The sequence below is a fragment of the Stenella coeruleoalba genome, assembly GCF_951394435.1.
Source record: "Stenella coeruleoalba genome assembly, chromosome: 8".
NCBI classification, from domain to species: Eukaryota; Metazoa; Chordata; class Mammalia; order Artiodactyla; family Delphinidae; genus Stenella; species Stenella coeruleoalba.
In genome coordinates this window covers 3,251,343-3,312,290 of record NC_137154.1, presented here as the reverse complement: position 1 = coordinate 3,312,290, position 60,948 = coordinate 3,251,343, and the positions used below count along the sequence as shown (strand labels likewise).

The window sequence follows — 60,948 nt, the reverse complement described above, 5'->3', positions numbered from 1 at the left end:
TGACTCAGGACCTTCACACAGGCTCTTTCCTTACCTGGAAAATTTTTCCCTTCTTACCTTGTTTACTTCTGTTTGGCCTTCAGATCTTAGCACAAATGTTAATCGCTCACAGAAACCTCCAATCTCCTGGATGAGCTCGGGTCCCGTCTTCTCCCCAATATAATGTCATGACCTTTGACTTCTTCTATAGCATATACCTTGTTTCCTAAGTATATACTTATTCGATTAATGCTTGACCCCTCTTCTAGGCTGAAAGGTCCCTGAGGGCAAGGACCACGTTTATTCTGCTGACCTCTATTCCTGACACATATCTGGCCTTCTCTGGATGGACAGGCGGATGGATGGGTGGGTGGATGGATGATGGATGGAACATGGATGGAGAAGATGGATGGATGGATGATGTACGTATGGGTAATGGATGGCCAGACGGATGGATGAGGAGGGCGCTATTCCTCCTAGGTGACTGGCCGTCACAGTTACCTCCTGTGTCCTCAGGGCTCAGCGCACTCGGCATTGTCCCCTTTCCCGGCTCATTTTCCCTTTGCTCCCTCGGGCTGTGCTATGAATTCAGTATGAGCACCTTGGATTGTGTCCATCTGAGCACAGTCTGGCCCGCGCATGGTGGGCCTAAATATACTCTGTACAGTCATCTAACTTTTAAGCATGCTTCGCAGGCTGGCACCTGGGCGGAGCTCGCGCCTGCGCCAGCGGTGGGCGCTTCCGGCGCCACGTGGACGAGGGAGGCTGCAGGGACCGCGGGCCAGTCAGCCGGGGTTTGACCACGGTTCCCACCCCGCTGTCTCAGCAAGGCCGTAGGCCTCTGACCGGGCGGGGGCGGGGCGTGCCAGAGGGGGCGGGGCCTCGGGGACCCGGATGCGGCCCCGCCCCCGCACGCGGAACCGGAAGTGGAGAGGGGCGCCTAGGAGCGGCAGGAGAAGCGGGAGCGGCGGGAGGTGGCGGCGCGGCGGAGGCAGGGCGGAGCCGGGCTGGACCGGAGCGACCGCAGTGGTGGTGAGCGAGCGCGCCTTCCGCCAGGTGGGGAGGGCCGGTTCCTCAGTTGCGGTCCCGGGGCGCCGCCGGGTCCTGAAACGGGAAGGAAGCGGCGGCCGCGGCGGTCTCGCCGCATTTCCGCTCGCGGTTTCGGGCGCGGGGGGAGCGCGGGTGAGGCTTCCCGGGGCAGGGGGCTGTGGTCGGAGAGAAGGGGATGGGCTGGCTGGGGGCTGAGGGAGGGCCTGGGCCGGAGGGAGAGGCTGAGGTCAGAGGAAAGGGGGCGGGTTGGGGGAAGAGGAAGGGGTCGGGGCCTGAGGGGGAAGGGCACGCGGTTCTGAGCGGTCGGGGGCGATGGAGGGGGAGGGGCCCGGGGCTGCGGGCAGGAAGGGGGAGGAGAGGGACCAGAGGCGGAGGGGTCCGGGGTATGAGGAGAGGGTGCCCGGGTTCCTAGGAGGAAGGGGCCAGAGGGCCGAGGGGGTCTAGGGGAGGGGAGGGGCCCTCCAGGAGGGGACGCAGGACCCGCGAGGTCGGGGGAAGGGGCAGAGAGAGGGCTTAGGGGGAGAGGTCAGGCCCTGAGGATTTAGGGGAAGGGGGCGGAGGGCCGAGGGAAACTAGGAGGAGAGGGGGCCTACGGGGAGGGGATCCAGGACCTCCTGGAGGGTTAGGAGACGGGGGCAGAGAGCCGAGAGGGAGGGGCCGGGGCGGAGGGCTGAGAGGGGGACTAGGGTAGGAGAGGAGCCCTACAAGAAGGGGTCCGGGACCCGGGGGGGGGGGTCAGGGGCGGAGGGGCTGGGGTCTCCGGGCGGCCGGGCGGGGCAGTTCCCACCCCGCTCCCGGGCCCGCACCTAGCGGGAGGTGTTGCAATCAGGTCAGTGGAAATGCAGCGACCGGCGCAGCTGCAGAGTTGAGAGGCTGTGGGTTGGGAACAGCCCCTCCTCTGGGGGTGCTGGAAATGAGCTGGAAGGGGCTCTTGGGGAGTATTCCGACGCGAGCTGGATGGCCCTGCCGGAGGGTCTCGGGTGGAGGGGGACAGGGCTTCCTCCCCCTGGGATCTGGCCGCGTCGGGCTCCGGGGCGAGGAATCCTCTTCCCGCTGGACGCAGCTCCGGAGGCGTCCCTGGCGAGCGCTCCCCGCTGGGGCTCCGCGGTGACTTGGTCCCGCGGAGCTTGGTCGGGGCTTAAGCCGCCGGGGCCCGACCGCGTGATTCGGCCTGGCGGCCCCGCAGGCCGGCGCTGGGCCGGGCCTGACGGCGGGGTGAGTCACCACGCCGGTGCCGCAGGTGGGCCTGCTCTTCTCCTGGATGGAAGGTACTCCTGGAGCCCAAGGAGCAAGGAAGGGTCCTAAAGGCCCCTCCGGACACAAGAATGAAGAGCGGAGGATGCAGGGTTGTCTTTGATGCTCTGCCCCTCCCCCCCTCCAACTGGCAGTTTGCCCGCACTACCTGTGACTTTTAGTTGAAACATTTTGCGGGACGTATCTATAAAACACTTAAATTGCATGAATGGCATTGGTGATGCAGATCTTTGGTCCGTGGCACTCAGTAGGGGCTGGGGAGGCACATGATTGAGGGAGAGAATGGTGGTGAGCCCCGGGAACTGCCTTGTGTTGCAGTGGCCTATGTCCTGGGGTGGCGCGTTGTCCATCAGGTTTCTCCTCTTTCACTGGGCAGGCGGTGCTTTGAGTCACCTTGGAGGAGGCCAGGTGGGAGGGGAGTCCTCTGAGCAGTTGTGGTGCAGAGAGTGGGCCTTGTGATGTCTGTTTTGGCTGCTCAGATACCTTTCTGTTCCCTTTGGCTTCCTGCTGCCCTGGAGAGGGTGAGGTTAATGGAAAGCTAATTGTGCGTGGGTGGTTTCATCACCTCACAAAGAAACCCTGTCCCTGTCCCCCAGCCCCCCAGCACTAAGCGACCACCAATCTACTTTTGGTCTCTGTAGATTTGCCAGATCTGGCCATTCATATAAATGGGACTGTATAATATCTGGTCTTTTGTGTCTGGCCTCTTTCACTTAGCATAATGTTTTCAAGAGTAATGCATGTTGTAGCGTGTGTCAGTACTTCACTCTTTTTATTGCCAAATACTATTCCATTGTATGCATAGACTACCTGCTATGGATCTATTACATAACATGGACATTTAGGTTATTTTCACTCTGGGGCTGTTAGGAGTAATGCTCTATGAACATTCCTTTACAAGTTTTCTGTGGAAGTTTTCATTTCTCTGGGTATATACCTAGGAGTGGAATTGCTGGGACATACGGTACCTCTGTGTTTAACCTTTTGAGGAACTGCCAGACTTTTTCATTTTACTTTCCCACCAGCAACATAAGAGGGTTCTGATTTCTCCACACCCTTAGCAAACTTATTATTGTTTGTTTTTTGGATAGTAGCCATTCTAGAATGTGTGGAGTGGTATCTCATTGGTTTTGATTTGCATATCCTTGATGGTTAATGATACTGTCTTTTCTTGAGCTTATCATCCATTTCTGTATGTTTGGAGAAATGTCTGTGCAGGTCCTTTTCCCATTTAAAAATACGATTAATTGTCCTTTTTATTATTGAATTGTAAGAGTTCTTTATATATTCTCTATGATTTGAAAATATATGTGTCTCTCTGTGAATTATTTTCACTTTCTTGGTAGGTGTCCTTTGAAGCACTAAGTTTAAAACTTTGTCCAATTTATTTTTTTCTCTTTTCACTTGTGCTTTTGGTGTCATATCTAAGCATTATTGCCAAATTCAAGCTTATAAAAATCTATGCTTATGTTTGTTTTTTTTTCCCTAAGAGTTTAATAGTTTTAGTTCAGACATTTAGGTCTTTGATCCATTTTTCAGTTAGTTTTTGTGTATGGTGTGAGGTAGGGGTCCAGAGGCATTACCTCTGGATCCAAAAAATCCCAGGCTTTTATTTTTCAAAAACTTAAAGTGTTGAGCGGGTAATAAATTATTGTAGATTTGAGCCTATCACTAGCTGCCCTTGGGTAGACTTTTATAGATGCTGGCTGATAACTGCGATACCCAGAATGTACTAAGTAAGCAACCTGCAGAAGTTAGGGTTTCCAAAGGGGAAATTGAGTGTGAGGAGGGCCAGCAGAGCATCACCCCTCTAGTTCCTAAAGCATGGCAAGCCGTGTGCCGATACAAATGGTGTTTGCCTGTGACTGGTTTGTTCCTGGAGAACAAGGGGATTGTATTCATCTGTAATGTCTGGGAGTGCAGTGTCCAGTCAAGAGGTGCTGAGCTGGTGGCTTGGGGAATTGGAGTCTTGGTCCTGTGCAGTAACCATACCCGTTCATCAGAGATGCAGCCTGCTTCTCCTTTGCTCCCCGAGTCGCCCCCTTCACATTCCAATAGCCGTCGCCACCCTGGGTTTCATCCCAGCCACATCATGATCCCTTCCTTCAGGGAGTGCTTCTCTTATGTTATTTTTTCTTAAAAACCCAGGGTAATAGAATTTTATGATTTTTAGTAGAGTCATAAATTAGGATGGCCCAGAAATGGAAAGCAGTCAGGATTCTAGCGAACAGGAAATGTATGTTAGCAATTGAGGCAATAGTTTCTGGTTGCATTAAAAAGAAACTTCAAACAGTTATAAATCTTTTGGAACTTTTTTATTTTCTGTAGTTTCTCACTGTGGCTGAAAATCGGTTGAGTTTTTTGGTTAGTAAAATGTAACTCTTCCCACCCTCCTTTCATATTGCTCTGCAAAACCTCGTTATGTTTGCGAGGATTTCAGAGGTATTCTAAAAGGACCTCCACACGTAAAGATTTGCCCTGGGTGCCCGTCAGCACATATCCTTCTGAGCTTTTTACTCTTAATCTTTTTACAGACAGAATAATTCACAAATGCCTGGAAATTCCTCGTTGGATTCCCGTGTTTTAAACAGAGTTTTGTGAGCACCTTTCATCTTTACTTGGAAAAGAAAGGTTTGTGTACTGTGAACATTCTCCTGTGCTCTCCCGTGGGTGGGCAAGGTAAAACCCCTTTGACAGGGAACACGAGGGGTGTTCTTTTGCTGCGTTTGCAGAGATTGGGATGATAACTGTCTGGGAGGAAATTTCCTTCTTTGAAAAATAAAGTCAATTTCCAGTGTTGGCCTGTGGTCTAGGAAGTGGAGGGGATTCTGCAGAACTCTGGAGTGCAGGACCTGGAGCATCTCTGTCCTGTCTGAGCAGCCACCTGGCGCCTTCTTCCTGTCCCATGTTGGGCGGGGGAGGCAGCGGGCACGATGTTAGGGAGAGCCTGGAAGTGCTCACCTGCGCACGAGTGAAGCCGGCTTCCAGAAAGATGGGTGAAGAGTGGGCTCTGCTAGCGTTAGCCCCATGAGTCTGGAAAAGTCTCAGGCTGGGACATCGGCTTTCACCTTTGCCTTCGGGGGGAAGTGAGCCTCGCTGGAGACCCCCGACTTTTGTGTGACCGTCTCCTCAATGGTTGGAACTCTAGGCAGCTAGAGTCCTGCAGGTGGGCAGCCCCTTCTCCAGGACAGTGTGGTGTCACGGGGCACACTTGGCTTGGGGAGTCAGAGGCTGAGGGCAAACCGTTCAGCTTCAGGCAGCTGTTTCCCCATCTGTGAATGGGCGCATTGGTTGTGCTGAACCTAGTCCGTCGGCTCTCGAAAATTGTGTCAAAAGCAGTTCACGTCTGGGAAATTCTTTTTTTTTTTTTTTTTAAAGAAACTATTTCTTGGTTAAGTTCTATGTTTTACTTTAATCTCAAAAGAAACTGGTCTTTTATTTACTTACTTATTTATTTTTTAATTTATCTTTGGCTGTGTTGGGTCTTTATTCCTGCGTGCAGGCTTTCTGTAGTTGCAGCACGTGGGCTCAGTAGTTGTGGCTCGTGGGCTGTAGAGCGCAGGCTCAGTAGTTGCGGCGCACAGGCTCAGTTGCTCCGTGGCATGTGGGATATTCCTGGACCAGGGCTCGAACCCGTGTCCCCTGCATTGGCAGGCGGATTCTTAACCACTGAGCCACCAGGGAAGTCCACGTCTGGGAAATTGTTGCCATGCTTTGCCGTACCTGGTCAGAGGGGAACAAGGTTTGAAGTGGCCATGAAGGGACATTGCTGGTCCTGTCCCACCTGGTGGCACATGATTCCCTGCCCAGGTGACATGGCGGGAGTTGCATCTGGAAATCTGAGAGCCCTGCACCCTGATTCGCCCCTGCCACCGCCTTGGACTTGTGACCCAGCGGAGCTGGCGGGGGTGGTGGACCTGGACAGGGGAGTCTCAGGCTTGTGAAGGGCTCTCGTCCAGTCTGGGTTCACACAGAAGCACGGTGACCCCACAGAGCAAGACTTGCTCGTCCTCAGTTCAGACGCTGGGATGGGGCTTCTGGTTGATTAGATGAAAATAAGCTTTCAGTTGCTTCCTGGCCTATGTGAAATTTTATAAGTACTTTTGGGGAGAGTGAATCCATTCTTCTCATACATAGTTTTCTTTTGAAACCGTTAAAAGCTAGATTTTGCCTTTGCAGTTAAGAAAAGAACGATGTGGTTCAGTTGTGAAGCTGCATCATGGTTCTGTCCACTAGATAAAACATACAGAATTTCAGGACTCTGCTGAGGAAGCAGGGTGGCCAGTCTTCAGAGCTGCCTAGTAGAGGACAGGTTGGCATTTATGTGCTATTTTCCCAAGTAGATGGCAAAGCAACGCTTGAAATATTTGACTTGTCAGAGTCCGAGTTAAGAAAATCAGTATTAGGTTTCCAGTAATTTCCAAATTTCCACTTTGAAGTTAAGATGGGTGCTTTTCAAAAAAATTGTGGTAAAATACAACAAAATTTACCATTGGTGACATTCGGTGCGTTCCCAGTGTTGGACAGTATCGTTGTCATGAGACTTAGTGGGAGAGGAAGATATTCCCAATGAGTGAAGTAAGTGCACACGTGACTTTTTTATTTTCCAGAAAATTTCCTCACTTGAGTTGAAGCCAGGAGCATTTCTTATTTGTTTCTGATGCCGGTTGACAGCAGTGTTAGAGCTAAAAAATGTTGCGTTTCTTCTGTTCCTGCGGGTGTCACTCAGGAATTATGAGTGACTATTTGAGCTTATAGCCCCCCAGCCTGCCCTGTGCCCTCTAGGGTTTTGGGGTCCCAGGCAAAGGTGTCTGCGTCGGCCTCTGCGCAGGGTTCTCCCGGGCCTCTGTAACTGCGGGGCTGCTTTTCCAGATGTGGAAAGCCTCGGCCGGCCACACCGTGTCCATCACCCAGGACGACGCGGGAGCCGACGACTGGGAAACCGACCCTGATTTCGTGGTACAAGTCACCAGTCTGCCTGCCTTTCACGTCTCCCGGAGTGGATTTCCCCAGGGTTTGGGTTTGGGTGGGCGGGTGGGTGGTTGTCTTACAATCCAGGCTGTGGGGTGCACTCGTCATTTATTTTTCTTTTCAGAATGACGTAAGTGAAAAAGAGCAGCGATGGGGGGCCAAAACCGTCCAGGGGTCTGGGCACCAGGAGCACATCAAGTAAGAGACTTTCTCGGTATTTGTGTGACAGTGATGTTCTGAAAGATGAAGATAAGGCAGGGATAAGAGATAAGGTCATGGCTTCATATGGTGGAATTGCTTTTGTTTTGTTTTGTGACTCGATTTTTTATTTTATTTTGTTTTTTATTTTTTGCAGCATTGTTCTTTGTATGTATGTATGTGTGTGTGTATGTTTTGGCTGCAGTGGGTCTTTGTCGCTGCATGCTGTGACTCGATATTTATACAGTAGGTGAATGTAAGACCTGATGTGTACATCTGCGTGTTTGTGTACGTGTATGTATACGGACGTGCTCGGTAACTTAAAAATTCCCATCGCAAATGACTTCCGTGCTTCCAATTCTAGAGTCTGTTTTTCAATATTGTGGTTTTCATCGAGGAACACAGTTACCTAAGCTCTTCTCTCTGCTGATGGGAGGTTTCTAAAGTGTGGATGTCTTTGAATACCTTAGACCGTAAACACCCTTCTTTAATTTTTTTGTTATACTCTTATTATTTTATCGTGATCAGTTGGATGCTACGAGCTGAATTCTCAGCATTGTGTTCTCTTAAAAGCCTCAAATAGGAGAGCTGCTTGAAGCGTGTCATTGTCTGACTCGGCACTGTCGCAACTGGCCACCTCTGGGGCAGCTTGTTTTCCTGTCGGGAGGTGTAGATAAAGGGACCTTTTAGAATGTGCTCAGTCTGTGCCAGCTTCAGAGTGTGTGCTCCCATGCCCTGGTTGTGAAGGTGTCCTCACGGACTGCTGACCCGCTTTGGTCACTGGCAGAGAGCTGGTCTTGCTTGGCCCTGGGATCTTTGCAGTAAAATGAAGCTGTTCTTGAGAGAGACTCAGTAGATCGTCCCGAAAAGGAGGTGAAGTCTGCAGCTCAGGCGTTTTAGACACCAGTGTTCCTCCCTCCCTGAGTCGCTGAGCCCACCCTCTCCCCACAAGCCCCTGAAGAAGGGCCTGGGACCGGCCGGAGGAGGTGGTGCCAGGGGCTGACTCGGGTCGCCCGCTGTGGGGTTAGGCTGCCTTCTGACTTGATGCCATCTGGGCCTCATCTCTTCTGTTCCCTGTGGCATCAGAACATGTTGGGGAGGGCAGGTTGGAGGAGAAAGGAGCTCTCTCATCAGGCAGCCTCTGGGTGGGTAGAGCTCAGAGAGCACACAGGGACAGGACGGCTGTTGGTCCTTCCGTGTTCTTGGGAGGCTGGTCTTCCTCCTGTGCTCGTCAGGGGGTCGGGAGGTGGCCAGGCCTGGTTGGTTTTGTAGCCGAACTTCTGGGATTGTTGTCCAGATGTTGAGGTGTGGACATGTTGTCCCTTGGGCAGAGAGGAACCGGATCAGGTGGCCGTCGTGTTGCTGTGGGTCTCCCGACGGAGACAGCTGCAGACGCTTCCTGGCCTGCCCGGTTTTGGCCACATCTTGTGATCTGTCCCACTGTTCCCAGTGTTTAAAGTAAAAGTGGCGCTCACATTGTAAATTCTGCAAACCCCTCACTTCACCTTTGAATCAAAAGCTGGAGTGCTCCAAGGAAAGAGCAACCGTCTAAGTGTTTTGTGTGTCTGGGCTTCTGTCCTAGGGCTGCCTGGGGTGTGGGGCTGTTGACTCTGCTTTTCCCCTCTGCCTCTGGGGACGTTTACAGAACTAGCTCTCCCAAGTCAGGTGTCTGATAAACCCTGAGGAGCTTTTCCCCTTATGGGAGAAAGTCCACGTTTCAGCACAGCTCTGTGTGTGTGTGGGGGGGGGGCGTTCGGATGACTCACTGTGTGAATTCAGATTAGTTTCTTTTTTCTGTTAACTTGCATCTGAGAACTGCCGAAGTTGGGGGACCAGCTGGTGGAACAGTAAAGCGAGCACAAGGGAGACAGGGACTGGGGAGTAGTGAAACCTTGCAGATCTGCCGAGATGACACGTCCTGTCCTCGTCTGTCCCACTGGAAAACAAGGACGCACGTCTGTCTGACCGGTTTCTTCCTGTTTGTTCTCTTCCCCCCAAGCATACACAAGCTGAGGGAGAATGTGTTTCAAGAACACCAGACCCTCAAGGAGAAGGAGCTCGAAACGGGACCCAGAGCCTCGCACGGCTACGGAGGGAAGTTTGGTGTGGAGCAGGACAGAATGGACAGAGTAAGTGCCCGGCCACGTCGCGGTGGGTCCCGGCGTGCCTGACCTCACCATGGTCGGCAGAGTGGTCACTCAGGAGCTTCCCCTGTAGATGAAAAGTTGGGAGTCTACTTGTTGAGGACGGATTTGCCAGAAGTAATCCTCTCTCCATTGACCTTACCCGCGAAGGGCTCCCGTTTTTGGAAGGTCTTTTAAGATGCTGAGTTGCTGGGGAGTGGGTGGTGTGTCGGGAGCCCCGGAGCGGGAGATCAGGTTCTGCCAGAGGCCGCTCTGTGACCAGGATGGAGGCCTGGAAGCGGCCTGACGGCGGTTCAGCCTGCGGCCTGAATGCCACCCATCTGCAGACCGGAGCCGAGTCTGCGGGCCTTGGTTCACGTCAAGGGTGGAAATTCAGCCGCCAGGCGTGCTGTCGTCCTTCCCACATTTAGTGAACTTCAGAGAGGACCCTGGCCCCCGGCGTCACGCCACTGCCCAGCAGGCTGGGGGCGGGCAAGTCCAGGTAGGTGGAGACTGGAGCTGTTAGCAGTGCAGCGGCCTTTGCTGGCACTAGAGAAGGGACTGGATCAGCTGGCGGGCTGGTGTCCGCCCTGCAGAGAGGATGGTAGACCGTAGCGCGTTTGCAGTGAAGCAGGCCTGCAGTCTTTAGACGTCCCCAGAGAGGTAGGTTTTTCCCAGGCTGGTAATGCGAGATGTCTGCCTTTATTCTGTGCAGAGGTATCAACTGGGTTGGATTCTGGGCTGTAATTCCACCCCTGTCCCCCTTGTGCCTGGATCGGACTCGGCATCTGAGCTGGGCCTGGAATGACGCGGCTGTGTCACAGTATGCCATCTGGGCTGTGTCACCACAGAGTGGATACATGGGACCTGTGGGCACCCCAGGCCAGGTCTGAAATGAGCCTGGAGACGGAGTCTGTGAAGGGCAGGCTGCAGGAGAGAGACAGGGACGCCCCCGGTGACCCCGTCACTCCCAGAGACGTCTGGACAGCACACAGGGGCGTGGGGAGCAGAAACCATCTTTGGATCCTAGAAAGTGTGGTGGCTTTTAGGAGCACAGACGGGCAAAATCCCCATGTTTTTCGGGCAATGAAAGCATCATGTAGGTAGAAGCCTTTCCCACCTAACAGAGTCCAGGCTCTCAGGCTTACGGGGAGTGAAAGCAAAGAGACGTTCAGTATAATCTGGGTCCCCAGCTCTGGGTCGGAAAAACCTGCTGGGGAGAACGTTGCAGATGCACCAGGAAGCCCTGGATGAGGACAGTGAGACAGTTGTCGGGGCTGCTGCCGGACTGCCCTGTGCGGGCTGAGCCTCATCCCCCCGGCACCCGCGGCCCAGGCCCCTCGGCTCCTGCAGGCTTCCTGTCGGCCCGCGGCTGCCTCTCCCCGTGCTTTGTGCTGCCCTCTGTCAGCGTCACTCCTGCGTTGTGCTGTCCTTCCTGTCGAGGCCTGGACAGCTGTGCTCGCCTCGTGCTGGGCCTGGCACCGTGAAGGCGCTCAGCGGACGGTGTGTGAGCGCCTGGAGCCACGTGTTGACGGCACCCGGGCGGCTCAGGGAACCGAGCTCTCACTCCAGCCGGCGGTTCCCCTCAGGTGGACCCAGCGGGGGGCGCCGCGGTCGGTGGGTGCTTCCTCCCCTGCAGCTCACGGGAGCGCCACTGGACCAACCTGTCATCAGAAATCACTAAGGTTCCAAACCGGAACAAGTGACCCTGAAGCTGTTTGTAACTTGTCCTTTCCAGACGTTGAAAAAGAGCCCTGAGATCTGCGTGTTGAGACTGTGTGATAGAGACTTCCAGAAAAAAACACATCTTGGGCAGGCACCTGCTTGTGAGAGGATTGTGGACTGGGAAGGCGCGGCAGCCACCGGGATCCCATGTGCGCTGTGGTCTGAGCATCTCCCGCGCCTCTTTCGGGGCTCACGGGGGCCGCGGTCCACGATGCAGGTTTCGTTCCTCGCCAGGCACGTGTCGGGACCAGTGCACATTCCTGCTTTTGGCAGCGCTCTGCCCGGTGCTGACTGTTCGATAATAAATACTGTCTTGTCAACGTACGGTCAAGGGCAATTTGAGGGATAAATCTGTTTTGATCAAAAAGTTGGAAAAATTAATAAGCTGTCACTGGCCATATTTTCAGAGCAGTGTCCTTAGAACTTCTTTGTGATGAAGAATCAAGTTGGGGAATCCTCTCTGCGTGCTGCTGCCTGCGTGTTACTCTGCTGACGTTCTCTGGGTGAGACCCAGAAGCTGCGGGTGGGTGGTCTCTGCCGCAGAGGTTTTCCGAGGCTGCGGTGCCGTGGATCTGCTGTTAGCTACAGGCATCGGAACCAACCCGGAAAGGAGAGAAAGTAACAGCTCCAAACTTTAAAGTAGAACCTACTTGGCTCCCTGGGCTGTGGAAAGAATGCACGCTCCGAGTGGCCTGCAGAGTTCTCAGTTGTGGCGGTGACTCCGCAGTGGTTGGATCCCAAACCCAGCTGCTGAAGTTGTAGATGAACAGGAAGGGGGTCCACAGTGCGCTAGCGGGTCCCTCACTGCAGGAGGGCCCGAGGCGGGGTGGCTCACTGGAGTCATAGTTAACCGGGGTTTGGGTGTGCCTTCTCGCCCCGCGCTGGGTCACGTGGCAGGCACGCGTCCTGTGTCCTCGATGTCCGCCAAGGGGTCCGTGACCACTGTCCATCCTGCTGAGGGAGCCTGGGACCCTGGTGCCGAGCACTGAGGGTCAGGGGCCTGGGAGGCTGGAGTAGGACGGGGGCCACTCAGAATTCGGGGAGTGTTTTCAGCCTCGCGGCCGCCATGGGGTCTCAGGCAGCTCCCGAACTAGCTGCGTTGTCGAGACACAGAGGCAGCCGTAGCCGTTCTGCAAGTGCGTGGAGGTGGTGTGCTCCCAAGAGCCTCAGTGCCGGGCGTGGGCCCTGGGCCGTGGCTTGCTGACCGCACCGTGGGAGACGCCGCGGGAGCCCTGGGGCGGACCGCTTGTTCGGCACGTGACCTTGAGAGGGTGTCGCCAAACTCCCTTCCTGCCCGTCCGTGGGGCTGGTGATGTGCTGACGGGCCCACTCCGCTCCCGGACAGGCTGGGCGCACAGTGGCTCGTGACTCTGAACGCGAGGCGTGACTCCAGCGCACCTGTCTGTGTCTGCATTTGTTAGCAAAATGCATGTTGTGTCCTGATTCCTGGGTCCTGTGGTGTGAAAATGTCCTGTTTGAGTAGGGTGATGGTTGCCAGCGGTCTTCCCGGAACTGGGTCTCAGGAGTCATGTTGCAGGCTGCTGGCTCTGCGGTTTCCGGATGGGGCCTGGCCTCCTGGCTCTTCATGCCCAGTCATGTGAGAAGCCCCCCCTTGTGGCCGGGCTTCTTGGGCAGTCTCCGGGGAGGCCGGTAACAGAGAGAGTTCGGGGAACACCTGACCAGTGGCCATGGCTTGCGATGCCCCCCGGGAGGCACCTTCCCCCAGGCTGACTTCCACGTTGAGTGGTTTCAATTAGGGTCACCCACGCTGACCACAGGTGCGGGCTGCCCCCTTAGACCCCGCATGGGGGGTGGGCACTGTGGTGATACCGGCGGGTGTCTGACGCTTTCATTTTTGCAACCTGTTCCAGTCAGCTGTCGGCCACGAGTACCAGTCGAAGCTTTCCAAGCACTGCTCGCAGGTTGACTCCGTCCGGGGGTTTGGAGGCAAGTTTGGCGTCCAGGTGGACAGAGTTGACCAGGTGAGTGAAGCATCCTGGGCAGCTGGCGCCCGGGGAGGGCGAGGAGCCAGTCCTCCTAGGTCAGAGCCCACCGCCAGGTGTGTGTGCTCCGGGCCTCTTGACTCCGTGGGACTGCAGGGTGGGTGTCCTGACCACAGGGCTCACAGGGCCCGCCTTTCCAGTTGCTTTGAGATGATTGGCCCTTTAAGAGGCGAGAACAGGGACTTCCCCGGGCGGTGCAGTGGTTAGGACTCCGTACTCTCACTGCCAGGGGCCCGGGTTCGATCCCTGGTCGGGGAACTAGGATCCCACAGGCCGTGTGGCCAAACAGACAAACAGAAGAACAGTCAAGTGTAAGGGTTTTTCTTACTGATTGCTGTAGAAACCCCCATGTTGGTATCTACTCATCGGATGACCCCGGGACAGCCTTAGATTCGTCCAAGGATGCCAGCGGGGACTGTTTACACCCACTGTCCCTGCCTGGATGTCACTGTGACAGGGCTCCCCCAAGGGTGTTCAGAGCGGACTGGCAGAGTGCCTCCCGCCTCCCGCCTCCCGCGCTGTGCTGAGCGTCCGGATGCTGCCCCGCTGTTCTCGAGTCCCTGGCTCAGGGCTGTCAGCCCCTTTGTTTTATGTCGTAGCGTTGCGAGCCTGGGCTTGGGGGTTAGGCCTGGCTGTGTGTGGCCACGGTCCCACGTTCGCCCTTCCCCCGGGCTGCGTGCGTGGTGCCCACCTCAGCGCCGGGCCTTGTTCCTGCGTTCGTGTGGCTCTTGGGGAGCCCATCTGAGAAGCGGGCTGATGGGAGTCGGCCCAGGTCGGTGTCCTGTGGGGGGGGTCGGCCACCGGGGGGAGGCAGGGAGGGACAGGCCGCTATGCTTGCAGCTTGGCCTGGGCAGCGCCCCCCCCCCCCCCCGCCCCCGCTTCTGTGAGCATTTTATGGGTTACGAATTCAAAACAGCAGGGCTTTGGGAAATCAAAGATCAAAAGATAACACGGTTCATGTTTTTTAAAGTGTCCTATGCATCGTGGATCCAGGCATTTAAAACTGCATTTCCCTTTTTTCTGTGACTGCAGTCTGCTGTGGGCTTTGAGTACCAGGGGAAAACTGAGAAACACGCCTCGCAGAAAGGTGAGATGTGAAAGACCCCGGTGATGGGAAGGCAGCCCCGCCTGCTTTTGAAGGGCAGGAGCACGTTGTCACTCGAGGCCTCTTCCTGGGGGCAGGGGTGTCGCCACGGGCAGTTCGCTGCTGTCGCCTTCAGGTGTCTGGTCTTCCGGGTGTGGTGTGACAGTGGGGTCCCTGCCACGCAGCCCATGAAGTGCTGGCATCTCGTGTCCCTGTGCCACCTCCCGTGTGGCAGCAGAAGCTGCTTCCCCTCGTCCGTGCAGCGTTGCCCCCGAACAGTTCCCTCTCTAACTTGGTTGGCAAAACTAACTCTCCCCGGAGGATGGAAACAGAGCCGTTAAATTACTGACGTTTTCAGCGTGTACGTGCGTCTTTTGACGTGGCGTAGGCTAGTCTTTATGAGGTAGTGCTCCCTGGTAAAGCCTTTCTGTAAATGAAAGCCTATGGGATCCTCATTCCCTGACCAGGGATCAAACCTGTGCCCCCTGCAGTGGACGCGTGGAGTCTTAAACACTGGACCGCCAGGGAAGTCCTTTGAGATTTTTTTTTTTGCGGTACGCGGGCCTCTCACTATTGTGGCCTCTCCCGTTGCGGAGCACAGCCTCCGGACGCGCAGGCTCAGCGGCTGTGGCTCATGGGCCCAGCTGCTCCGCGGCACGTGGGATCTTCCTGGACTGGGGCATGAACCCGTGTCCCCTGCATCGGCAGGCGGACTCTCAACCACTGCACCACCAGGGAAGCCACCTTGAGGTGTTTTTTGCAAGCTTGTTTACTTCTGCCTCTTGTGGGTCATCCGATGACCCAGGGAAGTAGCTCGGCCTGGGAGTGCTCTAGGCCCCGCCGGTCCACCCAGCCCACCTGGCTCGATGTGTTGGAGGGGTCGTGTCTTTTCTAGAAAGACCCATGCAGCTGCCTAGCTGTCTTTATACACTGACCTTTATTTGAACGGTTACTTCCCAAAGTGGGCCTGCAGCTCACCTCTGCCCTTCAGTAGTCGAAGGGGACCAGACTGCAGAGGCGCATAGACGCATCCAGCGTCACCCGTGTGTGGCAGCGGGTAGCTTGTTGTACATTTTAAGATGCGTGCTTGACCTCCTGGTGAGTCTTGCTTCGTCTGACCAAGGTGGCACTTGGCCTGACACACTTTCCTGACCGCTGCCCTGTCTCCCCAGACTACTCGAGCGGTTTCGGTGGCAAGTACGGCGTGCAGTCTGACCGCGTGGACAAGAGCGCCGTGGGCTTCGACTATCAGAGCAAGACGGAGAAGCACGAGTCGCAGAGAGGTGGGCCGCAGCGGCGCCCTGCTGACCGTCAGGCACCCCGGGCCCCGTTGTTTCTCATGCATTCACCGACACACACCCAGGGGACTTCTCCCTGATGCAAATCGGTTTATGTTATATTTATATAATTTTTCTAACTTCAAGTGTTTGGATGTCCCTGTTACTTTCTGGACGGTGTAGGTGGTTTGTCTTATTTCTTTTTCTTTAAAGATTTATTTATTTATCCATTTTGTTTATTTTTGGCTGCGTCAGGTCTTAGTTGTGGCACGTGAGCTCTTCGTTGTGGTGCGTGGGCTTCTCTCCAGTTGTGGCGTTTGGGTTTTCTCTTCTCTAGATGTGGCGCGCAGGCTCCAGGGCACGTGGGCTCTGAAGTTTGCGGCACAAGGACTCTCTAGTTGAGGCACGTGAGCTTAGTTGACCCCCGGCATGTGGGATCTTAGCTCACTGACCAGGGATTGAACCCACGTCCCCTGTGTTGTAAGGCAGGTTCTTTACCACTGGACCACCAAGGAAGTCACGGTTTGTCGTAATTTTGATGACTGCTGAGTCCTCTGTTCCGTGGTCAGGTTAACTGTTCCTCTCTGGAATGTGGAATTTAGGTTATTTCCAAGTTTTGATGTTAAAAATTGCCTACAGGGACTTCCCTGGTGGAGTGGTTAAGAACCTGCCTGCCAGTGCAGGGGACACGGGTTCGAGCCCTGGCCCAGGAAGATCCCACATGCCACGGAGCAGCTAAACCTGCACGCTACAGCTACTGAGCCTGCGCTCTAGAGCCCACGAGGCACAACTACTGAGCCCACACGCCTCGAGCCCGTGCTCTGCAACAAGAGAAGCCACTGCAAGGAGAAGCCCGCGCACCGCAACCAAGAGTAGCCCCCGCTCGCTGCAACTAGAGAAAGCCCGCGCGCAGCAACAAAGACCCAACCCGAAGTAAACCCCAAGACCCGAAAATAAAATAAGTAAATTCATTAAAAAAAAAAAAAATTGCAGTGAATATTCTGTTATATACATAAGTGATTATTTAAAAGAATAAATTCCTAGCAATGGAGTTGCTGGGCCAAAAGACGTTGAATTTAAAATTTTGGTAGAGCCTTCTAGATTGTCCTTAGAAGCCATCCTGACTTTCCCTTCACTGTGATGTAAGTGACCAGTTACGGCCCTCTGCCCTCTGAGGTGTGTGTTTATGGAGCTTGACTTAAAGATTCAGCCCCCGCTGCAGAGCTCCTGATCTGTTGGTGGTTCTGCATCGTTTGTTTTGTTTGGCCTGCGCATTTAAATGATTTGAACATTGGCCAGCGTACAAACTGAGAGCTCACGTACTTTTTAAAACCCCAGATTTTTTTAAGAAACAAAAATGAAAGCCATCACCGGAAACCCCACTGGCTTGGCATTTCCCCAGGGGGATGGCCGTTGGGCCTGAGGGGCTCCTGTTTGATGAGGGCGGTGCTTCCCTTACACCTGGCAGGGCCTGCCTGCACTGAGGCTGCTGGGCCTGCTGCGTGGGGTTCCTTTAAACTCTGCCTTCTCTCTCTGCTAGGCACACACCTGTACTCCTTTGCACTGTATGCCTGCTGCCAGTCAGCACCTGCTGTTGGATCCTGTTCATTTTTACCAGATTTTCTCCCCGAGATGCCCTTGAAGAAGAATAAATACGCCTTTGGGCAGTCGGGGAGCAGAGGCCGAAGTGCCGGGAGCAGCCCTAGGCGTGCTGGGAAGGGATTTGATCTCTGTGCGCGTTCTACTCCGTTAATGTGTCCGTGATGGAGTCATGCCTTAGTGTAAAGATAGCGATTTAGTGTAATAATAACTTAGCTTTGAGTTGAACTGACATTTCTGGAAGGTAGTCCGTGTTTATCCTGTTCCTTTGGCGGTGTCCCCGGCACAGCTCTGCTGGCTTTGGTTCAGAGGTAGGGTGACCCTCCAAGAGCTTCCCTCGTGGCTCATCCTGAGTTCAGAAACTTGATGTCACCTGTTACCTCATGCTGTCTTTTGGGGTGAAGGAGAGGCGCTGCAGTTGTTCGTCTGCTCTATTTGCTGCACTTCATAGTTCCATCATTATATACAAATAATACTCTTAAATGTTTCCTACGTAAGTGATCTTAGAGTGAGCCTTGGAGACTTTAGGTTTGTTTTTTTAAATTGAGTGATCAAAATACTTCCTTAAAGACTGCTGAAATCCACAGCGTGCTCGCTGATCTTGTGACTGCTTTATGAACAGTACTCTTCTTGTTTTCAGATTACTCCAAAGGTTTTGGTGGCAAGTATGGTATCGACAAGGACAAGGTGGATAAGAGCGCGGTCGGCTTTGAGTATCAAGGCAAAACCGAGAAGCACGAGTCCCAGAAAGGTGGCTTCAGCTTTACCTTATTGTCCAGCTAGCAGCTATTAACGTGATAGGTGATAACCAGAACAGAAATGGAAACACAGAACGTAACCGGGAACACTTAGGGTGGATGTCTCTTTCTGTTAAACATTGAACTGTAAAACAGAAAATCCAAAAACAGAGCCGTTAACTAAGAAATCCAGTCCTTAGACCTCTTTTAGCTTGAACACTGCAGTGGCGTGGCTTGTAGCAGGGGCCACGTGTCGCACGTCTGTGTAAGTGGTGAGACCCAATGGCGCGTCAGTGCTGTGACACTGCATGCTTCGCGGGTTCCTGTAGGGGGTCCCGTCAGTGTTAACCCATGGTGCGGAGATGGTAGATGAGGTTATTTTCCTGACACACTACGAGGCGGTCCTCTTAATGTCATCTGAAATTTCACCAAAGGTCAGGAAGAGAAAGGATGGTTTAGTGAATTGTGTATGTTGAACTTCACGGAAAACCTGCTTTCTCCCTGTTACGCAGGCTGCCCATTAATACTCGATTATGGCCTTTTATTGTCTACGCAGACTACGTGAAAGGCTTTGGAGGGAAGTTCGGTGTGCAGACAGACAGACAGGACAAGTGTGCCCTTGGCTGGGATCACCAGGAGAAGCTGCATCTGCACGAATCCCAAAAAGGTACGTTCATGCTGGCTGCTCGCCCGCGAGGCCCTTCGAGAAGTTCATTTCTGTTTACAGGTCCACGTGTGCCTGGCCTCACGGTACTTGTGTCGCGGTGCTGTCCTGTCTTCAGTGGGGGTGGCGTCCTCTGTCCCCACGGCTTTGGAAGGACCCCTCCGCCCGTAGTGATTCCCCCTTCCCCCTTGGGGGGGCTGCGGTTGGGCGGGGCAGGGCACCTGTGCTCGCCTGGGCCCTGAAGCCCCAGCTGCTGCAGCAGGGTTCCTGAGGGGCTGCTGCCTGCCGCTCCGGGCGGCCACAGGGGCGGCGCGGTGGTCCCAGCCCGAGAGGCGCCCCGTCCCTGGGAGCGTGGCCGCCGGGGCCCTGGGCTTGCAGCCAGCGCGGTGGGGAGCGGGGCTGCCGCGTGGCTGTGGGGTGGGCCGTGTGTGTAACGTGTCTCTTTCTTCAAGTGAGCAGAGACGCGTGCTCTTGTCTGCAGCGTGGGCGGGGCCCTGCAGAGAGTCCCGGAGCACGGAGCGGCCTTTCCGAATCGGCTCAAATACAGTTGCTAACCTGCTTTCGGGCCTGGGCCGCGTGTTCAGACGTTGTCTGTCCTTTAACCTTTTGAGCCCTTTGTGACTATTGGTGAGACTGGGAGCTGGCTCTGTCGTCCCCGAGCTCGGCGCAGCCCTTGTTTCCTCCAGGCGACGTGTTTGAGTCTAACCAAACTTGTGTTTCCTTTCGGTTGTTTTCTCCACTGTCACCTGTGGATTTTCAGATTATAAGACTGGTTTCGGAGGCAGATTTGGTGTTCAGTCCGAGAGGCAGGACCCCTGTGCTGTGGGCTTTGATTACAAGGAGAGACTGGCCAAGCACGAGTCCCAGCAAGGCACAGTTGCTCCCCGGCTCCCCCCAGCCCCGCCCAGTGCCGCCACCTCTAGCACAGACTTCAGGGCTCGGCCTCCGAGTCACCCGCTGTCACCTGCAGGGCCCCCTGGGCACCTCCAGCCCAGTGCTGTGCCGGAGCGGAATTCACTCGCACCCTTTCTTCCCTGTTGACTTTTTTCTCTCCCGTAACCGCTGGGGTGTGTGTCTGGTCAAAGGTGGCGCGAGGTGCAGGTCACTCTAACCCCGTGACGCGCCTCGCTCCTGGGGTGGGCTGTCTCTGGTCTCCCGGCGGCCTTCCGCAGCAGTGCTTGCTGTTGCCGGGACTCCTGTGAGTGTCGCGTAGGCCGCCTCCCTGCCTCCGAGACCGGGAGAAACGTGTCTGGTTCAGCCCGATCACTGGCCTTGGACCAGGGGCGTGGGGCAGGCGTGTCCACGTGGTTTCTGTGTCTCATTTGTGGTGGTGTTTTTTTGGTTTTTGCTAGTTTTTTTGATGACACCATCTCTGTGTGACTCCTTCACGCAGAACCAGACAGTACGTACGCAAAGCTGGAACTCGACAGGAGGTTTCTGGGTGCATATATTGGGAGTCCAGATGGCAAACGTGCTTTTGCTCAGAGCAGTTATCTAATGTCTGTCAAAATTCAGGCTTGATCATTAGAACCGGGACACACAGTTGGCAAAGAGTCGTGTCCTCATTTTACGGGGCTGAGTTTAGGCGCTCAGCCCCAGCGTTCAGGGAGAGAATCACCTCGGGCTGACCCGGCAGACCGCGTGGGCGTGGCGTTGGTACTGCACGGCAGTGTGACTGTCACGTAGATCTGTGTTGCTGCAACATAAGTATTTGGCTGGTAGAAGTTCCGGGAAACTTTTTCTCTTTTAAAAAAGAAAGAGAAAAAAAATAAGTAAAACGAGAGAATCCCTGCACTTGAGCCTCTTTTTAGCACTCAGTAGAGCAGGAGCGCAGAGCAGAGACTGTGCTAGGAGGTGGCGCCCTGCCTGCCACCCGCACCCCTGTCCCCCGGGAGCACGCGGGGAGCATGCCACACCTCTTTCCTGCCTCTCACCTGCCTGCTGCCGAGCACCACGGGTAGAAGCCCAACTCGCAAGCAGAGGCTCATCGTTCCACGTTCTCGTTCTGTCGCTCTGGGTGCATTTTCTCGGGCTGTTTCTGGACCTGTTTGCATGCGCCTGCTGCCGGCAGCTGGCGGACCTCAGCCCGAGACTAAATGCCGTGTCACGTTGCAGACTACTCCAGAGGCTTCGGTGGGAAGTACGGGGTGCAGAAGGACCGGATGGATAAGGTGAGTGCTTCACGTCCAGGGCTCGGGGTTTTCTGCTGAGAGGATCGGGCGTCTGACGCTCTGGGCGGGCAGATGGCTGTTCCCTGGGTGGTCTCTGGTCTCTGGTGGGCGCCTGGCGCGTGTTTGCAGAAGTGTGAACGTTTCAGGCAGGCGTGTGTCATCACCGTGGCGGTGCCATTAGCTGGCACACGTGCCGGGCTTCGTCTCCTGTGTCACGGGTGTCCTCTCCTCGACCCCTCGAGGCCACGCTGTGAGGCAGTTGCTGTCCCTGTCACGTATGGGGGGGGGCGGGGTCCCTGGCCAGGCAGGCGCAGCGAACGCCTCCCAGACACGTGGCTGTGACCGTACTTGGCAGTGAACCCATCTGGAAACCGAGCTCTTTGGTCACGCTGGCCGCGTCGCGGGGCCTGCCGTCTTGGGGAAGGCGGATCCGGAAGGTGCGCGTCCCGCAAGGGGGTCCCCAGAGGCAGGGTGACACGGCCGCGCGGCTCCACGCTCTGCTCTCCCTGTGGTGCCCTAGTCCAGCTGGTCCCTCCTGCTTGGTTTCAGAGTCTCAGTGCGTCAGGTGGTTGGGTTTCTGGTCTAAATTCCAACCGCGTCAGAGGAGCAGACCCACGAGCCGCGTGGAGCGGTCCTCGCTGGGGACTGGGCGTGGTCTGTCTCCCGTCGGTTCAGCTGGACCGAGGTTGAGGCTGCCCTGCCCGGTCGGTAGTCTGGGCGCCAGGGCCGGTCCCTGTGGAGTTCCCTTCCATCAGGCTCCCAGCTGACCCCTCGGGGGACCCCATCACGTGACCGCGTGTGGGCCCTGGGAGCGAGCGGCAGGGCACAGGGCTCTGGCCGCGGGGCCGGGAGTGTCCTGAGGGCGTGCGAGTCTGAGCTCGGCGCTGCGGATGGTGGGAGCTCGCCAGGGAGGACGAGGCCAGTGTGTGTGTGGACGTGGGGACGGGGACACCGAGGACCTGGCGGGCCTGCGGTCGGTGTTGTGGCAGATACAGGAGGTCTGAGAGAAGCCAGATGGGGCCTGCTGCAGGGGGGCAGGTGGTGAGTGGCTGGTCACGACCCACTTCAGGGAGCCCTGCGGACCCCCGGTGAGGTTTTGTGTTTCGTCAGATGGGTTCTGAGTGGCCCTGCAAGGGTTTGACAGGCAAATGACGTGAATAGGACGTGCACCAAGCAGCCTCCCTGCCCCGGGGTGGAGAGTGGATCGCGCGGGAAGCTGCAAGGCTGTGGCCCCGGTTAGGAGGCGGCTTCAGCGCCTTGATCGGGGTGCTCTGGCTCGACCTGGGGATGGCGGTGGAGGGAGAGAGATGCTTCCTTGAGGCAGCGTGGGTGCTGAAGCCCCTGCGCTTAAGGGGTGAGGGGGAGGGCCTCCCGGGTGGATGGTGGGGCTGTCTGCTGAGCTCAGGAACTTGGGGGAGGGGCAGGGCTGGGTGGGATGAGTTCCCCGTGGGCACGTCTGGTTGGGCTGCCAGGGGGCGCAGGTAGTTCGGATGGAGGGGGTAGGGGGGGTGCCTGCAGACGGAGGTGGAGTTGGGGAGCCTGCAGAGCGGCGAGGGGGCCATGGGCCACGCCTGTGGGATGGCAGTGGGCAGGCTGGTCTGAGGAGACTGGGCAGGGCACCTGGTGAGGTGCGGGGAGCCCACAGGGTCCACTGGTGCTGGTCTGAGGGTGGAGAGTTGTGAGGGGGGGAGGGGCCGTCTCTGCCCCGAGGCGCTGCTGGGGACATCCTGTCTGGGCGAGCCAGGTGGTGGCACTTGGCATCTGGCAGGGGTCTGGGCTGTGGGAGGGAGGGAGCCGTGCCAACCACGTTTGGGCCATGATCGGGGAGAACTGGGCACTGGTCAGCCGAGGGGATGGTTCTGTTTTAAGGTGGGAGGAGCCCAGGCCATAGACAGGGAGGTGCAGGGAGACCCTGGGGCGTGGCGGGGGTGCGCGGGGTGCCCCTGCGGCCAGCTAGTGGTCTGTGCTGTGCACTTGGGAAGCCCGGTGCTTAGAAGGGTGAGGCACCTGCCCAGGTCTCAGCCTTGGCGGCAGCATGAGATCATCCCTGGGGATAGGCGGCGCAGGGACTCAGGTCTGACGTAGTCCCCGTGGGTGGTGGAAGCAGGTGTGAGGTTTCCGGCAGGTGAGCCCCAGGAGAGGCCGAGACCTTGAGTTGGTCAGGCTGGACGGTGGGGAGCGGGGAGCTGGGTCTAGGTGGAGGAGGGTGGCCAGCAGGAGAGGGGAAGGCTGTAGTTGGTGGGCGGGTCTTGGTGATGGGGGTGCAGTGTGGTGGGGACCCCGCAGCTGGAAACTAGAGGCTTGGGGTCGTGGTGTTTGCCAGAAGCCTGTGGGCGAAGGCAGAGAGGTGGCTCTGAGCATTGTGCTGGAGAGTTGGTCGGACGGGACGGGCAGCGGGTGTGCGGGAGCCACGGCCCGGAAGCTGGGGGGGCGCTGACCCCTTCCCCGCCGAGGCCGCAGGGCAGGCAGGAGCCTTGTGGGAGAGCCGGTGGGGGCGGGGCCTTAGAGGTTGTTCTGGAAAGAGATGGGGAGGTTTGGGGAGCAGAGGAGGGGGGTGGTCTGGGCAGCCGAGCAGCTACCTCGGGGTTGGAGGAGGCAGGAGAAGGGGGCTTTGGCGGGAGGGTCGGGGCCGGCCCCCAGGCGTGCCGACCAGAGCCCATGGATCACTGCCACCCTCGTGAAGCTGCCTGCACCTGAACTTGGTGCGGGCCGTGCGCACCTCCCAAAGCTGCTGCTCGCGGCCGGCCTCAGGGTCAGCCGGTCACAGGCTTCCTTCCACGCATCCTTTCTCACGGTTCCTGTGTCAAGAAGGCAGTGACCGTCCTGAGCCCCTGGCGTGTTTCCCTGGGAAGCGTTTGTGCCCAGCGGCCAGTGCTGCCCTGAGCTGTCAGTCCGCGCCGTGTCAGCCTTTACGTGGCCGGTTGTCGCTGTCCTTTTAGTCTCACAGAGTTGGGTCCCTACAGAACCAAACTAGAGTCGCGCTTACTGGGAGAGGTGGACGATCGGGGGGCCTTTGTACGTCCCAGGGTCCTCTCCCAGCGCAGCAGAGGCTTCTGGGCTCCCCTGCAAATTCTATCCGTGGCGAGAGCTTGGGAGGAACACGTGCTTGGTTTATGGTTGTGAAGTGGAGGCATGTGGTAGGGTTTTTGGTTTTTCTGCTTTTTTGAGCAATTTGCTCAAATTTGAGAGGAAGGTGCAGAGATTTCCCGTATACTCCCTACCTCCCCTCCCCCACCCAGTGGTCCATTTGTTACGATCTGTGAACCTGCATTGAGCCTACGTCGTAGGCACCCAGCGCTGAGGTCGGCTTTAGGGTTCTCTCCTGGGATGGTGCATTCTGCCGGTTTGCACAGGCGTGTAGTGACTCGTATCTACCACTGTCGATTCCTACACAGTAGTTTCACTGCCCTAAACATCCTGGCCCTGCCCATTCACCCCCCACTCCCCATAGGTGTGTTTCTTCTCTGACTGTGACCCGTATGGTCACCAGCCAACGTGTTATCAACACACTTTTCACTCCTCTGTTAATGTGCAGAACAGGTGGATATGAAATCTTTGGGCTCTCTGGTTGGTTCTTTTGGAAGACCTGGGGCAGGCCTTTGTGCAGGGAGAGGAAAGGAAGAAAGAAAAATACGTTCCTGATCTCCCCTTTCCTGTCTTGGTAGAACGCTTCCACCTTTGAGGACGTTGCCACGGTGGCCCCCACTTACCAGAAGACTGTCCCTGTCGAAGCAGGTAAGTCCTAGCAGACCCCCTGGCAGCACCGTGTTTTTTCCCGGGAGAAATTCCACGCTGTGTGGTGTCCCCAGGACAGTGCTAAAGGGGGAGAGGAGCGTCGGCAGGAGCAGATGAAGCATTGACGGAGACCGTGGTTGATCTGTGTATTTTGGGGACAGCAGTTGATTACCCGTTTGAAGCTGTTCATTCCTGCAGAGGTTCAGAGGCACCTTTCAGACACGGGCGTTGCAGCTCTCTGGCGGCGGGGATCTGTTTTGGGGGGGGGCTTCCCAAAGCAGAGCTAGGTTAACTGCACGTCCTCAAGGGCCCTGGGAGGTTCCTGCGGAACCTGCCGCTGCCCCGGCCGTGGCATGTCTGAGCAGCATGTCACCGCGTCTGCATGAGTTCAGGCAGCCCTCTCCTTCCTCACTCACGGGCGAGGACCGGGCTGCTCGCAACCCGCCCTTCCGGTGCCTGCTGCGTGCGTGGGCCTCCTGCGGTCCTGGTGTCTGCTGGGGAGCCGTTAAACGTGGGCCAGCCTGGGAGGACATCGTTTAGTTGGGGGAATTATTACACGTGATAGAAGTGGTCAGTTAAACGCAGCAAGTGGAGACGACCATTTGTTTCCTGTGGACGCCCTGTGGGCCAGCAGTCCACACACTCTGGTCTCAGGACACTGGCAGAAATTGCTGAGGCCCCAAAGAACTTTTGTTTACATGGGTTATGTTTTCTGATCTTTACTGTGTTAGAATTAAAATAGAGGCGAGAAGAATTTACCATTTTATTAATTCACTTAAACATTTAAAAGCAGTGAAACTATCACTTAGTAGCATAATACTTTTTATGAAAAAAATAACTACATTTTCAAAACCAGAAAGTGCAGAAGAATAGCATTTCTTTGCATTAAGGTATAGTTAGTTGATTTACAATATTAGTTTCAGATGTACAACCTAGTGATTCAGAAGTTTTAGAGATTATTCTCCGTTTACAGTTATTATACGATATTGGCTAGGTTCCAGGGTAGCGTTGTGTTACGTTTCTGTGGAATCTCCTCAGTGTTGGCCAGCTGAGCTCTCTTAGCTGCTTCTCACTCCTTCAGTCGCTCGTGACACGTTAGGGTGGTGAAGAAAATCTGGACTCCCAGATAAGCAGTGGGAAAAGGGAAGAGTATTCTACTGGCCGTTTCCGGTCGTATTCTCTGTACCCCAGTCCAGCAGGCAGCTGTCCAGTGGTTTTCTTAAAGGTTGGTCTCTCTGGCGCAGCAAGACTTTGTGACATCACGTCAGGGTCATTGGAGAGTATCGATCACTGAGTCACGCTGATCTTCCACACCCTGGCACCTTTCATTATACAGCGTCCCCCAGGTCACGTTCGGTGACGGTATCAACCTCGTCGCGGAGTCTCTGAGTAAAACCGGGAAATTGTCATACTCACGGCAGTGGACACGGATTTTCCAAAATTCTGATTTTGCTTGAAAGCTTGAGTTTTCCTACTGACAACAAATACTGTAGTTGTTTTTTAACAGGATAGGCTCAGCTCGTTCCTTTCGGAGAAAGGGTCTGGCACGTACCCAAACGGTGTAACCGTAGTTTGTCCATTCCGGGAAAATGATGTTCCAGGAAAAAATCAGTTCGGCCTGCATCTCAGATAGTTGCACGTGTTTTCCCTGGAGGCCCCAGGCACGTCCACAGGGGCAGTCGCAGTGGGCTCCGCCCTCCCATTTTGTCACACAAAATGTTAAAAGGGTTGAGATCTACTCACAATCAGTACTTTCTACTGTTTCATCAAGGGCATCCTTAGGGGGATTTTCTTTCCTTGTGAGTGTCTGGTGGTAAAGAAAACAGTGGTGTTCGGAATGTAAGAGCATTGCAGATGCAGGGCTATGCCGTCTTCCCGCTGTGGGTACAGCACACGCAACGGTGAAGGCCGTTCCTGGTGGGGGACTGAGCCGGCAGCCGAGGGGGCGCGTCGCCCTCGGCTGGGGTGCCTGCTTCCCAAGGGACAGGCCGCCCTGGCGCGGGCCCGGTCCGGGGGAGATGGTGGTGCCCTGAGTAAATCTCTCCTTTCTCTGCAGTGAGCAGCAAAACCAGTGACATCAGAGCGAATTTTGAAAACCTGGCGAGGGAAAAGGAGCACGAGGACAGGCGGCAGGCGGAGGCGGAGCGGGCGCAGAGGATGGCGAGGCAGCAGCGGGAACAGCAGGCGGCGCGCAGGCAGCTGGACGTGAGTGCGGGCGGCGCCCGGGCCCCCCTTGTGTGCGCGGGGCCGTGTGTCTGGCTCGTTCCTGCATCTGCTGCAGAAAGTGGTCAGTAGAAAGCGTTTTGAACTCGCGCCGAAGGCTGTGCTCTCGGGAACTTAGCCTTCAGCCACACAGACGATCCAGTCTCTTGCCACCAGACACGAGACGGTCGATGTGCCCCGGCTCCAGCCGTGCTGCTCCAGTGCTGGGCGACTGCGGGCCTGTCCTCCCCCGTCAGGCTGGCGGCCCCCGTGCCCTTGGCCCAGCCCCCGTCCACACATCTCCCCCTCAGTCTGTTCCCACCCGTCACCCTCGGGAACGCGCTGTCCCCTCGGGTGGCAGGTTGAGGACACAGAAGGAATCCCCGTGAAGGAGGCCGTCTGCCGGCTCTGTAGCCCTTGCTTCTGGAGCTCGGGTCGGCAGGTGTTTCTGTGATACTTTACAAACTGTCTTTGCGCTGGAGAAGGTGCGAGCTGTGAGGGGTGAGCCGGAGAGTGTGGACTCGCTCCTTCCTAAAACTCTGTAGCTGGACTGACGTCTGATGGCCCGGGTCCCCCTCCGCCACCTACCAGCCGGGCGGCCTGACGCGGATCAGCGCACTGTCCCGCGGCCCACGTTCTTGCCCGTGAAACGGGTGTGGGGGCGCCATGACTCGGGTGGCTAGGAAGTCGAATCTGAAATAACGCGTGTGTCGTTTTGTAGATTGTAAAGCTCTATTTAAACCTAAGGACGTTTCCTCCTCAAATCAGTGGTTAGGGCTCTGAAGAGCCCGTCAAGGGTGAGTGGGCGGTTGAGGCAGTTAACATGCAACGGGCAGGGAACGCTGGGCGCTGGAGCCGGGAATTAAATAAGCCCTGATAACACGTTCTTATCACACGTGGTGAAGTTGGGATGATAGCAAACGTGTATAATTACCACATACCGTTCCTTAATTGTCAGAAACTTTAAAGCTGTCTCTCCTTTAAGTTTTTAGTTAGGCGCTTGTAAGTTTTTCTTTGTTGCAGACACACACGTGCACACTAGGAGGCATTTTTTCCGATAACTTGGTCTCGTTTTCACGTAACGCCTTCCTCGTTTTATGGTTCGGAATTGGACCCCTGCAGTCTGAAAGCTGCAGAAGGGCTGGAGGGCTTGAGAAGAAGGAGGCTCTCGGTCACTGTTGTCCAGTCCCTCTGCCTTTGAGGTTCTCTCGCCGTCCCTTCCGCCGTGTTGTCCCTCGCTGTGTCCAGCCCCTGCCAGCCTCTCCCCGCCCGCCTGTCCCCCGAGTGGCTCCCATCGATGGGCACGGTACCGCTCGCACCAGAGCCCTCTGGGTTGTGAGGCGCTCTCCTGGGGCAGGACGCGGCCCGCACGCGTCCGAGCGCTCCCTGTGGCGGGTGGGGCGGCCACGGATGCTCGACCCGCACATTCTCGGGAGCGAGCGTGCCCCCGAGAAGGAACGTCTCTGTTCCCCGCCAGATTGGGGTGTGGCGGGGTGGAGGGGGGCCGTCACGGGTCCTCGTGCCACTGCGTGGTGGGCGGCAGGCCCGGCCTAGGCCTGGCCCCTTCGGGGAATCACGCTGCCTCAGGGATTTAACTCGTGGGCGAGCTGCCGGCGCCGTGAGGACTCGTGACCGTCCTGCTGGTGCGGGTCAGGCAAAGCCACACTGGGGTCCAGAGCCGCGTGGTCTCCGGAGGGGTGGTTTCCAGTGGGCAGTGCCGCCGCCGGCTGTCAGGCAGCCTGGCAGAGCAGGCGGGGAGTGGGTGGGGACGGTGCGGCTCCTGCGTCTGCTGCCCCCGTCCTGTCCCTGGGCGAGCAACTTCCCTCCCCGGGCCGTCAGGTTCCTGATCGGTGGTGTGGAGAAGGTCCACCTCACAGGCGTCAGCACCGGTTTCCCGGGGCCGCGTGCCATGGCTTAGGACGGCGCACGGTTACCGCCTCACAGGCTGGAGGCCGGAAGGCCTGGGAGGGTGACGGTGCTGCTTCCTTCTGGAGGCTGCAGAGGGGAATCGCGTCCTTGCCTTTTTCAGCTTCTAGAGCACCCCTCCCCTCCCCCCCCACCCCCGCCTTGGCTTGTGGCCCCTTCCAAGCTCTGCTTTGACTGTCTGTCTCCCGCTTGTAAGGACCGCTTGTAAGGACCTGTGATGACACTGGGCCCACCCGGGTAATCCAGGGTCACCTCCTGTCTCGGATCCTTACCATGGTCACGTCTGCAGCCTCTTGCCCTGTAAGGGCACACATTCACAGGACTTTGGGGGTTGGGATGTCAGCATCTGTCCACCGCTGTCCATCCTCTGGCCTCCCCAAGATTCCCGTCCGTCCTACGTGCAAAATCCCTTCACTCCGTTAGAAGGTCCCCGGAGGTCTCAATCCGTTACAGCATCAGCTTGGAGCCCAGGTGACGGCGTGCGGATCAGGTGTGCGGGGGGCACTGCCGCCTCTGGCTGGTTCCGTCAGCCCTGGGGGCAGGACTGCGTGGGCCACCAGGGCCGTGTCTTGAGAGCAGACTTGACCGCATGACCTTGCCTGCAGAGCAGACGCTCCCTTGACGTCTCTGCGCCCTGCCTCTGCTCCGTGTTGCCGCTCCTTCCTCCGGCAGCAGCAGCAGTCGCGGGGAGGCCTGCCGACGTGCTGACTGCTGCTGTCTCTGCATTCCAGGAGCAAGCCCGGGCCCAGAAGCCCACGCCCCCCGCGTCGCCCACGCCCCAGCCGGCCCAGGAGAGGCTGCCTTCAAGCCCTGTCCGCGAGGTTGGTGCTTTTATCCGCTTTGCCCATGAGTCTCTGACGCCCTGGAGACGCCCTTCCCAGCTCAGCACCCCGTGGATGGGGTCCCGCCCTGTGCTGCTCGGTGCCCCGAGGGCAGCCCTCCTGAGCGCGGGGTGGGCGGGGGGGGGCGCTCGCTGCCTCGGCTTACCCACCGGCCTTCTCACCCGCCCGCCGGCCCCGCTGTGCTCTCCTGAGTCAGCCTCCAAGGGTCAGCCGGTGCCCGGGTCTTTCCCTCACTCACTCCCTGCTGCCCTCGACCCGGACCACAACCCCTTCCAGGACCCTCGTCCCCTCCTGGCCGCCGCCCCGCGGCCCTCCTCCCTTGGTCTCTCTCGAGCACCGTGTTCTCCGGAGGCTCTGTCCTTGGCCCTTCCTCCTCAGTCTTCAGTCCCCAGGACCTGCTCCTTTGACCCCTGTGTCACTGAGCCACCTGCCCCCCTGCCCACGGCCGGGTCTCCACAGGCTCTGCGGGCCCCCCTTCCAGAGCAGCTCGGCCCCTGCCGTCCACACCCACACCCAGCCCAGCCCGAGTCCCCTCTGTCCCGCTGTCCCTTTCACCTGGACGTCACCACTTAGAGCTCACTGAGTCACAGGGGACTGAAACTGGCTCAACTCGGCTGGGGCCTAAAGGAGCTGAGGGTGCGGGAGCACCGTGGGCGGGCCTGGGCCTCAGGGTGGTCCGTAGGCTCACCCCTCTGCCTGGCGGGTGTGGCAGGTATGGCGGGTGCGGTCTTAGAATCTGTAATCCCGTGCAAAGGGGGCCCCTGTGCATCCGCCCGTCGGGGCCCACTGCTGGGCCCGTCACTAGCGGTTGGTCCCTTAAGAAGGCTGGAATGACACGTTGTCCTGGGTGGGGCAGGGAGCCCTGCCCAACCACGTGACGGGTGGGGGGGCTGCTGCGGGAAGATAGGAGGTTAGGGCGTTGCTGGCGGCTGTGTGCAGTGACCTGCTCGGGGTGACCCCCTGACCACTGAGCGGCTCCGCGTGACCCTGCAGCACCGTCTGGCCCCTCACCCTCCGGTCTGTTCCCTTCACGTCCAGGGGCAATTGCCAGTAGGAGTCCGTCACCCCCTTGTTTAGCCCTGGAGTGGCGCCCGGTGCCCGGCCCAGGTGGAGCCCTGCCCTGTGGCCTCTGGAGGAGCGCTTCTGGCCTGCCGCACCCCTCTGTCACCCTCTGTGGGAAGCCGAGGCCTGACCACCGGCTCTCCTGGGGCTCTCCGTGGGCACCTTCCTTTTCTGACCCACGAGGGTGCCCTCAGGTGGACCCTGGTCGGAAACGCTGGTTGAAGCCGCTGTCGGTGGTGGATGTTTGGGAACTGGGGTCGTGGCGCAGGTGGCTGTCAGCAGAGCGCTCTTGATGTCCTCTTGCGTGGGACTTGTTGGTCACTTCCTTGCCTCACCTCCACGGAGGGTTCGGTGAGGATGGAACCCGCCACCCGCAGGCTCAGCTGCCCTAGCCAGTGGGATGGGGTGATGCCGTGGAGCTGCCGGCAGAGGCCCGGGAGGGCTGGGACCCAAAGAGGAAACGGGCCAGACCTGCCCCAGGAAAGTGGGGCTCTCGCAGCTGGCAGGTCTTTGGTGACGGCAGGACTCAGGGTATCGGGGGTGTGAGGACGGGCTTGTGAAGGGGAGCCTGGCCCTCGGCACTGCGGGACCCATTAGGGCCCAGGCATCCGCGGGGTGTGAGCAGGTGACGCCTCCCCGTCCCTGTGTCTGTCTCGTCTCAGCCGGGGCCGAGAGTGGTCCGCGTGTCTCTCTTGGCCGTGTGGCCGTGACCTGGCACGGGCCACGGGAACTGTCTCCTCGACTCTCCACAGGCCGCGGCTCCGTTCCAGGCCGAGCCGAGCCACACCGGTGAGCCTGAGCCGGTGTACAGCACGGAGGCCACCGAGTACCGGGAGGCCTATGACCCGGAGGCCGTCTACGAAAGCACGGAGGCCCCGGGCCACTACCAAGCAGGTACACGGGTCTCCTGCATTCCACCCCCTCTGCTTCTGTTCCCCTGCTGGCCGACCTGCCCCACCTCTGCCATGCTTGCGGGGCTCCTGTCCTGCTGCGGGCCCCAGACCCCAGGGGGCTTGGCCTGGCCTCCCGGGGGGTTCCAGGAGATCCTTGCTTGTGCTGAGGGCGCTGAGAGGGGTGGGCTTGGAGGAAGGGGCTCTTGCTGCTGTGGTATCAGAGTAGGAGCTCGTGAGGTCTTCAGGAAGCCAGAGTACGTCGAGGTCTCTGAAGAGGGAGATTTCTGCGCGCTCTGAACATCTTATGGATGGATGAGCACTCAAAGTGGTCTTTGATTTCTAGAGATGAGGTTTCCTTTAATGTGTTTGGACAGATTTAACACAAGCCCGTCCTCCCACTTGGAGTGACATGAGAATCAGTATCAGAATCTACACCAGGGCAGGGCTCTCACCTTCCCTGAGCACAGCGCGAGGTGTGATCAGCCGTCTGCTGCTTGCATTCATTTGTTCATGATATGACCTTTCCTAAAAGTAGTGCTCAATCTTTAAACTGTAAAAAATGACACCCTGAGAACTGCCAGTGCCTCTATCGAGATCGTTACACGTGGATTCGCTCCTCGGAGCCGGTTCCTCCCCTTGGGAGCAGGAGCCCGACGGCCCACGGCGCACCCTCCCGATCCACGCTCGGCACCCCTGCAGCGTCCTCTCCTGACGGGCTCCTCCACCCGGACCTGAGGAAGGGGCGTCTGACGGGAGTGAGAGTGAGCTCTGCTTCCCTCTCAGACCCTGTTCTGGTTTATTCTAGAGGAGGGTACCTACGGTGAATATGAGAACGATCTTGGAATCACAGCCATCGCCCTCTACGACTACCAGGCTGGTGAGACAACGCCCCGAGGGCTGGAAATGGTGGTGGCGGGGCTTCCAGTCGTTCGTCTCTTCAAAGTCTGACTCTCAGAGCGTTATTTACGATTTTTAAAAAGAATTTATTTTGGAACAATTTCAAGGTTATAGAAAAGTTGCAGATACAGTCCAAGGAATTCCTGTATCTCCCTCAGCCACACTTCATCTGCTTTGGGTTAGGGTTTTGTTCGAAGGGCTCTGCCCTGTCTCTGTGTGCGCCCCTGTGCGTGCAAAGCCCCCTTCACAGAGTAGGGGAGACAGTGAACCCTCCACCCCCAGGACCCTGCACCCCCAGAACCCTGCACCCCCATGGAGCCTCAGTGGGAGACCGCCAGCTCGAGGGACTGCTGGAGGCTTTTCCTCTGGTGGCTGAGCAGGGAACGCCGAGTGTGACCGCTGCCCTCTCTCTGTGCCCTCCTCCCTAGCGGGCGATGATGAGATCTCCTTCGACCCCGACGACATCATCACCAACATCGAGATGATTGACGATGGCTGGTGGCGCGGGCTGTGCAAGGGCAGGTATGGGCTCTTCCCCGCCAACTACGTGGAGCTGCGGCAGTAGGTAGCTGGCCACGCCCTCGCCGTCTGTGGCCACGCCCGCCTTCCGGTGTTTTCTTCAGGGTGCCGAGGGGAGTGTGCACTGCTTTTATATTTAATACTTTGCTGATGCTTTTGAAAATGTTTACGCCACAGAACTTGCTAATATATTGTAATCATGCTCCTTGGAGGACTCGGTGATTGTTTTTATGCATTTAAGTTTTTTTTTTGTTTTTTTTTTTTTTTTTGCCAAATCAACTGTTGCCTGGAGCCACTTCGGGGACCTTTGGTCCTGAGTGCGTGTTGTCCCTGCCCGCCTCTCGCCCTCCACTCCAACGAGGTGGGGGCAGGAGTCCCTGCCCAGGGTTTTGGAGGAAGAGGGAGGGCCTGATAGGAAGTTAGAATTGTGGGGCAGTCGCTAGAAAGTACGGGAGCTGTCGGCTCGGCCGGAAAAGCCCCTTGCGCTGTGAAATCCCACAGTCTTTGCTGGGTTTCAGCAAAGACCCCCCCTTCTCCGCGGCTCCCTCCTCTTGTCCTCGTTCTCTCGCCTCCCCCCGACGCCCGGCCTCCAGGAGGGCTGCTGGGCCCCTGCTCCCGCCCCCGCTTCAGTGTCACCAGTCCCTTAAAGACTGTCCTCCCGCTGTCCCCAGCCCCGGGCAGCTGGCCTGTGTCCGCCCTGTGGGGAGACAGCCGCTGCTGGGGGAAGGCAGGTCCCTTCCCCATGGTGAACCGCAGAAATGCTTCCCATCAAGGAGGCCGTGCTCTTTTTGCCAAAATATCATGTTAAGTGACAGCAAAATCTGATGGATTGACTTGGCTGAGAACAAGAGGGAGTGCTGTGGCCCGAGACGCTGCCGTGGCTGCTGCGGGGAGCCCTTCCCCCGGGAGGGACCGCGAGGCCCACCCGGCTCCCGCACGTGGCCGCGGCAGTGTCCTCCCGGGGGACTACGTGGAAATGTCTCTGGTGTTGGGATGCCAGTGACCAAGAGGTACACGTTTTCTTTCCTGAAGTGCATTTGCTTTACCACGATTAGGTCGGGTTTTATATGCAATTCTTGTATCTGAATTTCTGTAGCACACCTCATAGGTATGATTTTTTTAAATTAAACATTCAAAATAAACTGTTTTTGATCCACTTGCTGCTGATTCACTTCATTCTACAGTGGGGGACGGCCTTGCTGTCACCACCCGGCGAGGTACAGCCTTGTATTTCTCAGCTCTGGGCCAACCAGCTTCCCTTTTGAAGAAGCACGCTCCTTAAAAGGTATTTTTTAGGAGATGAAGTGTTTTAACTCTCGAGATTTGCGCAAGGACCCCAAGCGAGACGGGAAATGCTGTTTAAGACTCACTTGAGCTACGGTTTCCAGAAGACATCGCGAGGTGATTGCAGTGTGGCCAAAGGTATCATCTTCCTCTGGGGCGCAGCAGTCCGTGTCCAGGAGACAGTGGTGCTGAGCGGAGGAAGGGCAGGCTTGGGTGGTGGGGGGAGAGGGGTTGCAGCCTCCAGGTCAGCCGAGAAGCCCCGGAGGTCGTGGGCGGCAGCAGCGAAGCGTCAGGACTGACCCGTCCAGGCCGCCCCGCTCAGTGGTGGTCCGCTCCCAGTTGTGCAGGTTCCTGCTTTGGAGCCTCCGACGGTGAGGGCTGGGGTGTGCTGCGTGCTAACCCGGCTCCCCGGTTTCCAGGGCGGTAGGCAGGGCTCCCCTTGCAGGCGGCTCGTCTGGCGGAACGAGAGCTTCGAAGCTTCTGGAAGATGTGCTCTCCCCAGCCCCCTCTTGAGGACCTTGGCCTGGTGGGCTGCCTAGACCCTCAGGCAGGTGAGGTGGTGACCTTTTGTTTTCAAGCTAAGGCTGGAGGACTGTTACAGTGGCGCTCTCTGAAAATTCAGGAATTTGGAAGTCGGCCCTGGCTGCCCCCCATCGTGTTCCTGACTCCCCGGGTCTGGTGGGAACTGACCTGGGTCACCTGGGAGCTGGGAGCCTGAGTTCCTGGGCTCATTTCCTTCCCACCAGACCCCCCTGCGGAACCTTCTCGTGGTGCTGAGTTGCCCCATTGAGCCCCTTCAAGCCTGGAGGTAGCACCATTGCCCCCTGGGCCAGCTTTGCTCGTGGGACCCAAGCCTGAGAGGCCCCTCCCCCCACGGCAATGTGTGGGGTCGGATGGGAGGCCCCAGTGCTGGGAGTCGGGCCGCCCTGCCTGCAGCCGCCTGCGGGGGACGCTGTTCCTGAAGAAACGGGGCAGGGAGGTTTCCCCACGATGGGGTGAGGGCAGAACGTGACAAAGGCAGGGGCAGGAAGGCCCCGCTGGCCCAGCGTCTGCCCAGCCTGTCTCCGCCTGTGACCACCTCTTGGCCGTGTCCGTGTGACGTGTCTGTGTGTGTCCTGCTGACCGCAGAGCCTGGCGGGCAGGTGGGGCCTCTCGGGAAAGGAAGGCCTGTTCTGATGCTCTGCGCCCTGGACGTGCCGCGTGGGGCGTGCACCTGCTTGACTTTACGCTCTGATTTCTTCATCTGAAAAAGGGATTAAAAACAATGTCTTCTTTCCTCCCAGACAGGGGCTTCAGGGCTCATTCTCCATGCTTGAATTTGGAGTGTTTTGCCAGGATACACCTTCAGGATCTGATGGGTAGAGTGTATGCATCTTACCAGTAAGACATAACAATACGTTTTAGGAATTTGTTTTTCCTGAAACATTAGGAGACCCTAATCTTATCCTCTCAGACCCAGGTTTTAAATTCTGTTGTGTTTTTTTTTTTTTCTCCCAATATCCCTTTGGATATTTCTTCTGACCTGTCTGTTCTACCCTGGGAAGACAAACTCTGCATCTGTGATTGTGAAAATGACAAATGGAAGGGAACGTAGCAAATAGAAATAGGTTGGCTGAGAAGCTTCCTTTTTCCTGCCCACAATCAGAGTTATAATATTGCTTCTTCAGTGATGTTCAGAACCATCTGAAACAGTTCAGTTGTCATTTGTGAGCTGTAGAGATTTCCCACTAACATCTGCTGTCTCTAGATTAATGTCAGTATTTTCTCTGTTGATTAAACCTCCTATTAGAAACGGAAACACCGGGCTTCCCTGGTGGCACAGTGGTTAAGAATCCGCCTGCCAATGCAGGGGACACGGGTTTGAGCCCTGGTCTGGGAAGATCCCACATGCCGCGGAGCAGCTAAGCCCGCGTGCCACAACTACTGAGCCTGCGTGCCACAACTACTGAAGCCTGCAGGCCTAGAGCCCGTGCTCCAACAGAAGCCACCGCAATGAGAAGCCCGCGCACCGCAACAAAGTGTAGCCCCCGCTCACCGCGACTAAAGAAAGGCCCGTGTGCAGCAACAAAGACCTAACGCAGCGAAAAATAAATAAATAACGTAAAGAAAAAAAACAAAGAAATGGAAACACCACCTCCTGAGTGGGCTGTGTGAGGAGATGCATGTGAACATTTTCTGTAGGCCTGATAACCCTCAGGTGGACAGAATAGTGACCTCCCAAAGATGTCCACGTGCCAGTCCCGGGAGCCTGTGACTGTGTCACACTACATGGCAAAGGGCAAGTAAGGTCTCTAATCAGCTGGCCTTGGTTTGGGGTTATCCGATGGGTGCCATGTAATCCCAAGGGTCCTTAAGAGTGGAGGAGGGAGACAGAAGGGGGATCAGAGCGATGGCCTGTAAAAGGACTCGACCCGCCGGTGCTGGCTTGGGAGGTGGAGGGAGGGGCCACGAGCCAAGGACTGGGGACGCCTCTAGAAGCCGGAAAAGGCGAGGGAACGGGTTCATCCTGGGAGCCTCCTGCAGCGACGAGCCCCACCCTCACCTTGATCTTAGCCCAGAGAGACGCCCGCTGGATGCTGACCTACGGAGCTGTAGGGTAATGGACTTCTGTTGTTCTGGGCCAGTAGGTTTGGGGTCATTTGTGACAGCAGCCACGGGGAGCTAATCTCCCGTCCTTAGGCTGTTTTTGAAGAGCAGGGTCCCTGTTTTCCCTCTCCTCCCCCACGAGGCTGATATCAGGTTCCCAGAAGGTGCTGGATCGATGATCCGCAGCTGATGTAGTGATTGAACGAGTGACCCAAGCTGCTGTGGTGTGAGTGTTGAGAAGTGGCTTCAAACCAGAGTCGTTCCCCTTGGCCAGTGTCCCTCGTAGGTGAGGCCCTGATCCCGTGCTCATTCACAGCCAGTCCCCATTCCCCTGTTTCTCCTTTCTGTCGTCTGGAATATGGGTGTGATGGCTGGCCTCTGCCAGCTGTTTTGGACTATGAGGCATTTTGAAGGTCCCCTCTGAGGATGGCGGAGCAGAAGCAGAGCTTGGGTTCACGATGGCGTCATGGAGTGGCCACACTAGTCTTGCCGCTTCAGTACTTTTTTTTTTAATGAGGCAGAGGAATAAACTAAAATAAAGAATGATGCCCACCATCCAGTTCTACAAGGATTAAATCATTAGTCACTGCAGCTGCTGACGGACAGTGCACCCTGAGAGGGATTGAGGACGAAGGACAGCACGAAGCTGTCTGTACTTCGGAAAGACAGGCCCCTTAGGTAGATAGAGACCTCAGAAGAATTGTAATGAACCCAGATTCTTGCATCTTCCCATACACAGAAAACACACACACACACACACACACACACACATCGTTAAATGAGATGCATACCTGTTGCTCGTGAGTAGCCGTGACCTTTTGTTTTTTAATTTTTATTTAAAAAATGTTTTTTGGCTGCACCACGTGGCTTGAGGGATATTAGTTTCCCGACCAGGGATCGAACCTGGACCCCTGGTAGTGAAAATGCTGGGTCCTAACCACTGGACCGCCAGGGAAGTCCCAACAGTGACCTTCTGTTGAGGTGTATGCTTGGCCGTGCATGGTCCTAGCCGGCCATATACAGATGGGCCCCTCCCCCTTCCTCTCAGAGCAGATCGTCAGAGCTATCAGAGGTGGTCTCCAGTTCAGGTTCCGTTCAGTAAGAACCTGAGTAAAACTCAACTCACAGCTCGGGGTAGGGGTGGGGGGTGGGGGTGGGGGTGGGTGTGTGTGTGTGTGTGTGTGTGTGTGTGTACTTGATAAAACTTTTATTCTATTTACACCATTGTTATTTTCAGTATCCGTTGTAAGTGCAAACACAATTCCCGATTGATTCACTGGGTTAATGAGTAGGAAATTTCCCTGTAAATAGGTTTGCTGTAGCTTACGCTAGAGAGCATGTTTCTTCGTATTTTTGCCGAATATGAGTATTGTAAAAATTTTAAACCTCTGACAATCTAGTAAGTGAAAACATTTTTTGTTGTTGTTTGTGTTTAATTTACTTCCAGTGAATGGCTCCCTTTTTTCTTCTTTTTCTCCTTTGTTTGCTTCCTTTCTTAAAAATACACAAATGATTCTCTACAAGCTCATGGGAAATTCAAACAAGGACTTTCAATTCTGGAAATATTTGGGACTAGACATTATGAAAACCCTCTTGCCATAAAACACCAAGAGTGTTAGATAAATTTTAACAAGCATCTTGTTAATGCAGAGTCCAGCTTGTAAGAAGGTAAAGAACATGTTTAGGGGTGAAACAGAAGAGGGAGCCGGCACACAGCACAGAAAGCTAGCCCTGACACCCAGGTTACCACGAGGTCATCGATTCGTCAGTACCTGCACCTAGAGCCTAGGGGCGTTGCCAGGCGCATGGCGCAGGAGATGAGGCTCTAGGTCCAGCAAGGTGTGCTGCTGGAACAGCGGACGTGAGTAGGGCTTGGGTCCGTAAGGGGACATTGCCTCAAGGAGAGGGTGGCGGCGTTTGTGAAAATCTGCCCACTGGCAAAGAGAGATACTGGCATCACTTGTTTGTCTAGTCCTCATTTCTGGGTGGGGGAAGAGGTTGTGTGGTATTTGGTGGAGATTTTGCCTAAAGGAGATTAATGACTGTTGGAAGGAGCTGGAAAGGGCAAGCTTGGGCAGGATCCTGTAAGGGGCGGGGATAGAATAGAGAAGGGGAGGAGGTTTAGCAAGACATTTCCTCAAACTGACCACTAGATGGTGCCAATAACTCCGTACAGCTTGGTTGCCTTCTCTGAGCAAAGCAGTGATTTGTTTCCCACTATAGTTGTCCCGCAGTATCCCGGGGACGGGGGAGGGTGCTTCGGGGACCCCCACGGACACCAAAATCTGTGGATGCTCCAGTCCCTTATGTAAAGTGGCGTAGTATTTGCAAATAATCCATGCACATTCTCCCATATACTTTAAATCTCTGTAGATTACATATAATACCTAATACAATGTCAGTACTATGTACATAGTTGCTGGGTGCATGGAAAATTCAAGCTTTGCATTTTGGAACTTTCTGGAATTTTTTTTCCCACACATACTTTCAATCTGTTGTTGGTTGAATCTGAGGATACAGAACCCATAAATATGGAGGGCTGACTGACTATATATTCTTGCTTTTTTGCATAAGAATTGGTGACGTAGACATAAAAGACAGCCTCAATAAATCCATAGACAGAAAGCAGACTAGTGGTTGCCGGGGGCGGGGGGACGACGAGGAGTGGGGAGTGACTGCTAATGGGCATGGGATTTCCTTTTGGGGTGATGAAGATTTTTTTCTTAATTTTTAATTTAATTTAATTTATTTTTGGCTGCACTGGGTCTTCGTTGCTGCATGCAGGCTTTCTCTTGTTGCGGCAAGCAGGGGCTACTCTTTGTTGCGGTGCGCGGGCTTCTCATTGCAGTGGCTTCTCTTGTTGCGGAGCACGGGCTTTAGGTGCGCAGGCTTCAATAGATGTGGCACGTGGGCTCAGTAGTTGTGGCTCGCGGGCTCTAGAGCGCAGGCTCAGTAGTTGTGGCTCACGGGCTTAGTTGCCCTGCGGCATGTGGGATCTTCCCAGACCAGGGCTTGAACCTGTGTCCCCTGCATTGGCAGGCGGATTCTTAACCACTGCACTACCAGGGAAGCCCCAAAAGTATTGTTTTTATAGCAAAAAAAAAGGAAATACTCTATAAGATGGATCAACAAATGAATGGATAAATAAATTTTGATATATGCATATAATAAAATACTACTCAACTGTGAACACAAATGATTTAGAGATGCATCTGTCATCTTAGATGAATCTCAGAAGTCGTATTGGAACAGCTGCAGAGTTCATGAATGCCAGTAATCAGGGTACTATCGCTGACGATGGCAGCGGACACAACTGCGTGGTGAATGAGTGCCGGGCACCATTCTCTTTCTTTATAAGGATTGTGGGTTTATCATGCATGAAGTAGAGACCAATTACATAAGGCTTTCAAATGTGCACGATAATACTACATATTGTTTATGGACACATACACAAGCAATAAACATATAAACACATCCATAGAAATGATAAACGCCAAGCTCAGGGCAGTGGTTACCTCCGGGTGGGAGGAAAGGAGGAAGACTCTGGAGGGAGGGTGCAAGGGGCTTGGACACCAAACACCACAGCTACCTGTGGTGTTTGTTGTCTTCATTTGGGTGGGGACCTGGGTGCTCCTTTTTCCCCATCCTTTTGGCGTGTCCAATATATTTCATAATAATTTTAAAAAGAGTAAGACTAGTACCCAGCAGTGTGTAGAATGAGGTATATTTGGGTTTTTTAAATGATTCATACGCACATGCTTGCAGAGGTATGCACCCGGCCAGGAAAGAATCACAAGGGATCTTTAATAGGCTTTGGGGTGGGGCCCCGGGTCTGGGGAGCCCAGTGGGGCAGGGAGACATGCCTTTTCCTGATTTGAGTTTTGTACCACATGTATATTTACCTCCTGGTTAAATAAATAGTTTAGCCTGTGTGTGTGTATTCCCTTTTGCATTGCCAAAGAATTTCCCATGCAGGACCTCATCTGCCCCCACAAAGGTCCTGGGGCCACAGGGATTGTCAGCCCATATTTCAGATGGAAACACTAAGAAGCCCAGAGGTTGCTTGGTTCATTGGTGGTTGGTACAGGTGGGAACCGGGCGGCCGGTTCCCAGATGAGGAGGTCCCACCCTGGAGAGTAAACCATGGTTGGGGGGTCACCCAGGGCAAAACCACCGGCCCCTCTGCTCAGGAGGATGGAGGCGGCCTCGGGGTGTTCGGTGTGGCCGGATGGGCTGCCCTCAGAGGTGTCCCCATGCAGGCTCGGCAAACTGCAGGGCCACCGCCCCTGGGAGAGTGGGGGGCGGGGGCATGCACTCAGTGCCACACAGCCAAATAGGACGCTGTGGCTCTTCAGCTGTACCCCGACGCTGCACAGCTGGAGGGTTGCGGGCAAGTTTATTCTTCAGGGAAGAATATCTCACCGCCATTACCACGAAGAGCTGGGGGCACTGCAACCCTGTAACAAGCCTTGGGGGAAGGGAAAGCAATATAGTGCAATCGCATCGTGATTGGAGAAAGGTGAGGGGATGGGTGTTGAAGAGAGGGAAGGCGATATGTTCGCCTAGGTGCTGAAAGTCTGGCGGCAGGACTGCAGTAATTCTTTCTCCATATACACCCACTGTGGTTGTGAGGCCCTGAAACTCAAAACGACAAATCTATCAAGACAATGACCTTCAACAGTGTGCTCCTCCTAATGGAAAAGCGGGGGTCGCACGGCTGTCTGAGCCCCGCGACAGTGGAGTCTCCCTGGCCTGGCAGCTGAGAGTGGGCGTGGGGACAGGTGGGGGCGGGGGAACATGGGCCTCGCCGAGGAAAGGGAGCCAAGGTGGAGCTCTCGGTTTCCTCCGCAGCGGCTCTCCCCGCTTCCCCCAGGGCTGGCTCCTGGAGAGCACCTGTAGCTCCCAGGCCCCGCTGTGGCTAGGAAGGCCAAGACGCCCGAGTCTCCAGAGCCGAGGTTCCGGGTGGGCGGGGCCGCCTCGTCCATGGCCCGCCTCCTGGCCTCCGGATTGGTCAGAAGCTGCCCGGCCTACTTCAGGTGGGCTAATCATGGATTCACACTTTGCCGTTCATGATTGGTCCCCATGGGGCACGTGCCCCGCTGTCCTTTTTGGCCAGTCGTGATTGGCTCACGGGGGCACGTGCCCTGCGGTCCTTTTTTTGCCAGTCGTGATTGGTTAACAGGGGGCACGTGGCCCGCCCAGCGTTCTCTGCACTCTGCTCAAGCGTCCGCTCAAGGCAGGAGCGCAGGACCTCGAGGCCAGGCTACGGGCCTGCTGGGCCCACTGGCTCCGCTGCGGCCGCTGGGGTCCTGGGGCACCGGTGCAGGCCCTGGGGACGGCGGCTGGGGTGGCACAGGCGTCCTGGGCTGGAGGCGGTTCCGACATAGGCCGTGCCCAGGGCGGGCGGGGTGGAGGAGGCCGTCGAGATGGCGCGCGAGGCCCCTCGATGCCCGGCCGGCCCCTGTGACCTCTCTGCACTACGTTTTCCGGCCCATTTCCACCCGGAGCCTGGCAGCGGCTCCCGGGGCTACCTGGGGCCCCCCAGGGAGGGCGCAGGCCCCGCAACCCCGGGCGCCTTTGTGGTCCGCGGAGCAGTTCTCCGCCAGCGGACGGCAGAACGGGCGCCTTCCTCCAGAAGCTGGGAATTGAGGTAAGTTAGCCACACCCCCGGTTCTGGGAGAATCACTGCGCTCCCAGCCCTGGCCCTGGGGGATTCCGTCCCCCCAGCCATACGAGTTCCCCCATGGTGCTGGTGCTTTCTACCTGCCTGGTGCGGCCCATCCCGTGTGGCAGGCCCGTGGCGGGAGAGGGAGAGGGCAGGAGGAGATTGAGCCCGGGTACCGGCCCAGCGCCGTCTGCTTAGCCGCTGGTGAGGGATTTGGGAAGTGTCTCTCCCCACCTGGTGACCCGCCGCCTCCCTGGGGAGGAGCTGCCACCCCCTCCACCTGGAAACGGCTCTGATTTCTGCCCCAGCAGCCGCTACTGGGGCAGGACCTGGGAGGCATATTAGCTCTAGATAGAGGAGCTGCCTGGTTTCACGGGGTGGCGGGGCCGCAGACGGTTAGGACGCAGGCTGCAGAAACATGGGTGGGCCAGGGGGAGGATTCGCAGTAACTTTCCGGCCCAGGGGTCAAGAAGGGTCAGTACAGGGGCAGGCAGCGCTCGGGAGGAGTGGAGGCACTAGGGAAGTCTCTGTCTTTACCAGGTCTCTGAGGACCAGATGGAAGCTTCCGGAGCCAGAGTGGCTGCAGGATGGCTGCGGTGGGCCCGAGGCTTGAGCGGCAACTAGGGGCCTCTGGAAGAAGGCCTGTGCAGACATTGCCTTTGCAGGGAGACAGCAGGGCATGAGGTAGGCAGAGCTCCTGTCTTCGTGGGGCTTATCTTCCAGAAGTGTGTGTGTGTGTTTGTGGGGGGCAGATAATCAGTAAGCAAATTAATAAGCCAATCTGAGGTAGTAATGAGCGCCGTGAAAAGAGAAAATGGGGAGATGTGAGCGCGTGGTTGGGGCGATTCTACTCGCAATCCGGTGGTCCAGGCCACGCAGAGAGGGGGAAGAACGTTCCAGGTTCAGGCACGGAGGAGGCCTAAAGGTGGGAATGCAGCTGGAGCAAAAGGTGAGCAAGGAGGAAAAGCTTGGAGAGGCGGGCGGGCCCAGGTCACTGGGACGCTGGGGGCGCGCGGCTGGATGGCGGGGCTGGGAGCGGCGTGGCCGTTTCTGTTTCTGTGTTGCCACTGCTGTACTTTGTGTTATACCCAGTCTTCTCCTTTTATGGTCTCCTTCACTGCCCCCATAAAGAGCCCCCACACTCTCCACTTCGTCCTCCTGGTTGCTGCCAGAAACAAGCTGGTCACTGGTGCCTGTGTGGGAGAGGGAGAGCTGGGCTTTCCTGGCGAGCCTGTGGGGTGCTAAACGTTTCAGGCCATGTGGTTTTCTCCAGGGCCTTGATGTCTTCATCAGGGCCTTTGTGGTCACATTTATAAACTCTTGCTTGAAAAAGGAGCCTTTATTTTTAGCTTGCCCAGATGGCAGGCTCCAAGGCCAAGGCAGGAAGCCGCGGCTCCCTGCTTTTGGCTTTATGAAGCTTCAAAGCTGTGTGGGCCTGGTAGACTCATTTTCAAACCCATTGTGCAGCCCGGTGACTCCTTTTCAATTGGCCTTTGTCTCTGCCACTGAGGGGGGTTGTGAAGGGAGAGGAAGGGGCTGCCCCAGTTCTCACTGCAAAAGGAGGCTGCTGGGTATGGGAGAAAACACACTGGCATTGGGGTCAGGTGCTGTGTCAGCCAGGAAGCTGCAGCTGCAGGCAATAGAGGCGGGCTTGGGCTGACTTAGGCCACAGGAGAACGCACTGGGAGGAATGGGGGTAGCTCAGGGCCGGGGCAGGAAGAATCTAATGGGAGGATGGGCCGGGGCCGCTCCCTCGGTAGGACTCACGGTCTCCAGCTGCCGTACCCCGCAGGAGGTGGCATCTGCTCTCTCTGAGCCTCTGTTTCCTCGTCGGTAAAGGAGATAATCAGCTTTGAGTTGGAATTCTGATGGGAATAAAAGCAGATGCCACGTGTCACGTGGCTCAGAGCTGGGGGTCATTTTACAAATATCATGTCTTTGCTCTGTAAAAACCTGGGATCCTGAGGTCCAGGCTTCCCTGATTCTAGCCAAGGGAAGTGAGGCATCCCGGTTGCCTCTGAATTAAATCTCCCTTTCTCACAACCCTGAGGGGTTTCAGCTGGGAGGAGCCCCCAGCTTGCCCAGCCTCCTGGACCCCTGGCTCTTCGCAAATGCACTTGGAGGGGGGCAGAGTGATGTGTCCTTGTCACCAGTGGTGGATCCTGACACAAACAGCGCTCCTTGGGGTTCTTCCCTACAAGTGGGCGTAGCTGTGGAAGCTCTACAGCACGTCCTGGTCCTGCGCTCGCTGTGGACCTTGGCAAGACTTTGTCTCTTTATCTGTAAAATGGGGCTGTTCGTTCCTGCCTCACAGCTCTGTTAGACGCTCGGGGTGCAGTGCTCTGAATGGTGCCTGGCACGGAGAGATTTACTATTGTTTCCAGCCTGTACTCCCTCTCGGGACTGTGCACAGAAATAATGGATTTCTGCCTTGTGCTGTGGTCTCGTCCCTGGAGCTTTAAGGGCTGTGTTCCCTTCCTGCTCTCTGTGTTCTGGGGTTTGAAGAACACATCTAATTCCGTTTAAGTTCCTTGGCAAGGAAGACTGAGTGGGCAGTGGCAGGATGGCTTGAGGTGTTGGAGCGTCAGAACAGGTGTGCCGGCCACCAGGTGCAGGCGAGTGATCAGATGTCTCTGACCTCAGTCCTGCTCACCCGGCTGTTTCCTGGGGCCCCATCTCACGCAGGGCCCAGGGCTGGCCTGCCTGTCCGTCTTGCCCAGCGGCCGTGGTCGGTGTCTCACCCCTTTGGCTCTTGGGCTGGTACATGCCTCCATCAGAGGCCGCAGCAGCGTGTGCGGTAGCGCCCCCCGGGAAACCGGGCCGTGTCTCCCCAGCCACCCTGTTCAGATTCTCCCATGGAGGCTACGTTTGTTGACTGAAATGAAAAAGCCTGGGTATCTGGTTGCCTTTGGCCCGGTGAACAGCAGCACCACTGATAGTCTTGGGAGGTGAAGAGGCACAGGCCCCTGGCGGAAGAACCCAGAGGCGTGCCGTGGACACAACATGTGGCGTCTGCCCTGCCTCCGGAAGGGTCCGGCTGGCTTGCCGAGGGACCCTGGAAGATGGGCGGCACCGCCCCGCGGGCCTCACTGTTGCTGTGATTAATCTAGCCCCAGGCAGGGCCGCCGTTCTTCCTACATCTCACACCCAGCTTGCACAGTGACAAAGGCTGTGCAGGGCAGCGTAACGTTTTAACTTTGAGCGAATGCAGACGATGGCCTTGAGAACTAGACTGATGTACTTCTCACATTGTCTTTCTTTTAAAAAAACAAACAGACTTGTGTTGCCACGCCTATAGCTTACGAAAAATGGAAGTAATTCTTTTGTGATGAGTGGCCTTGATCACCAAAAACAAACATTTTATTTTTCACAAAACGTGGAAGATGATGGATCCGATCGGTACTGCTGATTGGATAAGCATTACCAACAAGTACCACTCGGGGGCGACACAACACATGGGGAAGTAGGTCTGAAAGCCCAGGACTCTTGGTAAAAATGTCATTTCCTTTTCCCTGGAAGTTCTCAACCATGTTTTGTATTTCAACTAAATGAGAATACTGAAAGTGATATAGTAGAGAGCACTTTTTTTTTTTTGAGGTACGTGGGCCTCTCACTGTTGCGGCCTCTCCCGTTGAGGAGCACAGGCTCCGGACGCGCAGGCTCAGTGGCCATGGCTCACGGGCCCAGCCGCTCCGCGGCACATGGGATCCTCCCGGACTGGGGCACGAACCCGTGTCCCCTGCATCGGCAGGCGGACTCTCAACCGCTGCGCCACCAGGGAAGCCCTAGAGAGCACTTTCAATGGAAAATTAATTGATAACACAATCTTATTTCAATTTTCTTTTTATTTTTTAACTTAAATGACTGTGTATATCCCACAGTCTTATGATGAGGAAGGCTCCAGAATCATGTCTAGGTCTTCTCAACATTTCATTTCTCGAATTGTTCTTTACTTTTCGTTGTGCATTGATATGGGCTTCTCAGTTCAGAAACCAAGGCACTGTAACTATTTTATCAGCTACATTAATACAGTGAAGGTATATTTACCCTTTCATTAAATATACAGCATTTGAGTACAATATGGTTTTATGCAGATCAGGTTCAAAACACCCAAGGCACACACTTTACTTTTTTTCCTTTTTTTTTTGTTTCTGTATTTATTTGAAGGCTTATATTAAAGTTTCAGAATTGCTATAAACACAGAGTTCCAGAGTAGAAGCAATGGACAGTGACTGTTGTGATTTTAAACATAACACGGGAAAGACTGTGAAATGTAGAGACACGTTACAGGAACAATAAAGAAACAAACCACTGATACAGCGTGGATTATAAATTGAAGTGATCAGATCTGCTGAAGTCTGAGAAACAAGCCTGGAAGCTACCCGCCTCCCCACAAAGCACGGGCAGGCCCGTATGCATGCAGCCGCTGTGGTCACCCAGCCACTGTGGAACTGTCACCTACTTGCGTGTGTACGTGGATATCTACAAATACAGAAGACATTCCAGTTCACTGGTTATTAAAATGCATCAAATAAAGTACAGATAAAAGAAAAAGTCTTCCAATGTCTGTTTTTTTCTTAACAAGACGAACAGATACATTCATCAGGAAGAAGTGGTCTGGAAGAAACCACTGGACAGTGAAGATGGGGGTGGTGGCTAGGGTCTGGGAAGAACCATTGGATGGTGGAGCAGGGGGACTTCAGGGAGGGTAAACTACAAAAGGTACGAGGCTGAGATGTTTTCAGGAACATAGAAACAGAGTGGCTGCCGTTCAAGAAGAGAATGTGCCAGAACAGAAGGAACTGTTCAGGAACTAAAGACAGTGACTTTTCACTGCTGTGAGGCGGAAGAGGTTCAGTATTGAAGTCGAAAATACGCTTCCCTCCAGCAGAAGGGATAGCCCGTGTCTTCCGGGCTCAGTTCTTGGCCAGAAGACGCATTCTCTTGCCTCGTTCACCGAAACGTTGTGGCTCTGTGTCAGCCGGTGGGGCTGCCTGGCTGGTTGTGCAGACCCCACGGCAGGAAGACCGCCGCCGCTTGTGCCCTTGGGGGGAAGGCTTGTATCGGGCTCGCCCTCCGGGCCCCTCTGCTTCCGTCCCAAACAGACAGGAGCGCCAGCATTCGCAGATGTCCGCCCGCCGTGACACTTCCCAGTTCTGAAAGAATACTCGTTTCCACCCATACACCGAGAAAGCTTTAAGGAAGTGGAACCGAGGCAGATTAGCTCACCGAAAGGAGCATCTTCACTCTTTGAGGAAAGCTACCGTCTGGTCAGCTTCACAGAGGTCAAGTGGCTGGATTGTAAGCTTGGCAACTTTTTGTTTGATTCAGAAAGTTTTCACTGTTTTGCAATCAGAACCACAACCTTAGTGCAATAGTATATTTATTTTTTTTTTAACAGTAATTTTGGTTGCCATACAAGAGATTTAAGGATTGGGAGAAAGTGCAAATTACAGGAGCTCGTTTTTCCTTTTTGTTTTTAATAAGGTCTAAAAAGAATAAAAGCACAAAAGTAACAGAAACACAGATAATGCGAACACGTTACACAAACTGTAGTGTGAAAAGGATCAGCTTCTAAAAAAAACAAACAAAAAAATTGTTAATGGGAAAAAAATCAATATTTGTGGCCCACACGCAAAAAGTCATTGCCAGATCACCCTGGGTAATGCTTGCTTGTTCAGTAACTCAGGGGAAAAAAAAAAATCACCGTTTTATTAACTAAAGTACCACAAATAATTCACTTTGTGGTATGTAAAGTTCAGCAAATCAACAGTCACATTGAGTCAGTTTTATATTATATGGATTTACTTAAAATGTGCACAGACACCCTGGAGAAGGTGTCTTGGCACGTATACATAATTTACATCTTGAGCAATTTTGGTTTTGTATACACAATATTACAGAAACTAGGCATGTAAATGCAATTTATTTAAATTACAGTATATAACAAAAGTGGATCTTTTTAAAACCTGGAATAGTATTAACATGATCTTTATATGAGCAGTTTAACATCTGTTTCACCATTAAAGAGGGGCACAGGGTAGGGCCTGGTCCTGACGTGTCCCAAGGGGGAGAACAGTGGGCGGTGGCTTAAATGAGGAACTATTGCTTTCTGTAGCAGACCTGGCGAATGGAGCTAGAGACTGATTCATCTTGGCAATAATGTGTATATTTTGTCGGTCAGGGCAGGTTCTGATGGGGCCTGTTACTTCTCTACAGTAAGACAGTGTGAAACAACCAATGTCACCAGCTCTTTTGTCTCTCAGTCTGCTTGCTTCTGGTCAGTTGCACGTGACTTGAAGTCTCTTTAAGGAAGGGAGTAGCAGCCAGCTCTCACCTCCTGGTTACCGAAGTTCAGTAACCCCAACGCCCCCAAGTTGCCGTTGGTTACCGTCTACCCACGGCCTCCTTTACTCTCGTCCTGTCTGTCTAGCATTTTGCCTGGCACCGAGCAGAGAGGTAATACCAACAGTAGGCAAAGGAGAGAAGAGCCACGGTGAGGTGGTGTACTTAGTGGGTTTTGCAGTATCACCAAATGGAAGACAGATAATGGCCAAACCACCATTTTACATTTTCTGAACTATCGGGCATTCTCAGCAGGCCACCTGTAGTATCTTGGCTTGAAATTTCTCTAGGGTAAGATTTGTTCATCTCATGATGGAAAAATTGAAAGTACACGGAAGTAAAGCGCCTTAATACTCAATTGATTTCAAGTTGGAATGGATCATTCAGATGCAAAGATGGACCTGCAGAAGGTTTTGGAACAGAAGGTCCAAAACTCACTTTCCAATTCAGGGGCACGTGGCTGGAAAGACGGGGTGTGTGGTGAGCGTGTTTGTGTTTGGAGAAACTGCTGCATTGTGAAACACAACCACTTTTGAAGAAATAATTGTCCTTCGATGACGAAGTTCTAGCAAAGATAGAAAATATAACACAGCTCTGCTGGTTCAGATGCATCCAAATAAGGTTGATTTAAAAAGGTCATACTTTTATAATTATTCCACAGAAATAGTATTATTAAATCACAAAAGTTTTTTTTTCTTTAACTTTCTAGCACTGAAGTGGCACAAAGGCTGCCTAGTAGACCAGCCACTTTTTTTTCTTAAAATATTGTGCTTATAAACTATCTGTACAACTATTGAAACTTGCAGTAAAGAAAGAGATTTTAAATCGCTAATTTTACGCATTCATTCTAGAGCTGTTCCAGGCCTCATCAGACACTTGACTGTGAGCATAAAGGAAAAAGGAAAAAAATCACGTTTGTATAATTAGAGATGGGCTAGGCTAGTTCTGAAATCATAATAAAAGCCAAAAACCTGACATTCGAGCTTCTTCCATACGTGGGAGAGCATGCTGACCCCTGACTGGGTGTCCTGTGGCTCGCGTGCCGGTGGCGACCTCCCTTGGAAATTAGAGGTACTGTTACAGGGGAGGGGCTCCAGGGGAAAGAATGCGGCAGGGCCCAAGAAAGCCTTGCCAGAGGCCTGACTGGCAGCCCACGAGACCTCTTTGCTCTGCCCTCCTTCCTTCATCTGCATTGCACCCTCACCCCGGGTTCTGTCTATGCGCCATGCCCGCTGGGTTTTCAGAAAACCTGCTGTACTGTTAAGACAAGCTGGTGGGATTCCTGGACGCTCAGAGGAAAAGGGGAGAAGCCCCTAAGTACCCTCTTCCTTGGCCTCAGGGGGGACAAAGGGGCTGTCTCAGCCGCGATGCTTCCCCTCGGCCGGGCTCAGAACTGGGGGTGGCCGCGGCACACGCCCACCGTGAGCCCTGTTATCCTGCGTGTCAAAGTGGTTGCTCGCCTGCTCTGATCTTCGTAGAATTCAACACGCTTTCGATTTTAAAAAATGCCCAAAGGCAGAGAAGCCCCTTCCCCCGCTCCTGGGGAGCTGCTCCCCTCCTGCGGACACTCTGGGCACAGCAGCTGCACGCCGGCTGCTTCCCACGGCCAGGTCTCCCTCCTCCTTGGAATCGTGACTTTGTGCTTTGACTAACTCCATGTGACATCTGTTTGGCCACTTTGGAATTATGCTAACAGATTTGCAGAAAGAAAGAAAGAAAGCTAAGCAAAGCTGGGCACGATCCCATTCGGACCACCCACCACTGCCAAGAACCTCGTGGCCAGAGAACCCCGGGTGCATGTCGGAGGAGACAGGGTGAAGGATCCACGGGAAGGAAGCTTCTCTGCCTTCCAAAGGGGCACCGGCTACGCACATCCGCGGGCGTCTCGCTGCGAGCCAAGTCCGGGAAAGAAAGGAGCACGTGGGCTTGAGTGCCCTTGAGGGGCCGCAGGCTGAGGAAGGCCTCGCGCCCGGGCCCGGGCGGAGCTGCCGGACGGCAGAGGAGGCCGCGGGAGGTATGTGTCTAGAGTGCAGTGGTGTCTGCCTGCAGGAGCAAGGGGCGCGCGGGCGGCGGTGGGCATCTCCTGGGCCTCGTGAGGTCAGGTCACCTGCGTGCAGGAGGCAAGCCGCGCATCTTTCCACCTTAGATTAGAAGCCCTCCCTCCCCTGGTCCCCTCTTTGACAGAAACAGCCCAGGGAGCCCACACAGAGAGCCCGGGGGGGGGGGGGTGTTGAAGGCCTCTGCTCAGCCACGCCAGGGACACAGCATTTCTCTGGGTAGCAGGAGACCAGCCCGCGGGGCGGGCTTGGCGCTCACCGTCACACACGTCAGTGCAAGCCCATCTCTATTTATAACAAGGGGTCTGTAAAGGTGAGAAGCAGCCACCCTTATCTGTCCAGCAGCTGTTTCAAAGCCCTTTCGATGTTCATCCGGTGCCCGACTCGCGTCACGCCCAGATCTATGAGGTCTTCCTTCTGGAGGTTTGGCAGGTGGCTGCCGTCGATCTCGTTGTCCATGAAGGCCTCTTTATGCTCACCCAGGTTGAGGCTTTCCAGCCAGTCCGCCACGTCTGGCTTAGTCCACAGGTGGACAGGTTTAGTTGTAAAAGGCTTATTGGAGATTGGCTGCTGCAGTATGGAGGGGGATGGCGACCTGCTGCGTCCCGCTGGGTTCAAGCCAAACAGGTCCCCGGGAGGGGGCTGGCTTGGGAGGCCGAAGACATCCGAGAGGGTGGGAGAGGGAGCCGCGGCGGCAGCGGACAGGGGCGCAGGCAGGATCTCTTTGCTCAGCTCTGTGGGCGAGACCACGGGGCTGGGGGCACGTCTTGGTCCTGAGGTCCTGCTCTCATAGTCTGGGGGCCGGCTCTGCAGGGTGATGGGCTGGGAGGTCCCAGGGCGAACCGTGAAGGTGACCGTCGTGCTCCGCGTACCTGAGACAGTGCTCATGACCTCTGGGCCTCTGAAACGGCAGCAACAGAGAAAACCATCACAGGTCCGCTCACAACGTCCCGAGGAGGGGGCGGGAGACACCCAAACCACAGCAGAGCGTCCGACTGCAGGTGCGCTGGCAGTGAGCAAACGCTTTGCCATGCCGGGGGCGGGGCGGGGGGACACGAGCGGAAGGCACCAGAGCACACGGGGCGGCCACTCACCGGAGCCTGGCAGGTTGGGGGTGGGGGGGGCAGGGAGACCTGGAGACGGGCCCGAACCAAGTCCTGCTCCCTGGCCGGGGCGTGTCTGTGCCACACCAGTACCGCCTGAGGATGTGGCATCTTTTGCCTCAATTTCAGCAAGCAGAGGGGGGGGCACCCTTGAGGAGAGACCCTCCCTCTTAACTGCCTGCCAGGCCTGAGGCTTTTTGGCTTAGAAGGACAAGTGCAGGGAGGGGCACCTCGCAGGCTGGCCCTGTTTCAGGAAGGGGGAAGCCCTGCGGCTCCCTGGGGGCGCTCATGGACGCCGCCGTGTCAGCGTGAAAGGGTCGGGGTCGGGAGAGGGGCTTTATTAGCGGGCGGGAATGAGCCGCAGCCGCGGGGCCCAGTCTGTCCGCGCTCTGGACTGGCCTCCTGCTGCTCTTTGCTTTCTCTGCCGCGGGTGTGTATTTGCGTGAAACTGCCAGTTGGTAACCGGGTGCCTCTCAGCCTCGTGACACTTCCCCACTCAGTGCTACGTCGAGTACGGCATCTCCGTGTGAGGAAGCAGCAGCAGGTCGGGGGTGGGGGGGGACCTGTGCCGACTCAGGCTTCGATCTCGTCCCGAGGAGGAGCATTTCCAGGGGCAGGGGGTGTACGCGGCTGGGCCCGCACCCGCACAGGGCGTTCAGATACGGCTTCCTGGAGGGCCAGGGGCTCCAGGCCCGGGTCTGTTACACGTAGGGGGCCCCTGTTGAGAATTTCCAGGGGCCTTGGTTACTGGTTGTACTGGTGCACTGGGCACCAGCAGGTAAAGGCAGCCCCAGGCGAGACCCTGAGGATGCCTCCTCCACTACTGCCAGGCTCGCTACTCAAAATCAAGAAACGGTCCAGGGCGTCACCCGCAGGGAGCGGGGAGCCACCCCTCTGGCCCCCAGACCTCGGTCCTGGAGAGAGAGGTGGGCCGTGCGCACGGCGGGCATTTAAGAAACCTGCAAACTCCGGTGCTCAAGTAGGGCTGAAAGATGCTCCCCGGTTCCCACTCCGGAGGCCCCGCGGCTGTGGGCACACCTGTCTGGGGAAGGCTCATTTGAACCACTCTGATACCACAGCTAAGCTGAGATGGTAGAGCAGCCCCACCCAGAGGGGATTTGCGTTGTTTAATTAGGACCTTCAGGGGAGGGGTTTTGTGAAGCGGGCCAGCATCTCACAGGAGCACGCGGCACTTGCTCTAAGGTGACTTTGCGTGGCGCCGGGCCTGTGACCCTGACTGGGTCGACTGGGGCGGGACAGTTGGGAAGTGACCTTGTTCACCGGCTTTGTGCAGCAGAGGCAAGTTAATCCCCCAGAGTGACAGCAGCTGCTTTAAACCCAGGCAGCCTTTAACAGGGGGCCGCTCTGAGCCAGAGGGTGGGTGTCAGCACCACCCTCCTGTGGGAACACCCCAGCGAGTCCCAGGTAGTTGGGATGTTTTTTTTAAAGGAAGGCTCTGCAGGCAGCTGTGTGTGTCGTCAGAAGCAAACAGATGGGTGGGCAGTGAGAACGAGGGACAGGAGAACACACCAGAGAGAAGAGGTTTCTGCACGCGGCACTTACTTCTGTTCAGCACGACCCTCTTCTGTTACCACCCATCATGGGAGCAAATGGAAATGACAAAATGGAATGGGTTGAGACAACACTGCAAAATTAATTACAGTTAAAAAAAAGCAGCTTTTTTCGATGGATGAAATTAAAGCAATGGCACAGATGCTGGCTGGGAGTCTACCCGCGCTGCTCCTTTTCTGGCCACGGAGTAGAGTGGGCAGTGCACAGAGCTGCCCGGAAGAGAACGTCAAGAGGGGCATCACTTTAGCGTTTAGGATGGGAAACTCACACCTGTGCCTGCCTTGGCTGGGGATGGTGTGAATATAGAGAGAAACGTCCAGGAAGGTGTTAAGAAGGAGAACGACGTTAGCCTCTGCTTGGAGCCCCTGAGAGCCAGTCCATAGCTGACACCCAGACTCGGCTTCCCGGGCTGCCTTTGTCTTCTGCAGCTCAGGAAGGACAAATCAGCGTTCCTGGTGGGGGGAGGCCGTGCTTTGCGTCAAGTCTACACCGAGAGAGGAGAGCCCGGCAGCTAATAAAGGGGGTTGTCAGATCTGGCCCCATACTTGGGGCCACCCACGGCCCTGCGGAACGTCGCCGTGGAAAAGAACCAGCGTGTTTGAGGAGCTGAGTGGAGGCCTGCCCGGGGCCGGTCCTCCCTGCCCTCCTTCTCAGCGGTTTGATTGACTCTCAGTTAATCAGGCGGATATCATTCACTGGATCTCCTGGTTGCGGAGATCGTTATGTTGCTAAGCAACCACCGGGTTCCCGGGTGGAACACGCAGGAATCTGTTGCCCCGATTTAGAACACAGACACACACACACACGCACACACACGCCCTCTCTTGGACTGTTACTCTCTATCCTGCCTCTTAAATCCAATCCATACGGGAACATGAGGATTAAAACAAAAATGGAGGGTTAACTGACACCCCGAGATGCACTGTTATTTTATCGTCAGCCCGAGTTGACCGGCGTCGGGGAAGTGAGGACTCAAGTCGCCTTTGCATTGTGTTTACAAATGCAGTTCGGCCGTCGAACAGTGGCTGGCTGTGGGCCGGAGGCGCTCAGGGGGCCGGCGCTGGGATTCTGGACCCTTCCCGCCCGAGCCTCCCTCCAGCACGCCCGCCGGGCCTCTGCCTCCCAGTGGCCGTAGGGTCTTCTTGAGGAGCCCCTGTCTTGCGTCTAAAATAGCACTTATTTCCAGACCGCTCTCTTCTTGGTTTCTACCTTTATAGCGCCTCCAAAGGTCGGTCGTTCCAAAGACAGGGAGAGTGGCCCGAGGCGTTAACAGATCTGCACAAGGCCTGAGCCTGGCCCTGGTTCCCGGCTCTGAGCACCGCGAGCCCCTGTGTGTCTGCGGTCCCGGGCCTGGCCTGCAGGAACGGCGGATGGATGTGGGAAGCTGGTTTCCCAGATCAGGAAGTGACGTGACTCGGCCAAGCAGATGGGGCTGGAACTGGGCGGGGGCAGGGGGCTGCCTCGGCTTCAGCAGCCCTTTCGACACATCTGAGCAGGTGGGAAGGCACCCAGTTTTCAGCGGGAGGTATCCATCCCCGATACACTTCGGCTGAGTGGTCCTGGCGTCCAGACTGGGAAATGAGAGCGTGAGAAACAGACTTGAAGGATAAAGTGCCGCAGCCTGACCAGAAGAGCCCCTTCACGAACCCGTGTACGAGGAGACACGCGACAGCGAGCTTCACGACCACCCTCCCTAGTGTCCACCGCCTTATCCACGATTTCAGTCACTGACACTGCCTGAACGTTTCAGTTGCTGCCGTGAAATGGTAAAGCCTCCGTGACGGCGCTGACGTGATCAAAGTGTCATTAAGCAGCTTCTATTATCGAGTCAGTTTCGAAAAGTCTTTGCTCTGGGACCGGCTGGGCAGAGGTCATTTTTTAACAACTCAGATAGATTTATTTTAAAACCGAGAGGCTCTCAGGATAATACTGTGGAGAGCCAGTGAGGAGCTGGTGCCACTGGCCAGGCCAGGCCAGGGCAGCCGGAGGCCGGAGGGCATCACCTGAGAAGCAGCCAGCGCTCCCCTGCAAGCAGCCTGAACCCCCAGGGGACCTGGAGCGCCGTCGCTGCCTCCGGGAAGTGAAGGCCATTCTGGATGAACCGAAAAGAGCGAGGCGATCGGAGGGGCTCCTGGGGGCTTGAGCCGATGCCGTGCGCCCTGGACGGAGGCCAGTGGGTCCCCCGCAGGCATCCACTCACTGCTCTGATACTCCTCCCAACAGCCGGAGAATGAAAGCCAAACCCAGACTGACCTTCTGCTCCCCTGGGAGTGCTGACAAAGAACAGATGCCTGGGCTTCCTAGGTCAAGCCCCTTTGTTTTGTGTCAGGTGCCATCATCTACCCGCTGTCTCCGGAGCAGAGGCCCCCGGGACCCCACATGGGCCGGCTCGTGGGCTTCCCTGTGTCACTGTGACCCACCTGACTGCATAGCTGCTGGGTCACCTTCATGGAATGAAAGTTCACACCAAGCCTTTGCTCAACCACTCGGACGCACCCCAGCCCTTCCCCTCGGCACGCGGGAGCCCTCCGGGACCCTTCCCCCGTCAGCGCTGCCTCTGGTCTGGCCGGTTTCTTCAGCGTGGAGAGCACTTGCCAGTGCCTGGGCTTTGTGCTTGCTGGTCCGCTGGTCCTGGTGCCCGGGATGCTCTGCTCCTGCGTTTCCGCCCAGCTGGCTCCTTTTACTCCTTCAGGTGGTTCAGATGCCACTTCCTTGGGGAGGGTCACCTCCGTCTTGCCCATGGTCGCTGACTCGTTGGGACATCTTCGTCCCTTTGCAGCGCCCGCACCCTTCGGGCTCGCCTTGTTTACTGTTTCTTATCCATTCCCCCTTGAGAATGGAGCCCTTCAGAGGAGGAGAGACCTTGAATGTTTTCTTGTTCAGTGAGGAATCCTGGGGCCCGGCCCGGCGCCTGGCACACTGAGGTAACCAGTAACCCCTGGTCCAGTGAACGGTTCATGACTTAAGTCTGCGCCCAGCTTCCCGGGGCCCAGGCCTCCGTGACTGTGCACCCCTTTTGTTACTGTCCTCCCTCAGGTCTGACCCTGGGCTCCTACCAAGAACCCGTCAAGAGGCCACGGGGCTGGGCTGTGGCTCGTTTGGCTTCCCAGCTCTGTGACTTCATGGAAAACACCAGGTGCTCTGAAACGAGGCGGACGCTGCTCGTGTGTCTAGGTTTCCAAAGGGCTCCGCACGGCGGGCCGCCCGCTGCAGGGCAAGGCCGTGCTCGTTGTGGGTGTCGGCCGTGCCCTGGCGCCTCTCCGGCCGTTCACGGTCATCCTCTCGAGCTCTGAGCTTTGCAGGGAAGGTCCGGGCCTGCAGGACGCCAGGCGCCGGTGCCGGGCCTCCAGCCCGTGGGGTAGCTTGGGGCGGAGCTGGGTAGGACAAGCAGCCGATCACCCCGGAGGCCTAGTTCTCAGGAGGTGTTTCCAGATCAGGCCTGGGGGGAGGCCGCAAACGCTGGGCCGTAAAGAAAATGACGTGATCGTCGTCTTTTCGCCAGCGTGTCTGTAATCAAGATGTCGGCAGAGCCCGCGTCGTCCCTGATTTCGGGGGACACGTGATGGCAGCAGAAACCCATGCACGGCTCAGGTTAAGTCAGATGTACCCCAGTAAGCGAGGGCCTAGTCGTCCAGTGTCCTCTCTTCCCCGACCCTGCCCAGGGTCACCGCACCTCAGAGTTCAGAAAGGACCCGAGGGCAAAAGTAACTTACCAAAGGGGCAGGTTCACCTGAGGTTTCTGCCCTCTTAGCGGACAAACGATTGTGGAGCAGCTCAAAGAACTGTCCCTTTCTTGGGCGATCAAACTTCTTTCTGTGGAAATGGGGTGTCTGCACTGCCGCCTGTCTGTCATTTCAGAGCGCGGCCGGTTTTCAGTTTTCCCTAGAAAAACTCATTTCTTTTCCCTCACTAGGAATTTCCTTCATCCAGTTTCTGCCTCATTTTGCCCAGGGCCAAATTCACAGCTCTTAATTTGTAGATGCATTTAAAAGTAGCAGTGAGACACCCAGGCAGGTGAGCCCTGGCTGGGGGTGTCCTGGGCTTTGTCTGCTGCATGAATGGCTGAATCCCAGGCCTCTCAGTGAAGGCACGACCCAGCGAAGCGGAGGCCTGTCCCGGGGAGTGTGTGAGTGTGTGTGTCTGTGTGTGTGTGTGTCTGTGTGTGTGTGTAGGAAAGTGCAGCTGAGTGCTGCCTGCTCGTGAGAAAGGCCTGGTGCCCGGTGCTCGGCCACCCCCCCGGGGGCTCTGCTGAGGACCTGCCCCTTCTTACCCTGGTCAGTCCACCTCCTGGCTGCAGCTCACGTCCACTGGGCTTTGCCCGGTGCGGCCGTGAGGTCGGAGAAGCCGGAGTAGGCAGGCGAGCGTCCAGCTTAGTGCTGGAGTCAGTGACCGACCTTCCTTCTCGTCCTTGGGCCTCAGGCCGACCTGTTCCTGGTCCAACTCAGTGTAGCCCTTAGCAGTGAGTAGGGAAGGGGAGGGGACACCGCCTCGGGGAGGTCACCAGTGCTGGAGGCCGCCCGGTGACCACCCTTGCAGATTATCAGTCACCAGGTAAGCCTGAGAATAGCCCTGTCCCGGTGAGCTCGGTTAGGTAGTGGCGCCTTTCTTCCAGGCTAATCCCTGGCTCCAGCGAGAGGGGCGGAGTCGAGCCCTGAGGCAGCTCCGGAGGTCGGAGTGCTTTCGTGCCTTCCAGCTGAGTGCCCATGGCCAAGGGCTTCACCTCTGACCCCCGGTTCACTCATCTGCACCGTGGGAGCAGGTTCAGGCCCTGCCTCCGGTGCCTGGGCCGCGTGATGCCCGGCATTTGGTGAGTGCATGACAGATGTCACCTAGTGCTTGTACCGTGATGGACTGGGGTATAAATAATAGAAGACACGGGAGGTGGCTGTTCCGGGCAGCTGGGCTTGGGTCGGACAGAATCGGTCTTGCAGCTGCTCTCGAGAAGTCCGACAGGATTCTGCCCGCTGACCCCTGCTCTCAGGCCCCTCCCACCCAGGGAATCCCTAGAGACACCTGCAACCCGGAGACGCCCTCTCCTGTGAGCCCCAAGGAGCTCACCCAGCCAGGAGAGGAGCTGGGGAGGCCTACAATCCGATGCCGTTCAGAGAGGCCCCTGGACTCGCGGGTGGGAGTGCTCCGGGGAGCGTGGTGCTGTGCGGGCTGCCCCACTGGCCAGAGCAGCCCTAGCATTGGTGCCCTTCTGCATCTTCCATACTTCAGACATCGCTGGCGGTGGGAGGTGCCAGTCAGAAGACCTTGGCCTGGTCCTGGCTCTGCCTTCTGCTGGCTGTGCACATGGACAAGCCACCTGGCCTCTCTGAGTCTCCATTTCCCCTTCTGAAAAATGGGTATCATTATACATGCTCTCTAGCAGCTGTTAGAAAGATTACTCACCATGTCCAAGTGTTCTGTAAAATATGAAACACAGTGATGAAGCATCTTAATTGTTGTATCTCTACATAACCTAGCAGCTAAAGACCGGTACTATTACGTGACGGAGCCAGTTTTAAACATTTCCTTGAGACTTCAAAGCACGTAATACTCATAGGTACGTGTGTACGTACGTCCACCAGAAACGGGGAATTTGTAAGGAATCTGTTCAGCTGGAGTGCCCTTTGAATGCCACTAATGATGGGTGCCCCATTAAAAGACGGTAGTGTCGGCGTGCTTCTCTCTACGGAGACTGGCCCATCAGCGTTCCTCGGAGGAGTAGTGGGAGCTGTGCACGTAACTTACGCCCGCACCGAAAGATAACCGGGAAAGCGGTGGCTCTCAGCCTGCTCTCAGGACCTGACCGTAGTGCAATACTGCTGATTAATGGACTGAGATGTTTGAATCCAACGCCTGCCCAGCAGGAGTATGAAGAACGACTTCATTAGTTGAGATGATGAAACCTGAGAGTAAACATCAGTGGGGGAACCTGAAGGGCCCTGCTGCCTGGGGACCCAAGCAGTGGTGTGTGTCTTGGGCGAAGGGAACCGAGAACCGTGAGTGATGGCTGGAGCACCGGGCTCTGGCGAGGGTCATCCACCAGCTACAGGTGGGGCAGGGCGGGGGGGCCTGTTACAGCGTGGCGTGCCTTGACAGAGCCCTGGAGTTGGGTTTAGGACTGGCCCCCCACGTGCGACCCCTGGTTTCTAGGCAGTGCCTTACGCTCTGCCTGACGTGAGCGCCCACGCGGGGAGGACCGCATGCTTTTCTTCCACGATGTTCGCCGTGGGTCAGGATGGGCTCCAGGGTTGCATTTCACTCAGAGCTCACTAGTGGATCTGCAACCCGGCCCCTCCCCGGCCTCAGACCAGTTAGTGACAGGAGGAGGGGAAAAGAGCCCCTCACGCACATGTGACCACACACGTGATTGCACACACGCTGCTCACGCGACCCCCGGCCGGTGCACCCCTCCCCTGCAACCCCTGGGTGAGGCTCCAGAATGGCCTTTGGGGTCCTGGCCAAGACCTGGAGGACGCGGGAGGGAAGAGCAGGGCTCCTCCCTGGAAGCCACGGCGGGGATGGCCTGTCTGGCAGTGTCTCGTTACGCGTCTCTACGCGGGGGCCACGTCCTGCCGGGCCAGACGCGCTCAGCTCTGCTGCACCGGCGTCCAGGGGACGAGAAAGGGGCACATGGGCGCACGACAGAGGCGGCCGACACAGAAGGCTGGCATTCCCTGTCCGTGTCCGCTTCCGTTGCTCCCAAGGGCGTTTCCTGGTCAGCACTGGCCGGCACAGGAAAGCCCAGCTCGGGATGGTCTGCGCCCACGCCGGCCGCGGCACTTACCTTGGAGCGAGGCTGGCAGGCTTGGATCCCGCTGGCGAGTCCAGTCCTTCCCCCGGCTTTGCCGTTTTCTCTCGGTTCATTTGCTGTAGGATTGAGTTCAACTCACTAATCACGTTTGCCTTTGGGCCGGAGAGAATCGGGCTTTTGACCTCCGAGATGTCACCCCACAGCCTGGAGGTCCTCGGCTGGATAACCTTTGTGGTCCCGGGCTGGGCCCCGCCGGGGGGCGGCGGGCGTGCCGGCGGGGGGACCACAAAGCTGTCCACGTCCTCCTCCAGCAGCGCGTCGTGGTAGAGCGCGTTGCCTTTGTGAATGATGGGCTTCATTTTTGGCTTAGGAGGTACCGGGGGCTTGTCAACCGTGAACGCTTGCCCGTCTGCATAGACTGTGCAGGTGTCCACGTTCTCGCCGCCCTCGGAGGACAGGGTGGAGATGCTGGAGACCGTGGAGATGGTGCTGGTCGTCTCGAGGTGGTGGTCGCTGCTGCTCCGGCTGTCTGCCTCCTCGATCCCAGAGTCCGTGACGGCATCGAAGCTTTCGGGGGGTGGCAGGAATGAGGCGGGCAGACAGTTCGAAAGGCCAGCTGGCTTCTTACTGTCCGCGGAGTTGGTGGGCTGGCTGGAGTTCAACGAAGGGGACTGGGGGGCGTC

The 60,948-nt window shown here is 56.2% G+C and overlaps 2 protein-coding genes across 5 annotated transcripts in view; one reads left to right on the top strand and one right to left on the bottom strand.

The window, feature by feature from the left end:
- The first annotated feature begins 912 nt into the window (after nucleotides 1-912).
- CTTN (cortactin) lies at nucleotides 913-34,086 on the top strand. 3 transcript variants are annotated; one of them, XM_079930256.1, is made up of 18 exons: nucleotides 913-1,011; nucleotides 4,818-4,914; nucleotides 7,156-7,242; nucleotides 7,379-7,452; nucleotides 9,452-9,581; nucleotides 13,172-13,282; nucleotides 14,336-14,390; nucleotides 15,560-15,670; nucleotides 17,904-18,014; nucleotides 18,557-18,667; nucleotides 19,425-19,535; nucleotides 20,780-20,835; nucleotides 24,501-24,570; nucleotides 26,627-26,775; nucleotides 29,430-29,519; nucleotides 31,355-31,496; nucleotides 32,301-32,372; nucleotides 32,821-34,086. In XM_079930256.1, exons 3-18 carry the CDS (start codon nucleotides 7,156-7,158, stop codon nucleotides 32,955-32,957), a joined length of 1,617 nt encoding a protein of 538 aa, XP_079786382.1. In that variant the 5' UTR covers nucleotides 913-1,011; nucleotides 4,818-4,914; the 3' UTR covers nucleotides 32,958-34,086. The 3 variants fall into 3 exon arrangements, with proteins under 3 accessions (XP_079786382.1, XP_079786384.1, XP_079786383.1); XM_079930257.1 differs by having other exon boundaries at nucleotides 938-1,035; XM_079930258.1 differs by lacking the exon at nucleotides 19,425-19,535.
- A 9,719-nt stretch (nucleotides 34,087-43,805) lies between these two features.
- Nucleotides 43,806-60,948, bottom strand: part of SHANK2 (SH3 and multiple ankyrin repeat domains 2) — a 552,956-nt gene continuing 535,813 nt past the window's right edge. For both annotated transcript variants that reach the window (XM_079928829.1, XM_079928828.1), the window contains 2 exons: nucleotides 60,299-60,948; nucleotides 43,806-51,749 (listed from right to left, as the gene is read on the bottom strand). The exon at nucleotides 60,299-60,948 is cut by the window's right edge and continues 1,757 nt beyond it. In XM_079928829.1, coding sequence (XP_079784955.1) covers nucleotides 51,179-51,749; nucleotides 60,299-60,948 — 1,221 coding nt within the window. In that variant the 3' untranslated portion in view covers nucleotides 43,806-51,178. The remainder of the gene's footprint in view (nucleotides 51,750-60,298) is intronic.

What these genes read in the sequence shown, in the direction of transcription:
- CTTN (XM_079930256.1), top strand. Translation starts at nt 7,156, where the DNA reads ATGTGGAAAGCCTCGGCCGGCCACACCGTGTCCATCACCCAGGACGAC. An exon ending in AAACCGACCCTGATTTCGTG is followed by an intron (nt 7,243 to 7,378) that starts GTACAAGTCACC and finishes TTTTCTTTTCAG; the next exon opens with AATGACGTAAGTGAAAAAGA. An exon ending in AGGTGGACAGAGTTGACCAG is followed by an intron (nt 13,283 to 14,335) that starts GTGAGTGAAGCA and finishes CTGTGACTGCAG; the next exon opens with TCTGCTGTGGGCTTTGAGTA.